The 72,089-nt window shown below is 32.2% G+C and overlaps 2 protein-coding genes across 3 annotated transcripts; one reads left to right on the top strand and one right to left on the bottom strand.

Annotated features, from left to right (window-relative positions):
* Positions 1-25,871: 25,871 nt before the first annotated feature.
* Positions 25,872-34,024, bottom strand: LOC139504030 (synaptogenesis protein syg-2-like). The gene is made up of 8 exons (XM_071294085.1): positions 33,973-34,024; positions 33,282-33,581; positions 32,286-32,597; positions 31,172-31,435; positions 30,259-30,564; positions 29,345-29,683; positions 28,470-28,760; positions 25,872-26,643 (listed from the first exon to the last, which is right to left on the bottom strand). The coding sequence occupies exons 2-8, from the start codon at positions 33,532-33,534 to the stop codon at positions 26,147-26,149; spliced, it is 2,262 nt and encodes a 753-aa protein (XP_071150186.1). The 5' UTR covers positions 33,535-33,581; positions 33,973-34,024; the 3' UTR covers positions 25,872-26,146.
* Positions 34,025-42,483: 8,459 nt separating this feature from the next.
* Positions 42,484-55,669, top strand: LOC139504529 (uncharacterized). 2 transcript variants are annotated; one of them, XM_071294636.1, is made up of 7 exons: positions 42,484-42,585; positions 46,039-46,195; positions 48,548-48,859; positions 49,318-49,433; positions 53,794-53,977; positions 54,675-54,788; positions 55,474-55,669. In XM_071294636.1, the coding sequence occupies exons 2-7, from the start codon at positions 46,135-46,137 to the stop codon at positions 55,584-55,586; spliced, it is 900 nt and encodes a 299-aa protein (XP_071150737.1). In that variant the 5' UTR covers positions 42,484-42,585; positions 46,039-46,134; the 3' UTR covers positions 55,587-55,669. The 2 variants fall into 2 exon arrangements, with proteins under 2 accessions (XP_071150737.1, XP_071150735.1); XM_071294634.1 differs by having other exon boundaries at positions 49,312-49,433.
* The last annotated feature ends 16,420 nt before the right edge of the window (positions 55,670-72,089 follow it).

The following is a 72,089-nucleotide window of genomic DNA, read 5'->3' as shown; positions in this document are numbered from 1 at the left end:
GGGCCATTCATGCTACGTCTGCAATAGTGTAGGCGTGCTATAGTGGAGGCGTGCTATTATATGCGTGCTATAGTGTAGGCGTACCAATATATGTGTGCTATAGTGTAGGCCTGCTAGTATAGGCGTTGTATAATGGAGGCGTGCTATTTTAGGCGTAGCATGAGGGGCCGAGTAGTAACGATTACTTAAATCGGGTTAATCTCCAGAACATTTATTTGTTTTAATCAGTATTTTTCTTTTTTTCGAATAGGTTTTCGGGTAGGTCACGTTATATATGAGACTCGGAACCGTGATAGTATCGTATAGTGGATTATGTTTACGGGTTGTACATTATCGATCATTTTTGCGGATGGAAAAAATCGCCAAAATAAATTCCGCCCATTGGAAAGTGTACAAGCCAAGGTATTCATAAAAATTTTGAATTCTCCAAAATAATAGCCGACAAAACATTTCGTATACCCTTTTCATTGAAAATTGCGATTTGTTTCACCCGCAAAAATAACCCGCCATACGGTACACCGAACCACGATGTACATGCTGAGGTGCAATGGTTTTAAGCTTAACTGGTCAACATAAACTTTAAAAGTCGACGAAAACGTCAATTTTTTGTAAGAACAAATTTTCTGATTTAATTTCTATGGGGTGTTTTACCGAACAGCAAGCTATAAAGCGGACTAGTGTCAAACCATTTAAACAGAAAACAAACGGTCTCATCTACATAAAAAAGATCACGTATCAACCACATCGACACACGACAACCACTGAATAACATGTTTCTGACCTGTGACAGATGTAATTAAATGATCCGGATTTAAACGTTTAAATAGGTACCAACCCAGCCTGAAACACAATGTAACATTACAAAATAGAGTGACGCATTTAAAAATATCAATTGAAATGGCTTAACTTAACCGAACGACATATTAACACAAACAAGTGAACATACAATGAACGAATAAAATTACATACCATTCAGCAAGCAAGCAACCAAAATCCTTTTTTCTTAGTCTGGTGTTCTTTTGTCATTATGAGTCATTTTGTTTATGTCAGTCCTTTCTAAGTAGTACTGTATTTCCTTGTGCTACAAATAACAAAACATATTTCCATTCTCAATTTTATTCTTTACAAAACAATTTTCGTTATCAGTTTATGTTTTTACATGATTCTTAAACTCATTTAATGGCAGAATTTCAAATCATGCTGGAATCCTTCAGACATTTTCTGGAATAGAACAATTTTATGTGATTACTGATTATCAATCATCTCTGGAACCTAACCAATACTGAAAGCAAGAACTTATATCATCCAAATAATTCATAACAAGAGGCTGTCAGAGCGACAGCAAACCAGATTTATTCATATTCATTCGTGTCCTGGCGTTTGTTTATCAGTATCACAAGAACCATAACTGATGAACGGTGACAGTAAAAATCCTTAATATCCGACTTGACCTCCATGTTGTCATCAGTAACAGCATATTTAAATTTGAAAAGCTTTGGTTGAATTGTTAATGCGTAAATGAACAACATGACTGGTAACACAATTTTTCAATCTTTCAAGAACCATAACTCCTGAACAGATAAAGTAAAAATCGCCTTTATTGAACTTGACCTCCATTTTGTCATCAGTAACAACATATTAAAATTTGAAAAGCTTGGGTTGAACAGTTCATGACTAAATGGACGGACAGGACTAGAAACGCCATTTTCAATCTTTCAAGAACCATAACTCCAGAATCGTACAAGTCAAAATCGTCATTATTGAACTTGACCTCTGTTTTGTTGTCAGTAACAACATATTAAATTTCAAAAGCTTTAGTTAAACGGTACACGAGTTAATGCATGGACAGGACTGGAACGCCATTTTTCAACCTTTTAAGAACCATAACTCCAGAACCGTAAAAGTCAAAATCTTCATTATTTAACTTGACCTCTATTCTGTTGTCAGTAACAACATATTAAAATTTTAAAATCTTTGGTTGAACGGTTCATGAGTGAATGTACGGACAACATTTGGCTGCCGCCCGCCCCACCACCCGCCTAACCGACCGCAAGAACGCCCGCCCGCCGTACATCTGCAAAACAATTACCGACATTTTTATCACAAAAATCCGGTTAAAAATGCGTCCCCCGAAATCTTTTTAAGTTTATTCCCCCTCTTTTACTTCTACTTTTAACGAAGTAGCGAAACCAGATTTCAAAAATATCAGTCATTCCATCAGGTTAACTTAACTTTATCATTATCCACGAAAAGATCATGAAAATGAGGTCGCAGTCTGATTAACCTTGCCAAACGTACAAATTACAGATGCTGCCTTAGGAATTTGAAAAAGAGGTTGAGTCTTTGAATCTTTCCGTACAACAAATATACTGGTTCGTTTGCTCATCATAAGTACGAGAAACATACCAATATGAAAATATTAAACATTGACCAATGAACCATTAAATTTTACGGACAAAAAATGAGGTCAAAGTGATATGAGACTTACCAAACAGACATATATTCCTTTCAATTATTCCATACACCAAATATATTTTAAGTATTGCTTTTAAAGCTTAATTAACACAACTGACGTGAACTATTATCACAGAGATATATCTCGTTTTTTCTTGTAATTTAAATAATGCAAATGTTGAAATTAAAATAGCAACACTTGAACATGTAAGTTTTGCAAATGTTTAAAGTCATTGAACCATAACTGAAGGTACATGGCTGAGCAATCACCATGGAAATGAGATGTACCAATGCTAATACAACTGCATATCAAATACCATTGACACACCACTAGTGGTTCCCCCATAAATCGACCTTATCACAAACTTATACATAAAACCTAAGCAAAAGTTTCCAAGTCAATCAACCATGACTGGAGGGCGGGGCCAAATAATCTCCATGGAACTGAGATATGTCAATGCTTATAGAACTGCATACCTATTATCATTTACTTACCACAAGTGGTTCCTTATAAAGTGACATAATCACAAATTAATACATGAAAACTAAGCAAAAGTTTCAACGTCAATAGACTATAACTGAGGGGCAAATAATCTACATGGTAATGAGATGTGCCAATACTAATACAACTGGTAACCAAATATCTTTGACTAACTACTAGTTGTTCACAACAAATTAGACCTTATCACAAACTAATACATTATTGAAGCCGCCGCCGCCGGAAACAGCATACCGATGTCTCGCTTTTTTTGACTCCGTCAAGCGAGAAAAAAATCATGAAAACTTTTCACTGTCCAATGAATCAAGAGCTGGAGGTCAAGGTCATATGAATCTGTCAGACAGATATGTACAATGTATAACTTACAATCATTCTACACACTAAATATAGTGGCCTTTTTGCTTATAGTAACTTAAAAATAGACAAGAACACGAGAACTAATAACATTATTATTCAATATACCATAAAAATGGGGTCAAGGTTAAAGAACCCTGTCAGTCTGACATGTTCACCTTACAATCATTCCATACATACAAATAGTTCACTTATTACTAATAGTATCTAAGCCAAATATTTGACTACGAGAACGAGGTTATGTTAACCTTGTCTGACAGACACGTTGCCCTTGCAAGGAACCCTTTTCAGGTGGGTAGGTAGGTAACATCAAACAACCGTAATCATATTTTTGGCCTCATTCAGATATTTCAAACATTTTTCATTAACAAAATATCAGACCTTGCGATTCAAAATATGATAAAAGAAGACCTAAATGTATGTCCTAAGTATAATGTTGTGATCTGCAATTACAATTAGAGTTATCATCAGACTCAAACTGGGCCTACATATCTAAATCATGGTCGTATTTTTACATGAGTTTTGGGACTCCAATTTCTTCAATTTTTATTTTAGGGTTATTTTTTGTTTGTTTTAGTTTTTAGAAGACAATGGAAGATATGTTTACTTCTTTCTTTATGTTTGTTTGAGGCAATGAATTCAATATATTAAGACGAGAAATAGTTTATATACGATGCACTTTTATTGTTTTTCCTGGTAGGAAGATGGATTGGAGCTACATATAGAACATAACTAAATAAGTTTAAATATTAAGGATGTTCTCTTACCATGTTTTGGAATTTTTGTCAGATTTTCGGAATCCTCTGTTTTTTTCCGTTTTTAATGCCTTATCATTTTTGTCCATTGACCCCCATTATTCTTTTTGTAAATCTTGTGCATGTATAATTACAAAAATGTATAAGCTATTTGTAAAGGTCTTATAAAATTTTATTTATTTTTATTAGTTTTTGAGAACTTTAACTTGCTAATGATAAAGCTATGAAAATTCAAGAGAGAACATTTTCACGCAAAAATTGGGATGGCTAATATATCTCAAAAACAAGCACATTGAACTCTATAAATTTTTGGCTTTTTTATCCTTAATTAATCGCCTTTCAATATATACTAGTTTTATGAAATGATATTTATTTGAAACTGAGTAGCGAACTTTCTTTAAAAGAAATATTTAACTAAATACACTGTTGAGATCTGTTTCGCCTTTTTGTTATTTTAAAGGTTAAATGCGAATGTTGAAATGAAAATAGAAATTCTTGTAAAATATGAAATATTCGAAGTTAACGACACACGACGGAGGGTACGGGGCATATCCAAGATATACCAATGATAATAAAACTACAAATGTACAAATAAACTAACCTACTCACAATTTAAAATGTGAACTAGGCAAAAGAGTCAAAGTTTATAGACCATGTATGTTGGGTTGGGGCCAAATAATTTCTATGGAAACGAATGTGCCCAATTGAACGCTTACGCAACTGTATTCCAAATAACAGTTTCAAATTTCTAAATGTTGTTTTCCTTTCTTTATGATCAATAGCTTACAAAAAATACTGATAGACAAAGACTTTAGCTCTACTGGTATTCCTTATCGATGCTCAACATAAAATGTTTGAAGGAATTGCAAACTTCAATCCGAATGGAAACAATATACATGCACAGGGGTTTAAAATATAGCATCTCACATGCAGTTACTTTGATCTTGGTTAGGGAAAAAAAGGACAATATAGATTTGTATGCTAAACAATAGATAACATTTCTCATTAAAGTATAATTTGACCGATTTTTTGCTTGACTCTCTCTGGTAAAGACTTTATGTATACTCAGGACGATCAAATCAATAGAGAAAAAAAGGTCCGTGGAAGAAAGATATTTTCAAAAAAGGAACTCGCCTACAAATCAAAAGTTAAATTGTACTAAAAAAAAAAACGCCTCCGACAGTGAATGGGACATTTGCTCTTCGCCACCAACGATCCCTGATTTGGTAAAATTCTGACTATCCGTATTAAATTATATATATTTCCGTCTGGTGCCACTTTATAAAAATATCAAGATACTGGTTATTTTGACTGCAATTGATGACCTATAAGGATAAAAGTACTGAAGTATTCCATCAATATTTATAAGCTTTTAGCCTTTTCTATTCTATTCCTATTCTATTGTCTAACACGAACCTAACAAATTTCATCAGTCACTACTTTTTAAATTAAAATCTAAATATAGATGGATAAATAAAACAAAGGTCACCATAGGAAACTTTGAATTTAGTATTAAAAATGTTTTTTTTTCCGGGAATTCTGGTAATCTAAAGTTTTGCGTCTTTTAAACATTCGAAATCACATAATTAAATATCTTGAGCCATGTGTACATGTTCTATTAAATCCTCACAAGAGAGTCGGGCATAATATCCAGGGGCGGATTCAGCCATTTTAAAAAGGGGGTCCCAACCCAGAGTAAAGGGGGGTTCCAACTATATGCTTCCATTCAAATGTATTGATCGGCAAAAAAAAGGGGGGGGTCCAACCCCCGGAACCCTTCCCTCTGGATCCACCAAGGATATCATATATATTTATATATCTATAATATGAGTCATAATTTTGTCGAAATTAAATGTCAGATAGTAATGTGGGTCATATCCAAGATTCAAGAGAAAATGAAAAAAGATTCAAATGTTGTGTTTTTCAAAAAATAACATAAAATGAAAATTATCAGGGAAAGAATGAAGGAATACATATTTACCTTGTATGTGATGTTGTTCGAACATTTTCCGATTTAACTTATTCTTCTTAAAACATGGCTGGCTAATATGGCTATTTAAAAGACTGGGGGTCGCAAAACATTAAACCAATGAAAACCCACAAAACAAGACACACCCTCAGCACTAAAACTACTCACAACATTCATTTGACCACAGACTTTTGAATCAATTAACTTTTGATCAATTAGAGAAAAAGTAGCCTACGGACAAAATATATAATAAAGATTGAACATACGTTTTAATTCTAAATAAGAAGGACTTAAAATATTTCTTTATAAATACATTGTATATATTAACCAACATACATGTATATATCAATGGAAGTTTCAAATACGAACTAACCGGCGAAATTATAGTTAACGGGCGATCACCTGATATATAGAACTCAATACGGCACACGAAAAATTAAAATAAAATTTTCTATTCTGTTCTCTTCTACGACGCGAACTACTTCGGGAGTCCATAAATGTCAAGTTGCAAGTAGAAATGTTCGGACTTACTTCCGACAACGATAAATCATAGTCCTGGCCCTATACCAAATTAGACGGAGTTTGGGGTAGGTGTCAAGGACTCCACTGATTGAACTACATATACAAAATGTACATATATTGTTAGTGTATACACTTCTCACGTGTCCTACTCCAATCGTTCCCTAGTTTGAGGGTCCAATATTAATGTACCCTTGTATCAAAATCCTAATGACCATAGGCAGGAGTGGATCCAGCCATTTGAAAAGGGGGGGTCCAACCCAGGACAAAGGGGTGGGGTTCCAAATATATGTCCCCATTCAAATGCATTGATCGCGGCCAAAAAAAGGGAGGGTTCTGGAAACCCCGGAAACCCCTTGGATCCGCCAATGATAGGTTTGTTCTAGTTTAGAATGTGCATGTTGCATAATGAGGGTGAGAAAAGCGTATAAGGTTTCTACAAATAAGAAAGTCTGAGACTGGTTGTTTTAACCACCCCTGAAAAAGTAAAAGTATGTTAGATACAGGCCGAACACTTGACTAGTTTGACGGAAACCATAAAAAGATACGACAATGCTTTGGCAACTTGCAGAGACCGTTATATTCATCATACACGGAGACAGACTTCATGATTTGTTAATCAAACTATTTGGTAGTTGTCCAGTTGCAAATATGTATGATTTGTTACATGAATTTCTTATGATCGTTTAAACCTCGGTTTTATTGCCAGTTAACTGGAATAGAAATATTGTCCTTTGTATATGCAGTGAATAAATTTGTGAAAAAGCAGGGGCACTAAAATAATAGTCTTGCTCCCGGGTTCTATCTTAATTGTATAGTTTGGCTAAAAGCACCAAATTTTGAACCCCAGCTTTTTCCATTATGTTTAAGGGTTTCCGACTGATAAATTAAGATGTTATGTCATATCGGCCTGTTATAGCTGACTATGCGGTATGGGCTTTGTTCATTGTTGAAGGCCTTACGGTGACCCATACTTGTAAATGTATTTGTCAGTTGGTCTCTTGTGGAGAATTGTCTCATTGGCATTCATACCACATCTTTTTTATTATATATATATATTTGGAGCACCTTTTCACAAAAAAAAACCAACTATGTGCAACTGGGGAAACATGATTCAAGGACTTAAACATTTAATTGTGTGAATACTATACAGCACATAAAAACAACTTTAATAGCGATCTAGTCTACGGTGCAATACAGTACTGCTGTGTTCAAGGCACAACGACTGTACAAACAGTTTCTTCCACTGGTCAGTGAATTTATTTAATCATAACATGTAAATGTATCTTCGTTCTTATCTTGAAACTATATAATGCATTTGCAAATAGCGACGCGCATTTCGGTACGAAAGCAGTATATCAACTCAAATTGTCGAAACTTGTCAACATCTTTTGATCGAATTAAACCCAACACGTTACGCTATCATGCATTTGAATGTATGCATAGTGTAACGGGTCTTTCTTTTGTGTATGATTTGGGACTTGCATTATCTGGGATCGTAATCTATGTTGCCCGTTAACACAGGGAACTAGCTTTAGTAAAATTTCTCCGTAAGCTCACTGTAAGAACTGTCTGCATGTATAACGAATAAAATTGCGAAAGGAAAATAAATGTGGAATGTGTCAAAGCGACAACAACCCGACCATAGAGCAGACAACAGCCGAAGGCCACCAATGAGTCTTCAATGTAGCGAGAAACTCCCGCACCCGGAGGCGTCCTTCAGCTGGCCCCTTAAAAAATATGTATACTGTATGAAAAATATGTAGAACGAAGTCTGCTTAATGTTCACAATTTTATCATATAAAAGTACATGTATATATAATATATTTAAATGTTAACAGTTATGAATTCCAAAAACAAAACGTTACTTAGTTCCAACTGTATAAAACAACATGTTACTTCATTCTCATCTATATCACAACTGACCAATACATAAAGTTTTAACATCCAAGATCGTGCTGTAAACATTTTTTCTAAATTTCGAGTAAACATTGCTGTGCGGTCTTAAACTTCTAAATGTTATTGCATCTCTACTGTACAACCCATGTACCGTATAAACTGTCACATTTATCAAGATGACAGATCATTAAACTTATTAACAACTGACCATCAAATCTTTGACGTAATTGACCACGTCACAATAATATAACAAACATAAAATAAGAAATTAAAAAAAAAATGTTATAATTGCTAAAGGAAAATTATAATATCACTATTCTTATAACCCTATTCCACACTTGTTATGTATTTCTGCAGTGATTCTCCTTGTGACAGACTTCAAAGATTGCACCGCAATAAGAGGCTAGACACTGCATGGCTGTATAACACTTGTAAAAGCATGTTGAAGTTGTTGAGTTTTACCTTTAATCCAAAACTTAGGGGATATCTTCATCGCAACTTTTAATGAGGGTATATATTGAGGACGAAAATAAACCAAATACATTAGTATTGCTAAAATGGTCCGGGATCAAACGGTATTCAAAAATTGCTATATCTTTAATAAAATAATATATTATTTGGAAAGAAGCATGAAGTGGTGAGTTTAATTAGTCAGAAAACAGCGGTAAGTGCATGCAATGTTGACAAATAAAGAAACACAGCTTATAACATTCAGGTTTTTCCATTACACACGCTGATGGTACATAGATAGAAAAATATACAATGAATTTCAATTTGATATTTATTTAAAACATATCATCAGTATCTATATGAAGTGGGCAGTATCAAATTTAACTAATGAGAAACTCAGTATATAGCATTTAAAAGAAAGGTAAATCGTAAAAATCACACACACAACTCTTTCTGGTTTTTTTTTTTGGTTTTTTTTTAGTTTAAACATATTTATTTAAAGTGGATTGGGAAACAAGTTTTGCAACTTATATTAATCCCTTTCCTATTTGCGAGTGCGAGTGCTGCCTTGTAGCGGCACTTGCCTGCTTTTTTTTTTTAGAAATCTACAAAGCATGAAAGGTACAAATGTCTATACGTGCAAGAGATATGGCTCTCTCTCTCTTAATGCTCTTTCTGTGTTCGTGCATTCGAGGAAAAACACAGATACATTGGATTTGACAGATGCGTCGACTATTTGACTTCATTGAACATTAAACGTTTTTTGTAATACCAAATAATCACTCTGCTAATCGTCATTCTTACTTTAACGCAGCAAAGTTAGGATAACCTTTCACTACTGATACAAGACTATTTAGTTAAGATTTGTTCCGAACTGACGATTTTTTCTACGATAAAGAAGTACCACGATTGGACATCTTTATGTATGCATGTATCTGTATCAGTATTTTAGTGTTTACACAATATCAATAAAGTACAAAAAATGTATATGAGGTGGTCAGAAGGATTGATATTTTATTATGAATGATAAGATGCCACCTTTAAAACTATAACAAGACAATGTGAAATAGTATAAAATCATGTATGTGTGTGAAGTATTTCATGTTTTTGTAAAATTATATATCTAAGATACATGTATAAAAAGCAAAATCACAAAAATACTGAACGCCGAGGAATATTCAATCAGAAAGTCCTAATCACGTGACTTGGCAAAATCAAATGACAAAGCACATCAATTAACGAATGATCAACTGTCATATTCGTGACTTGGTTCAAATGTAGAAAGTGGTGGATTTCGGTTTGAACCAGGAAACTCTACACTTAAATTTACGACAAAAGAGACGATTTTTCGTTCCTATTGATAATTTCCATTTTTAGATGAAGATGTTCCTTTGGCACATCTTAGCTCGTTCGCTATGCCCATGTCTGTTATGACGGTTTTGATTTTAACGAACGGAATCTATGTATTACTCGTAAATTATTAAACCAGGGATATCATTTCCATAAATTACTTAAAACCTTTACTAATTTTTTCCATAGATATAAAGATTAGGTTTTGAAGTTTGGTTGTACCTGTAAAAAACTGATTTCAAACAGGATAGCACAACCTCATTTTTACGGAAATGTTGTTAACCGTGCCCGTAAATTTAGAAATGATCCTAGTACACGTATCACTCCTTTAGTAAACCCATTCTAAAAGGTTACCAATACAACACTGTAACAAGATCGTTGGTTGTCGTTTGAAGATGTGTTACATATTTTTTTTTCGTTCATTTTTTTTATATAATAAGGCCGTTAGTTTTCGCGTTTGTTTTGTCTTACATATGTCATTTTGGGGCCTTTTATAGCTGACTATGCGGTATGGGCTTTGCTCATTGTTGAAGGCCGTACGGTGGGACTATAGTTGTTAATTTCTGTGTCATTTTGGTCTCTTGAGGACGGTTGTCTCATTGGCAATCATACCACATCTTCTTTTTTATAATGACAACGTAATTTCTGTATAAAAGGTTACATTGTCAGATTTATTCAGTGTGACGTATTAAATATATAATCATTACATGTTCTTTTGCAGCATACCATGGAAGTATTATATTGCTAAAATTAAAGTTAAAGGTTGTACTTTTTTTCGAATGTTACATGTACAAGAATATTTATGGTCTCTCTTCTCAGTGCAGAAAAATGTTACGAACGTTTTTATCAACAAAATATACGCAAGTGATGACTTCTACATAGCGTTAAAAGGTTACGAGGCAGATAAATGGTTACAACTTTTATAATAATTCCAAAGTTATAAACAATAATAAGAGAGAGAGAATCAAACTGACGTACATCAATGAAGCGCAGTAGTCTAGATTACAAGAAAATACTGTTTTAAACCATTTCACTCATAAACACAAGTGTTATGAACTCTATACAGCAACAGAATGACTTGATTAATTTCTTGCTTAAATTGTTTTGGGTCGGGACCTTTTAGAACTTACTATTAGTCGGTAGAAATTGTTTCAATGTCGAGGGCTGTATGGTGACAATGTATGAATGCCTTCGTCTGTCATATGGCTCTGGTCGATAGTTGTCTCGTTTGCAAACATACCACATCTTTTTATTTTCAATTTGTGTTATTCTCTGAAAAGGTTACACTAGTTGTTCTGAATATATAAGATAAACCAGTGGCGGATCCAGAAATTTTCATAAGTGGGGGCCCACTGACTGACCTAAGAGGGGGCCCGCTCCAGTCACGATTCAATGATTCCCTATATAAGCAACCAATTTTTTCCCAAAAAGGGGGGGGGGGCGGGGCCCCTAGCCCCCCTAAATCCGCCTCTGTAAACGATTATTAAATACTTGAAATTAAATTATCTCCAGCATACACCACGAGAGAGAGATTTATATGATAATCGATTGATTTATTATTGTGTTGCTAAATAGTCCGGCGCGGGATGTTTGCGCTTTCATAGGACATTCGCTTTAAAAAAAAAGTAGTCGTATAAAAGTCGTAAACAGGCCCGATCAAGAATTTGGTCACGCTTGATGTTGGAAATTTGGCCAATCGGGATCATCGAGTTGATCTGATCAGCAGTGTTAACCTAGCTTTACATAGGAGATACCCATTGATTAAGTAGGGTATTGGTCCCTCAAACATATTACATATAAGGGCGTTTTTCAATAAAAACGTACTTTCTTGTCCCAGCCACTTTAAAAAAAAATGTGTTAAAACTTTGATCTTTGCAAGCATTTTTTGTGCAACATTCATACTCTCAAATATCGTAAAAAAATGAAGAAATAAATATTAATTTTACTTAATATAAGTTCTTTAATAATTCAAAAGTATGTTTAGAGCCAACATATTTTAATAAACAGCTTTTAACATAGGATTTTTTATTTTAGAAGGTGTGTCCCTAACACAATGTCCACTACGAAACGAAGTCATTAAAACTTGCTTATAAACAATTTTATAAAATCAATGTAATTTTTTGTTTGCAAGAGATATAAACATTAGGGTCTTACAAAAGAAGTGATGCTTTTATAACAGGAATTAAACTGTTGGTAAGAAAAATTGAGCACATCAAATGGACCAGAGTGATACCGTATTTTTGTAAATGTCCACTACGAAACGGGTCAAATCTCCTTCAGTAACTGGTTTTAAAATTATGAAAAAAAATATCAATGTACTGTTACAGCTTAATAACGCTTTGATGAATACAGTCAGTCTTGTTACTATTGCAATATTGGGGTTGTGAGAAAAAAATAAAACATGTGAATACGTCCCCTACGAAACGGTCCCCTACGAAAATAGTTTGGGAGAAAAACGTTTCGTAGTGGACACTACCATGCACTACCATGCAGTCTTTTTTTACTCTTTTTTCAATTATATTCGTGCAAAGCAAATAACAAAGGTTAGTTTCATGTAATTTTTATTATGTTTTTATTAACATAGAACAGGGTTGATGTCAACTACGAAACTTTTTGTCCACTACGAAACGGTTTTGTCAACTACGAAACGCATCAAAATGTCCACTACGTAACATGAGTTGTACCTTCATATGTGAAGTACTGTCTAATCTTTATCAATAAAAAATGGTTCTCCAATTCAGAAAAAAATGAGATTTTTCTAGTATATAACGTAAACAAACTGGAATGTCTATAGGAAACATTTAAAATTGCAAAAATATGTGTGTTTAGAAGCAGTTTCGGGCTATTTGTACTTTACGGAACGGAACGGAACGGAACGGAATTTCATTTAAGGTATCCAAAGGGGGCATTTATCAAAATTTCGAAAAATCTTTAAAACAAAACAAACTTTAAAATTTCTGTGTTTTACGGTTTTCCATATACAAATAACACAAATGTATACTTAATCTCATCTTCACAGGTGAAATGTGTAATAATGTATAACATCGGGAAATATTCTGTAGATGAATATGTCGGATTGTCCTGATAAATTATCATGAAATTAACGCATTTGCAAGTCATGCATTATGATATCTAGACTGACCTCACGTCGTCCTTGATTAGAGACAGTGATCAAGTTGAATCTGATTTAAACTTTTTAATTTATTTTTCCGTTCCGTTCCATTCCGTTCCGCAAAGTACCAATTGCTCTGAGGAATTGGTATTTAACGGAAAAAAACGGAAACAGACATCTTTAATGTAATTAAAGCAGTATGATACAAAAAAATTGTCTGACACCTCTTTTTGCATGAGTGGTATGTGTTTTAGATAGCATTTTCGACTTGATCAATAATAAAAAATTTAACACAAAGGCAGGTTACACAAAAAGTCTTTCTCCTTCCATCGGTAATTATATTTTAAAAAAGAGGCCTTCAACAGCCCGTTCCGACGATGATTAGAGACAGTGATCAAGTTGAATCTGATGTAAACTTTTTAATTTATTTTTCCGTTCCGTTCCGTTCCGCAAAGTACCAATTGCTCTGAGGAATTGGTATTTAACGGAAAAAACGGAAACAGACATCTTTAATGTAATTAAAGCAGTATGATAAAAAAAATTGTCTGACACCTCTTTTTGCATGAGTGGTATGTGTTTTAGATAGCATTTTCGACTTGATCAATAATAAAAAATTTAACACAAAGGCAGGTTACACAAAAAGTCTTTCTCCTTCCATCGGTAATTATATTTTAAAAAAGAGGCCTTCAACAGCCCGTTCCGACGATGATTAGAGACAGTGATCAAGTTGAATCTGATGTAAACTTTTTATTTATTTTTCCGTTCCGTTCCGTTCCGCAAAGTACCAATTGCTCTGAGGAATTGGTATTTAACGGAAAAAACGGAAACAGACATCTTTAATGTAATTAAAGCAGTATGATAAAAAAAAAATTGTCTGACACCTCTTTTTGCATGAGTGGTATGTGTTTTAGATAGCATTTTCGACTTGATCAATAATAAAAAATTTAACACAAAGGCAGGTTACACAAAAAGTCTTTCTCCTTCCATCGGTAATTATATTTTAAAAAAGAGGCCTTCAACAGCCCGTTCCGACGATGATTAGAGACAGTGATCAAGTTGAATCTGATGTAAACTTTTTAATTTATTTTTCCGTTCCGTTCCGTTCCGCAAAGTACCAATTGCTCTGAGGAATTGGTATTTAACGGAAAAAACGGAAACAGACATCTTTAATGTAATTAAAACAGTATGATAAAAAAAAATTGTCTGACACCTCTTTTTGCATGAGTGGTATGTGTTTTAGATAGCATTTTCGACTTGATCAATAATAAAAAATTTAACACAAAGGCAGGTTACACAAAAAGTCTTTCTCCTTCCATCGGTAATTATATTTTAAAAAAGAGGCCTTCAACAGCCCGTTCCGACGATGATTAGAGACAGTGATCAAGTTGGATCTGATGTAAACTTTTTAATTTATTTTTCCGTTCCGTTCCGTTCCGCAAAGTACCAATTCCTCCGAGCAATTGGTATTTAAGGGAAAAAACGGAAACAGACATCTTTAATGTAATTAAAGCAGTATGATAAAAAAAATTGTCTGACACCTCTTTTTGCATGAGTGGTATGTGTTTTAGATAGCATTTTCGACTTGATCAATAATAAAAAATTTAACACAAAGGCAGGTTACACAAAAAGTCTTTCTCCTTCCATCGGTAATTATATTTTAAAAAAGAGGCCTTCAACAGCCCGTTCCGACGATGATTAGAGACAGTGATCAAGTTGAATCTGATGTAAACTTTTTAATTTATTTTTCCGTTCCGTTCCGTTCCGCAAAGTACCAATTGCTCTGAGGAATTGGTATTTAACGGAAAAAACGGAAACAGACATCTTTAATGTAATTAAAGCAGTATGATAAAAAAAATTGTCTGACACCTCTTTTTGCATGAGTGGTATGTGTTTTAGATAGCATTTTCGACTTGATCAATAATAAAAAAATTAACACAAAGGCAGGTTACACAAAAAGTCTTTCTCCTTCCATCGGTAATTATATTTTAAAAAAGAGGCCTTCAACAGCCCGTTCCGACGATGATTAGAGACAGTGATCAAGTTGAATCTGATGTAAACTTTTTATTTATTTTTCCGTTCCGTTCCGTTCCGCAAAGTACCAATTGCTCTGAGGAATTGGTATTTAACGGAAAAAACGGAAACAGACATCTTTAATGTAATTAAAGCAGTATGATAAAAAAAAAATTGTCTGACACCTCTTTTTGCATGAGTGGTATGTGTTTTAGATAGCATTTTCGACTTGATCAATAATAAAAAATTTAACACAAAGGCAGGTTACACAAAAAGTCTTTCTCCTTCCATCGGTAATTATATTTTAAAAAAGAGGCCTTCAACAGCCCGTTCCGACGATGATTAGAGACAGTGATCAAGTTGAATCTGATTTAAACTTTTTAATTTATTTTTCCGTTCCGTTCCGTTCCGCAAAGTACCAATTGCTCTGAGGAATTGGTATTTAACGGAAAAAACGGAAACAGACATCTTTAATGTAATTAAAACAGTATGATAAAAAAAAATTGTCTGACACCTCTTTTTGCATGAGTGGTATGTGTTTTAGATAGCATTTTCGACTTGATCAATAATAAAAAATTTAACACAAAGGCAGGTTACACAAAAAGTCTTTCTCCTTCCATCGGTAATTATATTTTAAAAAAGAGGCCTTCAACAGCCCGTTCCGACGATGATTAGAGACAGTGATCAAGTTGAATCTGATGTAAACTTTTTAATTTATTTTTCCGTTCCGTTCCGTTCCGCAAAGTACCAATTGCTCTGAGGAATTGGTATTTAACGGAAAAAACGGAAACAGACATCTTTAATGTAATTAAAACAGTATGATAAAAAAAAATTGTCTGACACCTCTTTTTGCATGAGTGGTATGTGTTTTAGATAGCATTTTCGACTTGATCAATAATAAAAAATTTAACACAAAGGCAGGTTACACAAAAAGTCTTTCTCCTTCCATCGGTAATTATATTTTAAAAAAGAGGCCTTCAACAGCCCGTTCCGACGATGATTAGAGACAGTGATCAAGTTGAATCTGATGTAAACTTTTTATTTATTTTTCCGTTCCGTTCCGTTCCGCAAAGTACCAATTGCTCTGAGGAATTGGTATTTAACGGAAAAAACGGAAACAGACATCTTTAATGTAATTAAAGCAGTATGATAAAAAAAAAATTGTCTGACACCTCTTTTTGCATGAGTGGTATGTGTTTTAGATAGCATTTTCGACTTGATCAATAATAAAAAATTTAACACAAAGGCAGGTTACACAAAAAGTCTTTCTCCTTCCATCGGTAATTATATTTTAAAAAAGAGGCCTTCAACAGCCCGTTCCGACGATGATTAGAGACAGTGATCAAGTTGAATCTGATGTAAACTTTTTAATTTATTTTTCCGTTCCGTTCCGTTCCGCAAAGTACCAATTGCTCTGAGGAATTGGTATTTAACGGAAAAAACGGAAACAGACATCTTTAATGTAATTAAAACAGTATGATAAAAAAAAATTGTCTGACACCTCTTTTTGCATGAGTGGTATGTGTTTTAGATAGCATTTTCGACTTGATCAATAATAAAAAATTTAACACAAAGGCAGGTTACACAAAAAGTCTTTCTCCTTCCATCGGTAATTATATTTTAAAAAAGAGGCCTTCAACAGCCCGTTCCGACGATGATTAGAGACAGTGATCAAGTTGGATCTGATGTAAACTTTTTAATTTATTTTTCCGTTCCGTTCCGTTCCGCAAAGTACCAATTCCTCCGAGCAATTGGTATTTAACGGAAAAAACGGAAACAGACATCTTTAATGTAATTAAAGCAGTATGATAAAAAAAATTGTCTGACACCTCTTTTTGCATGAGTGGTATGTGTTTTAGATAGCATTTTCGACTTGATCAATAATAAAAAATTTAACACAAAGGCAGGTTACACAAAAAGTCTTTCTCCTTCCATCGTAAAATTAAACTCTGAAATGGACTTAGAACCATTAGAAAATTTTGTTTGATTAATTTTTGACAGATTTCATTAATTTTCTTCAAGGCATTTTTTTGCCATGTTATCATGTGAATACCCGGACTTCTAATATTGTTTTCACAAAAATAACTATGAACTTAGTATCGTCATTCAAGTTTTTTAGATGAAAATAACAAATCTTCCAACAAAATGACTAAAATGTATAAAACCAATGCATGAATATCGCCCAGCAAACATCCATGTAATCTATATTTATTGTAGCATGCTAACATAAGAAATCAGAGCTATTTAAAACGTTTCTCTTGTTAAAATGTTTCTTAGGAGAGGATCTGTTTTTGCCAAACTTTTAACAATTATTTAAGAGTGCTCAACTAAATAGAAATTTGTATAGTGAAAAAGTCTTCTCTATAATGATAACAATTATCTTTGCTGTTTCTGAACACCTCAAATATATGTACACAACTCTTAACATGGGCGATCTAATATTAAACAGAATTTTAATTTAACTAAACAAGTTGTACTATTACACCATTGCTCTTGAGGGGATAGAGCGCTCACGGCGACTTGAACAGCGCCTCATTATATAGATCAAGATCCGAAATCGGCAGCTTTTAATTATGCGTGTTATATTTGTTTATTGCTTTTTTTTCTAGAAACCGGAAACGCTGTTTTTCTCGCTTTTTATTGGTTTACATTTAGTAGTGAGTGCAAGTAAAGGGGTCTCTTATAACTTACTATATTGGATGTGCTTTGTTCATTGTTGAATGCCATTAGGCATACGATGTTTTATTGGGGTATACATCTTTATTAGTTCGTCTTTTGATAAAAGTTGTCTCATTTGTAATCATACCCATTATGTCTGCTATGTTTATATAGACTACACTGCATTGGCTCTGCGATTCCAGTTTCCTTCTGTCGTCGTCAGGCAAGTATAATATTACATGAACATTCCTTCTGTCATCGTTGATTGAATTTATTTCCAAAAGAAGAATCATGAAATTTATAGTAGGATAAACAAAGAAGATTAACACATAAATTTTTATTTATATTCAAACCAAATTGATCAAAATTTAAATCCCGTGTCTACTCTTAAAAAGTTTGCGTACAAGGATCTGACAACACTCCGTTTTACTTTCTGTCCTGGTAGTTTTTACATCAGCTAATAAAAATTTAAGCTTTCAAATTTTAAAAGTGTGTATTAATCCGACAAATTAAGAGAACCTCAAAAGATCTTTTATTGTTAAAATATATAATGATTTGTAAGTATACTTGAATGACGATACATTTTTTTGATTTTTTGATTTCTTTGGATAGTGAATTCCACACCTTTTGACCACTTAAAGAAAAGCTTGGTTTGTATAATTCTGTATTTGATTTTGGAACAATAAAATTATCTGAAAATGAGAGTCGAGTACTGTATGACTGTTTGCTATTTGTAGTTACAATAAGATTTGACAAGTATTGAGGTACCAATCCATTGTTTTATTCATACATTAATAAGGACTTGTGGTATAATATTCTATTACATGTATTTACTGGAATTATTCCAGATTCTTTAAAAAGTTCAACAGATGGTTTTTGAAAATCGTGTTCATTTAAAATAATTCTAGCTTCCCTTTTTTGTAATTTAAGCAAACTGTCGATTAAAAATGTGTTACAGTTGCCCCATATTGAACAACAGTAGTCAAAATTTGGAAGAATGTATGCATTATAAAATAAAATTCTTGCATTATGATTTAAATATTTCTTGATCCTTTTTAGTAGAGCTAAAGGAAGAATTTACCTTAAAGTTTTTAATAACATATTTGATATGATCAGACCAAGACAGAGTTGCGTCCACAAAAATACCAAGGACTTGTTCACGCTGACTTTCATTAATATATTGATTATTAATGAAGATATTAAAAGGTTCATTACACATGACAGAAAGTTTGTGTTTTGAACATAAACACATTTTCTTTGTTTTGGATACATTGATTAACATTTTGTTTTCATCACACCAATGAGAAATATTTTCTAACACAGTATTTAGTGTCTGGCTATACAACTTTTGTTTTTACCAGTAACAGAAATAGTACTATCATCAGCCAAAAGATCACTGTTATGATTTGGATTACACAAAGGCAAAAAATTAATGAATAATAAGAATAATATGGGACCTTAAACGAACCCTTGAGGTACACCTGTTTTTACTTTTAATACACCTGAAAAAGTATTTGAAATGTATAAAACCTGCTGTCTATCAGTTAGATATGAAGTAAGCCAGTGCAGTGAAGAATAAGAAAATCTGTATTTTTGTAATTTCTGGAGGAGCAGTTTATGATGAAGAACATCAAAAGCTTTATAAAGATCCAGAAATACTGCTCCTACTAATTCGCCTTCAACAATTGCTTTTAACCATTTATCTAACAAAGTTGTCATGGCAGTTTGACAGGAATGGTTCGAACGAAAACCTGATTGCAGGACATACAACAGATTATATGTGTCCGTATAGTTCATTAAATAAGTTTTTACGTGTCTCTCAAGTAATTTAGATACTAATTGTAAAAATGCAATTGGTCTGTAATTAAATACATCATTTTTTAACATTTATTTTCAAAAACTGGTATGACTTTTGCTAGTTTGAATAATGATGGATAAACTGATTTTTTAATGCTTGAATTAAAAATTTGACATAAAGGAACTGAAATAAGATGAGAAGTAATTTTTAAAAACTTTGCACTGATATTATCAAGACTGCTTTTATTACATTACAGATGCCTGTTTCCGTTCGATTCCGTTCAATACCAATTCCTCAGAGCAATTGGTATTTTGCGGAACGGAACGGAAATCAGATCCAACTTGATCACTGTTTCTAATCATCTTCGGAAGGCCCCTTTTTTAATTTATAATTACCAATGGAAGTAGAAAGACCTTTTGTCTAACCTGTCTTTGTGTTATTTTTTATACGTCCGTCAATTTTGACGGGACGTATTATGGTATACAAATGTCCAGTGTCCGTCCGTCCGTCCGTCTGTCCGTCTGTCCGGTGTAAACATGTCGCACCGTAACTTGAGAACGACTCATCCAAATTTCATGAAACTTAACATAGTTGTTTCTTATGATGGTAAAATGATCTGTATACTTTTTTGTGAAAATAAGATTACAACTTTTTGAGTTACGGCACTTTGTAACTAAAACAGGGGTGTGTTTTTTTCACATGTCGCACCGTATCTCAAAAACGATTCTTGATTATGGCTTAAAACTTTAAATACTTCTTAGTTATATTAATCTTAATATCTGTATACTTTTTGGTGATGATTCAAAATTTCATTTTTGAGTTATTGAGTATTAAATGTAAAAAAAAAGGGGGGGGGGGGTTTACATGTCGCACCATATCTCAAAAACGATTTATGATTATTGCTTAAAACTTTTCGAGTTATTGAGTTTTTTGTAAAAAAAGAGGTTTTTTTTCACATGTTGCGCTGTATCTCTATTGCTTAAAACTTAACAGGCTAATGTTGCGTCGGGTTTCCAAATACATCTTGTACAATCTTCCTATTGAGCGGGAATAAGGAATGAGTCAAGATATACTAAGCATGACATCCTGTACAACCCTGTGTTATTCAAAAAAGATTTATGTTTTTTCACAAGACGACGGGCGTATCATGCGCTCATGGCGCAGCTGTTTACTTAAATATTGATCAAGTCGAAATGCTATCTAAAACACTTACCACTCATTCAAAAAAGAAGGGTCTGACTTGTTTTTATCATACTGCTTTAATTACATTAAAGATGTCTGTTTCCGTTTTTTCCGTTAAATACCAATTCCTAAGAGCAATTGGTACTTCGCGGAACGCAACGGAACGGAAAAATAAATTAAAAAGTTTAAATTAGATTCAACTTGATCACTGTCTCTAATCATCGTCGGAACGGGCTGTTGAAGGCCTCTTTTTTAAAATATAATTACCGATGGAAGGAGAAAGACTTTTTGTGTAACCTGCCTTTGTGTTAAATTTTTTATTATTGATCTGGTCGGGAATGCTATCTTAAACACATACCACTCATGCAAAAAGAGGTGTCAGACAATTTTTTTTATCATACTGCTTTAATTACATTAAAGATGTCTGTTTCCGTTTTTTCCGTTAAATACTAATTGCTCTGAGGAATTGGTACTTTGCGGAACGGAACGGAACGGAAAAATAAATTAAAAAGTTTACATCAGATTCAACTTGATCACTGTCTCTAATCATCGTCGGAACGGGCTGTTGAAGGCCTCTTTTTTAAAATATAATTACCGATGGAAGGAGAAAGACTTTTTGTGTAACCTGCCTTTGTGTTAAATTTTTTATTATTGATCAAGTCGAAAATGCTATCTAAAACACATACCACTCATGCAAAAAGAGGTGTCAGACAATTTTTTTTTATCATACTGTTTTAATTACATTAAAGATGTCTGTTTCCGTTTTTTCCGTTAAATACCAATTCCTCAGAGCAATTGGTACTTTGCGGAACGGAACGGAACGGAAAAATAAATTAAAAAGTTTAAATCAGATTCAACTTGATCACTGTCTCTAATCAAGGACGACGTGAGGTCAGTCTAGATATCATAATGCATGACTTGCAAATGCGTTAATTTCATGATAATTTATCAGGACAATCCGACATATTCATCTACAGAATATTTCCCGATGTTATACATTATTACACATTTCACCTGTGAAGATGAGATTAAGTATACATTTGTGTTATTTGTATATGGAAACCGTAAAACACAGAAATTTTAAAGTTTGTTTTGTTTTAAAGATTTTTCGAAATTTTGATAAATGCCCCCTTTGGATACCTTAAATGAAATTCCGTTCCGTTCCGTTCCGTAAAGTACCAATAGCCCAGTTTCGTAGGGGACAAAAGTCCCCTACGAAACAGTACACAAATTATGAAAATAATATCATTTTAAAGAGTATTTAAGATTGCACTTTTTGTTTACAAACAGGTCTATAATAGAGGTATTCAAAATAATTCTTGAAAATAAATTTTAGACTAGTTGATTTTCCATTTTTTTTAGGTCTGAAAGGAACGCTTTTATTGAAAAACGCCATAAACTTAAGTTATCAAATATTGTAACACCTTTATATAGAATTTTTATTTTCTTGATATATACATTTATTTTTTACACTATGTTTCAATATCACCAAGAGCGCAACGTTACATTTAAACAAGTGCTTATAAAGTCTGATTAAAAGTGAAAGGCGACACAAATCACTACAGTGTCATTGATTGATTGGTTGATTTATAATAAAATTGATTGGTGATTGGTTCAGACCTCATCAGCACAAAGAAGTCGTGTCAAAAAGGGGTTTTGAAAATTTACAAAAGAATTAAGAGCAGCGAATATTAACAGCAATATTTGCGTCTTAACATTTGAGGAAGTAATGTGATGCATGTGTTACTCTTCATCTTTTATATTAGCTTTGGATTTCAAATATTTTGGCCACGAGCATCACTCAAAGACATGTATAGTCGAAATGCGCATCTGGTGTAGGAAAATTGGTACCGTTATTGTTATTACTGGCCTTTCACTAGACCTTTGTACGTATAAACTGAATAAAAAGAAACTGTGAGATTGATACTTCGTGTCCTTTGTCTATGAGAATTTTGTTTTGTGCTGGATGCCAATCTAATGAATCAAGCCATTTGAAATTAATATTTATAGTTTTTTCTTATATTATGCTGCTACATCGCTTCACCGGTTAGAGGGTTAAGCACCTACACATGTGTGTAACCGTAAAATGTACCACATTCTATTTGACCTTTCCAAGTCAGGAGACTTGAAGTCTGTAGTTGTTGTTTATTGCCATCAGTAATATTATGATAACTTAATGTTAAATGGATTTTTTTTATATAAATCTCTCCGTCATGTCGGATGCTTTTTTTTTCAAACGAATCAGTTAACGTGAGTTATTCTAGGTTCTCTGACAGCTCAACTAGATGTTACGCACGTTTTTGCGTCAATACCGTGAAACCAACCAGTCCACGCCAATGAACTGCTTTTCTATAAAATCAAAACAGTTAAGCTATATAAAATTTATCTCCATAGACTAGACAGATAATTACTATTCCAAAAAAAAAAAAAAAAAAAAAAAATTTTATCATATAAAGTCAAAAATGAGGACAAACATGTTGACAAAACGTCAAAAACATGAGTGGCAGACGTAACATACTATAGGCATAATAATTTTACAGGGGTGTTTGTGCTCTTGGAAACAGTTTAAAATTCTCGATAATTCGCATAAATGATATGTTTCATATCATACATGATTACAATATTACTAAATATATGCGTTGATGAACATGTAACTGTCAAAGCTATTTTTTGATAAAAATAAATTGTCTCCACCATGGTCAGATTTAGGAAAATGGTAATTTATTAGAATTTATAGATTTTTAAAATATAAAATTATATAAAATTTCGTTTTCATAAATTATGCTCACAAAAGAAATAAGATAGGACATATTAATACGGAATGTTTGCAGCACTCACAACACCAATAAAAATGCAACGGAATCTGGCAAATGTCTTGGCAAGAATGTCAAATGTCGAATTTCGCCGCTTTTTACAAGTAAATTGTTGTTCGCGAAATCATTAATTAAAAATTTCGATTTGTTGCATTAAAAATAGTGCTTTTTCGTAATTGTACTTTAACTCTAAAAAAATACTTGCACATTTTTTGATAATTTGCGTAACAAAAATGACTTCGAACACAAGTTTGTCCAGTTTTTCTGACGTTTTCAACCTTGTATATGCTGGACGCTATTTTTGACGTTTGTGCTTTGTGTTTTGGTGTTAGATGCAACATTATGTACCCGCGGTTGTAACATATCGGACAAACTTCCATCGTATCAATAAGACCACAAAGTATATAAAAAAAAAATCGATGAATGGGGTTGTTCGTTTAGATGAAGTTCTAAAATTGTGAAAAGGCTATAATGAAAATGAAATTGTTGTGCTTGAAGAGTGGCGATATATACCTCTCCATATCATACAAAGCTTATTATCGAAACATATAATATGGGATGAATATTATTATTTTTTCTGACAATTGTCAAAATGATTGTTGCATTTCTTAATTTTATTGTTCCATTATTTAAAAAAAAAAGTAAAGTATACTTTATAAGTAACTTGTAATTCCCAACAATCTTTTTCTTTATTTAAGCAAATTGGATATACAAAAAAATGTATTCTTCCTTAACAGTTTTAATGGGGAAACATTGCATTTAATTACTTTCTATGTTATTTGGTTTCTGGTAGAGAGTTGGTTGATTGGCACTCATACCATAACTTCTTATTGTATATAGACTTTTATCTTACCAAAATACATAAATAATGTCATTACTTCCAGTGGGAAATATGTCATGCATATTCAGTGCAACCAAACATGCATTTAGAAGTATCCATAATTGATGTGCAAACAAAAAAAAATAATAAAAAAATGGCAACAATGTAGAAATATCCTCAAAATCGTCGTGAGACGTCAAATTACCCCTCTTTTTCGAAATCGTTTTGTTCCCAATCGACCTTTAAAAGAGGTTTATTAGCAAACTTGAAAAGCGACTTCAAGATAAATGATTTTTTTGTGATACATGTATTATTAACTTTTCAGTCGACAACTCTCACTGCTATAAGCTGACTTTCATACAATTATTCAATGACAATGTATAATTTTGCTAGAAAAATAATGACTAACTGTCAAGTATCCTAAGACTATGTATCACATTTGAGACTGTGTATATTTCCTCTTGTATGAAAAGGCGGAAATTACAAAAATTAGGAATCATTGTTTCTAGGCAATTGTCTAGTTAATCTGCTGCAGAAGTAGCCGGACGGTAAGAAATAGGTTAGTTTCGACGAGTGAAAAGTAAAATCTAAATTACAAGATTGAAAACAAAACTTTACGACAAAAGAGATGATTTCAGCTTTCCAATTGTGAACTTTCCATTTCTAAGTAGCAACATTCCAGCAGCACCTGCATACGGGGTATATATCTCCCAATTGATACGATATTCCCGTGCTTGCATTTCCTATCATGATTTTCATGATAGAGGGTTACTGCTCACAAGGAAGCTATTAAACCAAGAGTTCCAAATGGTGAAGTTGAAATCATCCCTTCGTAAATTTTACGGACGCCATCACGAGTTGGTTGACCGTTATGGAATAACCGTTTCACAAATGATATCGGATATGTTCCTTACGTCGTAACTACAATCCCCTTCCCTTTCATGAATGTGACCTACCGAATTAGACTATTTACCGGATTTGTAATCACATAAGCAACACGACGGGTGCCACATGTGGAGCAGGATCTACTTACCCTTCCGGAGCACCTGAGATCACCCCTAGTTTTTGGAGGGGTTCGTGTTGTTTATTCTTTAGTTTTCTATGTTGTGTCATGTGTACTATTGTTTTTCTGTTTGTCTTTTTCATTTTTGGCCATGGCGTTGTCAGTTTGTTTTGGATTTATGAGTTTGACTGCCCCTTTGGTATCTTTCGTCCCTCTTCTTTTACTAAACTCAGAGGAAAATCCAAACGGAAAATCCATAACCACATGGCAAAATCAAACGACAAACACATAAAAACGAATCGACAAGAACTGTCATATTCCTGACTTGGTACAGGCATTTTCAAATGTAGAAAATGGTGGATTAAACCTGGTTTTATAGCGCCAAACCTCTCACCTTGATGACAGTCTCATCAAATTCCGTTATATTTACAATGATGCCCGTGATATTTACAGTGATCCCGCGTTCTGTTTTCAGATTTCAAACAATTCTGATTTTTTTCTTTAAATATCTTCATATTGGTCGACTCGGTTTAGGCTGTCATATTGACTCATGTGTTCAGATTGAGACGTGTCATTTCTAATGGAAATTGACACATACCGCCGTGCATATATGTCTTTCGGATTCGTAGTATTTCCACTAATTCCACTGGTTAGAGATATGTGGTCTTTACTGTCTGTATCCGTACTTGATGATGAGACGTTGTCTAATGACCGTCTGTCTTGATCACCTCCAAGAACGTGTTCCTGGACCTTTTGGCCATGCAGTGTGTTTCCAGTTTGGTTTATACTTAGTTCTCTCATCCCGTTTGGTTCTATTTCAACATAATGATTATCTTCTTCGTGTTCCAATGGTGAATCTACTCTATTCTTTGGCTTGACCATTCGTTTCCACAATACAATTACTGATACCACAAGAATGATCATGAATAAAATGATAGAAGTAGAAACGGCGACTGGTATTGTTGAGAATATTGCTAAAGAGCTTTTCAGCTTTTCATCTGAAAAAAATTAATTAAACCATTAATGAACAAAAATTATATGACTAAATGTACATCAATTTAAACACCTGACAGTATTAAATTAAAATAAACTAGCTAAACTGGACTTGCATAGTTTTGTTTGATTTACAATTCATATTATCATCGATTTGTCTTGATCTCCAATTTCTAAGAAGGTATGGATTGGGTTCCCCATTTCTATATTCTCTAATAATATTTTGGCCATTTTCCTATTCTTAATTTGTTTATCGATATTCTAAACTTTTTGGGTGTATTTTTCTTTTAGTTTGTATATTAGTTGGCCTAGGTCTGTGCCTTATATATATCTTCTGTAAACCCATCTAGGCACTCTCATAAAATGTTATTGGATTTTTGAGAGTTCTTCTTGAGTTTTCACCATTTACACACACACACGAAAACACATAGAAAACGACACCTTGTGCGTTAAACACAGTAGAACATATGACATGTCTTCGGTTGTTGTCTGGATAATTAGGTTTTGGTGGCCGATACTTCATTGTTTCTGTTTAATTCATCCCTGTTCCGAGTCAGTAGCTTGTATGCCAGCGGATGCTTTTTGTTGCTGTCTACCATTTTTGCTTTTTTTGGTTACATCAGACGATTTTTTTCTCGCTTTAGCTGGTTTACATTTTGTCACGTTGAGGTCATTATAGTTAGTATACGGTATAGTTTTTGCATCTCTTTGAATGCCTTCATATGATCTATAGCTGCCCCTATATATAAAATTAAGAATGGAAATGGGGAATGTGCCAAAGAGACAACAACCCGACCATAGAGCAGACAACAGCAGAAGGTCACCAACAGGTCTTCAATGCAACGAGAAACTCTCGCACCCGGAGGTGTCCTTCATCTGGCCCCTAAACAAATATATACTGGTTCAGTGATAATGAACACCATACTAAACTCCAAATTGTACACAAGAAACTAAAAGTTAAAATAATACAAGACTAACAAAGGCCAGAGGCTCCTGACTTGGGACAGGCGCAAAAATGCGGCGGGGTTAAACATGTTTGTGAGATCTCAACCCTCCCCCTATACCTCTAGCCAATGCAGAAAAGTAAACGCATAACAATACGTACATTAAAATTCAGTTCAAGAGAAGTCCGAGTCTGATGTCAGAAGATGTAATCAAAGAAAATAAACAAAATGACAATAATACATAAATAACATCAGACTACTAGCAGTTAACTGACATGCCAGCTCCGGACCTCAATTAAACTGATTGAAAAATTATGTCTTCATCATATGAATATCAGGTACAATCCTCCCCGTGAGGGGTTTAGTATCATACCATCATAACATATATGAGAAGAACATAACCCGTGTCATGCCAACAACTGGTTTATTAATAATAAATGTGTTTAGTTCCGATGCAAAGGCCCTATAAGTGAACTAATATTAACGCCAAAATATGCAATCTTTAATGACCTGACAACAGTATCGTAACTATATCCCTTCTTAATAAGTCTATTTAAAGGTTTAGTTAGTTTCTGAGGTGAATACTGACATTTTTGTGCTTTATAAAGAATATTTCCATAAAATATTGGATGGGAAATACCTGAACGTATAAGAAGTCTGCATGTTGAGCTATATTTACGAATGATGTCCTTATACCGATAATGTACATCATGTTGGATAGTTTTGTCAGTGATAATCATACCATAATTATATTCCTATATTTATTGCTGTGTTATTGATATTGACGCAAAATCGTATTTTTTTTATTATTAATAAATGATTCCGTTTATTGTATTTTTGACAATCGTGAAATAAATTGAAAAATAACAATAAAGATGTACACTTACTGCCTACGATAATTGACTTTTCTTTCGTACTGTTGCTTCGGCCTAGTCTGTTTTGAGCGAACATTCGGAAGTTATATGTAGTCTTCGTTTGGAGTCTTTCTATTGTCCAAGATAACATATCACCTTCTGTCATGTTCAGTGACTGAACAACTGTCCATTTCTTTGAATTACTTTCTCGAAACTCGATGAAAAACGTCTGTTTTAGCCCACCATCGAAGTTACGTATCCAATCTACCAGAACATTGCCTTCCTTTGTTGACAATGTTAAATTCATTGGAATTCTAGGGACACCTGGTGGAACAATATGCAAAGTTATGGAGGAATATGTTTTACAAATTATCAAAAACGAACCTTTCAATTTATTTTACACGTATAATGAATTTACACTTTAAAAACAAACAATTTTCGTTTGTCCGAAGCGCTTTTGTTGATTGACCTTCGCGCAACAGGAGCATTCATACTAAGAACCGTTGACTCGACCTTTGCACATCTGATCAGCTGGAGTTTCGGTGGAGTTCTTTTAAACTATTTCATTTCATTTCTGAGAGTTGTCACGTTGGCACATTTATCATGTCTTGTTGTTTTTATATGAACAGTGACGAGGTCTAAATAATGACTTAATTAATTATGTCCATTTCGTCACGCATACGCGGTTCTTAATAAAGTCGAAATCGGAAGGGACATGTATCGGAAGTCACATGTATTTTATTCCCTATACAATTTACATACAACATTTAATACGGTATTAGGAGGTGACCGTTGTTCATGTCGACTCGCAGTTTATTAGTATAATAAAACTTATCATTTTTTCTCTCTCATAAAGGTTGAGGATACAAATTAATTATATATTATAGCTAAAATGTAAACTAACTTACTTGCACGAAAAAGTGATATATCGTAATGGTTTTGTCCGAATTCGTTTTGTAAATTCAGTGTATATTTTTGAATCATCTCCGGTCTCAGTTTTGCTATTTTCACCGTCATTCTGTAACCTTTGACTCGTACATTTGAATTATAGAAAGTATCATTTACAAAAGTATGTTCTTCAATAATGTTGAAATTGGACTTATCGCTTATGAGTTGTTCGCCATTTTGTTTATGCATGAAAATATCTGAATATTTTGGATTACTGAAAATGTTGATTATCATCTCAACGGATTCTTTTATTACTCCATAGGAGAATCGTCTGTTGTCCTCGACGAACATGGGTTTACCTGAAAAATCAATTGTTTCCAAAATTAAAACTATAAAAACAAAAGTTGCGGGTTTGACCTTGGGGATATAAAAAAAACAGAATCAGTAATATTAAAGCTTTGAAAGAAATCGTTAATAAAACCTTTTACTTTTACTAGTGTAAAACCGTACTTCAGCGCGGTTGAAAAACCCCTCACTGGTACATGTATATGAATAAATGATGGGGTAAATTGCACTCCAACTGCTTGGCTCCTCCGCAATTTTTATTATGATTAACAGTATATAAACTCGAATGGGACTTCTAGATTAAAATAGCTTTTTGATTGATGCCTTTAGAAGTTTGCCCCCTCACAGCTCTTCCGTTAATTCATACAATACTGCCACTGGATATATGCTATTCTTATTATAACGTTTATTCGAACTGAGGCAGTTTACTATGTCATTTGGTTTCTGGTGTAGATGTGAGATGCAACATTACTGAAGTTTCATAAGAGGAGTTGATCTCAATAATTTAGGAGCAGAAGTTTTAGATCTCTTTTCTATATTACTGTTTATTATAGTTTGAGAAATCTTTCTGTCCGACTGATAGTCATACCTGAAATACTTAAATACACAGAAGCTGCTCTGCTGCTGTTCCCACTTACACCTGGTATCCCATTACTAACTGTACACACGTAAACCCCATTATCATAGTACTGACTGTTGAAATCTTTGCTTTTTGGAAGTAGGAGAATGCCGTCTTCAGATCCATCCAGAAACCGAATATGGTCGCCATATTCAGATTTATGTTGCCACTGAACAAATGTGTAGTTTGCAGGAACTCCTTTCGGTAAGCATACAAGCTTCCTTGATTTTGCGTTAACAGTGTAATTTTCATAGACAATGGTGACATCTGGTGCATCTACAAATATAAAAGACGAAAGTATATACAATTAGTTTCTAATCCAAATCAATAATTTAATTATATAGCATAATTTATATGCATAGGCATAATATACAGATCTAGAGTAAATATAACTTTAATAGCATACTATAACATATGCTACATAATGTAATATCTTTTTTTAAAGTAGAATCATAAAACATTTTTTAAAACAACTAAAGCATAATAATTACTCTGTTGCCGCCAAACCCGATTTAATTTCTATTTATTTTAAAAATGTCTCATAATTTTAATATATAATGATAGGAATCCATCTTAATGCAAAAGAATATCAATATATCTGTTAACCTATTGCTGGTAGGAAAACATCTCTTTTGAAAGTTTGTTACTTTTCGAAAAAGAAAATCTACTTTGCAGACCAGCATTCATCATTCATTACGTATGTGAATTTTCAAAAATCTATTCATGTATTATACATGCACATGTATACATACCTACAATTGCACAACATGCATAAGGTCGATTTCTATCCGACCTAGCTCATATGAAAACTTCACAATAAAAAATTGCTTTTTCGAATCTTACAGTATTTCTTCGAAAAAAAAACCCATTTGAAACCACTTACACATAACGATAACACTGGCCTCCACCATAGTTGAGCCTACCATATTAGTTGCCTTACAGATGTATACACCAGTGTCTCTTCGTGTAATAACAGCTATTTGCAATACTCGACCGTCTCCGTACTTTCTGGTCTCGCCATTATTTTGTATTAGCCATGATACACTTTGTACTTCAGGACTGCTATCTACGTTGCAATAGACGTTGAGTGAATTCCCTTCGATAATGCGTACAGCATTTCCTACGCTCAGTGTTACTTTTGGCTTATCTAAAAAGTGATATGAAAACATCTTACTTAATTATTTCCAAAATGTTCGTCATTTGTAATACCTATATTTTTTATTATTTTTAAAAGTATGTAAAGTAAAATAAACCAAAACACTCGTGTAGAAGTTTTGTGCTTCGTACCTATCTTTTGAGTTAAGCCACGTGCTGTTTATTGTTATGTTGGTGTGTAACATCACTGCCCTGAAGAGGGGAAGGGGTGTGCGCCCACAAAATTGTCAAACTCCGACACACACTTCCCTTTCCCAATTCAGGAGCCTGCAGTACAGTAGAATATGTCTGTCATATTTGTTTTTAAGCCGTTGTTTTTAAATATTTTACTTTTGCAGGGCTTTTCATATCCAACTATAAGGCACGGGATTAACTTGTTGTTGAAAGCTGTATGATTGTTAATACTTGCTTACATTCATTACATTTTAACTATGGTGGATATTTAGCTCGTTGGCAATCGTACCACATCTCTATCTTTTCATATAAAAGTAAACGTTTAATGGAAATTACAAAAGTCAGTTCAGAAATATTAAGTAATAACCTTGGAACAGTTTTAAAAAAAAGTCTGTATGAATATAAAGTTTACCAGGAAATATAAGTTCAATTGTTTGTATGAAAATACCAATTGTTTATTTCCTCAAAAGAAGTGCTTATCGCAAACTTGCACCAGACACGGTGGACGAAGTAATCGGAAGGCGATAGTAAAGTGTATTTTCCCAATTAGTATCAATAAACAAATGGCATTAAAACGTTTTGTCTCTTACATTGTACATGTAGATCATCAGTAAAGTAATCGACTTGATTGGTAAATTGAATACTCCACTTTGTAAAATAGTACTCACATTGTACCAAAATTTCAATAGATTTTGTTAACGGTGTATCTAAGACAGAACTGTTTGTTCGGCAGTTGTATTGCCCAGAGTTTGTATGTGTGGATTTCAACATTAGTCGTGTAGATCCCGGCCCACCACTCTGTATAACGTTGCCTCTGTAGACCCATTCCAGGGTTCCCTCGGGTATACCACTTGATATGTTGCAATATAGTTTTATAGTTTCATTTTCGGTAACAGTAACTTTTGTTGACTCTTCCAAGAAGGTGTTGCTTTTGTTTTTACTTGTATTCACTGCATATATATTTAGGCCTTTCGGAGCTTCTGAAATATAAGAAAAGTATTTTCGTCTTCAAATGAATTTATATTTTGCAATTTGACTAAATACACTTCACTTTTCTATACATTTGAGTGATTTGTGTATGTACAAATACCTAGCTACGTCCAATCATTACGAGGACGCATCGTATAAGAAAATTGTTACGCTCTCTGTGCGTTAAAGGTAAACAACGAAACCATACAATATGGTCCTTACAATGTATGTGGTCTAAACATTCTGCCATTAACATTCAACGTTAAGTAAATAGCAATGAAAAAAGAGTAACACAGTAACACATCCTCTAAGAAGCAAATGTTCTAATAAGGAAAAAAAAACACCATTAGTATTCACCCTTCTCGGTTATCGCTAATTAGCGCCGTCTTAGATACATTCAGATTCAAGATGCAAAAAAAAAAATGACAATACAATGAATGGGGTAATATAATTTCAGTCTGCTACTCTACTAGTATGCAAGCAATCTTAGTATCTAGATTCTTTCATTTTTGCTGCTCAAAGATTTTGGTTCAAGAAGGAACCAGATCATGACCTTTCACTGGGGAAAATGAGATCCATTGTGGTCAATTCCTATAATAAAAAAAAATATGTTGCCTTTATTATGAACCATGATTGACTCTTTTTTCTTGTGTGCCTTCTCTCATAAAGATAGCAAAATAACCATGTGTACATACTTTTTAAAACCAGATTAAATATGATTTGTACAGATGTGTCTTCAATCACCACTGTGCAAACATATTGACCAAAATCTGAATTCATAACATCATTTATTTGTAGGTTGAAGTCTCCAATTGTATGATCTCCTGATATTGAAAAACGGTCTTTGTCTATACCGACACCAAGTTTGGCTCCTTCGGATATTTGTAACATTTCTTTCCGTCGAAACCATGCTATTGTCGATGACGCCAAGTGATGTGGACAGACCATTTCTACCGACGATCCGAGACTGGTGTATACTGTTTGATTGGAGGACACTTCAATGACAAGAAAAATATAAGTTATTATCTTCATTTAAATTAAAATCTAGTCTCACTTCTATTATGCAAATAATTACGATGGTGTAACATTCTTAATGTAACTTGTCAATTTATTTTACAGGGAGCTGTTGTATGTTACACATGCTAGATGAATACATGTACATATAGTGAAGCAATAATTGCCGGTCATTCCAGATCATCTACCGTATGTTGCTTAATCTTCAGTTATCTGTTTTGATAGTGTTAAAAACATGTACATGCTGGCACTAGTCAATAGGTTTAATTTCGCCACATTCTGTATGTGCCTGTCCCAAGTCTAGAACTTGTAATTATGATGTTGTTATCATTATTATAGGTTAATCTTATTTAATTGAAAATAATACTTTACCAAATGCTTCTGACAGTGTATATATGAATAGGCGTATAAGAACTGTATTGGACATCTTCTGAAGTAGAATAAAAGTTATTATTTTCATTGACGTCATATTACTAAACTGTGTTAACCCCTCGATATTTATGTTTTGTGTTTTGTACATGACATTTACAAAAAAAGTAAATGAGATTGCTTGACAATAAGACAACTATCCACCACAGTTTAAATGAAGTGTATGTACGCAAAGCAATCATTGGCAACCGTACAGACTCAACAATGAGAAAATCCATAGTCAGCTATAAAAGACCTCAACATGACAAATTTTAAACTATGCAATTGAGAACTACAACGGCCTAATTTACAACAAAACATTTTTTTCGAAAAATACATATGAGAGATGACAGACATGATCCAACGACAAACCCTGAACAACGGGCACCTGACTGTGAACAGCACATACAGAATGTGGCGGGGTTAAACCTGCTTAACCCTCCCTTAACCTGGGAAGGTGATATTACAGCACTATATAACGGATCGATACAAAGCAGAAAAAAACATATAAGAAAAACACAGACCGGACGTTACAGGGTATTTAAACATCACTCACAACGTGAATACATGTTTTTATTTTGTGAACTGCTGGATGACTTATTTGCATATATCCCACACATCTCCATCCTTTAAAATGAAGAAGTTGTATAAGTAATGCTTATCAGTTTAAGAAAATGCATCATTATTTTTTTTAATTTGAATACAAGTTAAGGATAAAGAGCATTCTTCATACTGTTTAATAATATTTAAAAGTCCCACAGAAGTAAGAATGGTATATAGGAACAAAATTATTAATAAATTACGGTGTAAACATGTAAACAAATTAATTGTACTTAATGTGACTTTTAGAAGTTTGACTCTTTCACATCTCTTTTACTGAGGAATTATTTTTCTCAGAAATCCATATATTATAAATTGATCTACTTACGTTTAGCGGATATCTAACATTTTGCATGTTTGAAATCTATAACGAACAATATATACTAAAATGTAGTTTTATTTCCGATGTATTACTAGCACTTAACAGTATCCATAGAAACAAAAAAGTGACTTAATTGTCTATGTTGAATTAATTCACAATTTTTCAGCTCACCTGTTCCAGAGGACAAAGGGAGTTTTTATAATCATCACTTGACATCCGTCGTCCATCGTCATCTTGTTTCGTTACATCTTAAAAAATAAAATAAAACTTTGAGGAGAAATACGAGTGCTAACTATTAACTTGAAAATCGCAATAAAAACAGATAATATATAAAAGAGCAGACATGTTCAAAATATTGAGATCTACCCACTGTCTTTTTACATCAAAAGTGTCAAATGACTCCATTTTGGAGCACGTGCAATACAATTTCTAGGTCTATTAGATTTTTTATAATATATTAAAAACTATGTTAATCATCGTTTTAATGTGTATAACATGTATAAGAATAAGCTTTTGTGAATCGAATGAGCCAACCAAATGGTTTCCCATTGTTTCAATTTTAATTTTGACATTCTTTTCCTTTAAATAGATGAACACACGCGTTAGCTATGCTCTCTAGTTAAGAGGTTAAATTGAAGGCTACATGAATACATATTCAGTAAGGTCGAATTATCATTTCACTATTTGACATTGATAATTGACTTAAACAAAAAGTCATATTTTTTGCTTGTTTGTCTTATATGCTATAAAACTAGCTTAACTTTAAAAAAGGGTTTACAAATAAGTGTACTGTTGCCAAACTAATTAGTTTATTTTTTCAGAGAGAGAGAGAGAGAGAGAGAGAGAGAGATAGAGATAGAGAGAAAGAGAGAGAGAGAGAGAGAGAGAGAGAGAGAGAGAGAGAGAGAGAGAGAGAGAGAGAGAGAGAGAGAGAGTCATTTAAATAATAAAAAAAAAACATTTACACAAGATATGTTAAAACTGCACCAAAGAACATAATTTTACTCAACCAAAACAATCTAACATGACTTGTATATAAAAGACAGCGATCTTTCCGAGAATTTGACATGCAATTTATTTCAAGAAATGAAGACTTTTCATGACATGTTTCTTATTTTAAATGTATGAAACTCATAGATAGTAAAAGATATAATTGCTTTTATATTACTGTGAGGAAAAATGTATTATAATATATAAAATGTATTATAAATTATATTTCAATTAGTAATTGGTGTGATGTCGATATCAAACAGGTAAGTTTAAAGTTGATATATACGAAGATATAAATATAGCTTTCTATTTTCGTTTTACATTGCACGTATGCACTTTCTTTAATACCGGGTTATTGAAACTCTCCTGAATTATCTCCATAAAAATGTGAAAATTTAGTAGGTCCCGGACAAATTGACCTGTTCCCCTCTCCCATAAAATCCTAATAGATAATTCTAACACGTGTGTGTATCAACAATACAATATATAATACATATTCTATGATATATGTGTTTACCAGTGATCATATTGTTTTTTTCCCATAGCATGATTATGTGTTTGTCTTATTTTTGTATGCTGTTTGCATGTTTCCATATCCATTCTGGTTAGTGATGCTTTTATTAGAGATAATGTAGTTAATAAACTGGCGTGCTTGCAAACAAGTTCAATTAATCTTAGAATGTGATTTTTTTTAAAACAGTGAACCGGTGTCATCGATATGCCAGGTCAAATAATTTAATACATTAATCAGATATATGTGATATACTTACTAGTACATACATTAAACGTTTCGTAACTTCTATTTAAATTTCAAATGCCCTTGATAAAATTAAAGTACCAAGAAAATGTTCGGTGAATGTCGATTTGAATTAATACTTGACACAATTCATACCTTATACAGGTAATAATTAGGTGTATTCGCACGGGTTGATTAATAACTGGACATACTACACCAAAAGGATAACAGAAATTATCATGTTGAAATAAAAATTATTAATATTCCGAAACTGAGGGACTATTATGATATTTGTGTCATAGGAGTGCTATTATCATACTCATACTCAACATTTCCTTATATATATAATTGACAGGTATATTTTTTTAACAACCTTCAAAAAAATTATCTTAAATAGATACAATATATACCTACATGACCTATGTATGTGGTCTGAAATGAGCCCTTTAATTGGATTTGATCGAGTATTCATATTCGTATATAAATCTATTAAATCTAAAATCAAAATGATATGCGGCACTATGATTTGATGTTGCTTGCAACTCTGAAAAATATATTGTAAAAGCTTAAAGTTTGTCAAATGATAAAACGTTTTTCAATGATTGAATAACACGTTTTATTCAACCAAGATTTATTCTAAGACATGTATTTGAAAGAGACTACAACCTTTCCAAGAATTGGCTATTGATGGGTATTTAAATTTGAGAGAGAAAGAGAGAGAGAGAGAAAGAGAGAGAGAGAGTAAATTACAAACAACTGTTTACATTAATTCATTCCCAAGGACCGTTCAGGTCTGGTGCAAGTTTTTAACACGCATTTCCCTCGGAGGTCACATTTGCATAGTGTTTATGCTTTAAATATAATTAAGAGGAAATAAAACAATGGGTAGTTAAACCAAATTTGAATTGATATTTCCTGATAAATTTTCCTATTGTAAAAACTCTAGAGCTCTATTCCAAGGTCATGCCTGGACATGAACAATCAACATATATTATCTCCGGGCATAATTACAATGTTTTGATCTGAATTGATTAATAAGAGGAAAGGGACACAAAGTAACAAAACCATGAAAACTTTCATGATAAAAAAGTCAAAAATAAACTATAAACGTCATGGAAAGGGAGAGAGAGTGTTCTCTTATGATTTTTGACGATATTTATACAAAGGTATTCCATCTTTTTGAATAAATTGCAAAAAGATGACGTAATAATGGAATTTTAAAGGAGAGCAATATTCGACGTCAAATTTGAAAATTCTCCAATGAAAACTGAGATCAAACTAACAACACGTTCATTAAATAGAAATACCCATAGGTTCAAGAAAAGAACAAATCTTTCAAGAATTATTGAAATCAGTTATGTTTATATACAATTGTTTTATCGCTACCCGTTGCTGATAACTGCAATTCTGAATCAACATTAAACATTTACAGTTTATGTAAAATAATGCACAAAAAGTATTATTCAACCAAAATAATCTAATATGATTTGAAAAATCTTGAAATCTTTCCGAGAATTCGACATTCTATCTATTTCAAGAAATTAACATTCTTGATAACCTGTATCTAATTTTTAAATGAGTGACCCCAAAAGGTAGTAAACGATTTGTTTTATTTTACTGCGAGGAAATATGTATTACCTAAATTACATTTTAATTCATGATTGCTGTGATGTCTATATCAAGTAGGTAAGTTAATTCAAGGTCAATATAATAAGATTTAAATATATCGTTCTACTTTCGTTTTGTAAGGTACATGTACATAAAATTATGTGTAACACTGGGTTATCGAGGATCATATAAAATTTCTCCAAAGACTTTTTGAATGGGAAGACACGCTTAAGGGATTGGGATATACTTGTCAATATGAAGCTTCGGCGAATTGGAAATATTTCTATTTATTTCAGAAAACATCCCAAGATATTTTATAAAGGAGAAATCTTGTGGTAGATCTTTAAATACCCATAGACATATACACAACTTTTCAAATGTGTTGAAAAGACGTGAAAATGAATATTAGGTCTCGGACAAATTGACCTGCCCGTCCCTCTAACAATTACAATTCAATAAACACTTCTACAAATATGTGAATAAGCAATTTACAATTTGTATTATAAACTTTCTTATACAAGTTTTACCAGTGATCATATATTGTTTCCTTCTCATAGCGTGATTATCTGTGTGTCTATATTTTTGTTTGTTGTTTGAATGAGTTAATAAACTGGCCTGATTCCCGACAAAGTTCAATGAGTCTGACTTTATTTGAATTAGAACGATAATATTATTTAAAGTGGTATCATCTATATGTCTCGTAATTCATTTATTACGGCAATATTTGAACAATTAAAGCGATATCATACGGATATATGTACTATCTAGTATATCGATGAATTATTTCGTAACTTCTGTTTAAATTTCAAATGTCTTTGTCAAAATTAAAATTACCAAGATTTTCTGCAGTAAACTTCCATTAAAATTAGTAGTTGATATCATTCGTACCTTTAATATCAAGGTAGGAATATGATATATGCGTACATATTGATAAAACACAGAAAGGATAAAAGAAATGTAAAAAAAAAAAAACAACCAAACAACCTTGGAAAGGAAAACAGTCAACACCAATCTCGAACACCCGTTTCCTTCAACAAGTAGATATTCTTTTGATGCGTTAAAACTTTTGTAACTAATGTTTGTATTTTGTTTTTATGTTGTACTGTTATACCACTGTTCCAGGTAAGGGGAGGATTGACGGCTTCAAACATAAATATGTTTAACTCCGCGATACTCTATTTGTGTCTCTTCAAAATTCAGTGGTTGTCGTTTGTTGCTTGGTAACATACTTGTTTTCTGTCCATTATTATGTTCATAAATTAGAACGTCACTTTTCTCGTTTAAATTGTTTAACATTTGTCATTTCGGCGTCTTTTAGCTGACTATGCGGTATTGGCTTTGCTCATTGTTGCAGGCCGTGTGGTGACCTACATTTGACATCTCTATGTCCTTTGGTCTCTTGTGGAAAGTTGTCTCACTGGCAATCGTACCACATTTTCTTATTTTCATATTGACGCAATAGCAAAAAAAAAAAACAATAATAAAACAGCGTTATTCGGTACAGAAACATTTGTACGATTGATTAAGTCAAACATGGTTTACGTGTGTCACCCCGTTATTCACTTTTATCCTATTTCAATAAAATAGTAAACTTAAAATTCTCTGTTTAGTGACGTTTCCAAAAAAAAAAGTCCACCAACTTATACAAGGAAATCAGTGAAATCAGTGCCAACATGAAGCTAGCTTAGCTAGGTAGCCAAACCTTTTTATTAAAATACTGTTTTAAAAATAAATCTATTTCGAGCTAAACTCACACGCATACCCTTTATTTACAATGGGCAGGATTTTTTTGTAAACAATATTCATACATATAATTTATAATTATTACAATACATTATGTATATGCTCTGAAACGGGACATTTAATTTGATTCGATAAAATATTCGTACATATACAATTGTTAATTTAATTTAAATCAAAAATGATTTGCATAGCTACATGTTGCTGTCGCATGCTACTTAGAAAAATATTGTAAAATTGAAAAAAGTTAAATCATTTGCCAATTTAAGAACAACCTTTAACATTGTTTAACAAGAAAAGATTTATTCTAAGACGTGTATTTTAGAGCAATCTTTCCAAGAATTGGTATTTAAAATTTTACTACAAATCAATAGACGACATGCATATTTATACATTACGTAATCTTTTATCAATCTATCTATAGATATATTAGTGAAATTAAATGTTTGTTATCGCTTCCCATTGCGAACAACTGAAACATTCTGAAATATTTTTTAAACGTTGATAGGTTATATTAAGACTGCACCTAAGGATATAGTTAACAAAAAATATATAATATGACTTGTATCTAAAAATATTATATTCTTTCCAAGAATTCGTTTTTTTTCAAGACAAAGGATTTTAATGACATGTATCTAATTTTGAACAAGGCGGAACTAAAATATAATCAAATATTAGGTATGCATTACTGCGAGGAAATAATACATTACATTTCCGTTTTTAACTGATGTGATGTCGATGACCATTAAACATATTTAAAAAAGGATAAGTTTAATGTCAATAATTCAATGTAAGATATACATTTGTACGAATGTACATGATATGTCGTTCTGATGTTCAACTATGTTCGTTTAACGATATACTTGTGCACTATTTTTTCTTTTGTGGTCTTGATTGTTTAAAAAATTTGAAAGCACCGGGTTCTTGAAACTGACAGTGTCATTAAACCTGTCCATGAAATTTTTTAGTGAGAAAGTACGCATTTTGGATTGTGGATGTCGATATGGAGCTTCAGGGAGTGGTGAATACTACATAAAACATTAAATTAATATGATTGATTCGTACATCATATTTTGTTTTGCTAACATATTTGGTGGTAGATCTGTATATGCCACTGTTGTACTTGGGCTAAAGTACAGCTTTTCATGCGTAGGTGAAAAGACATGTGAAAATGAATATTAGATCCACCATTGCTTGATAATGTGACTGTTTGTAAAGTTTTGTATGTTGTTTGCATGTGCCCATATATATGTTATGATACGTGAGCTCTTTGGCAAAAGCTAGTTGATAAACATACATGTTTTCTGATCAAGTTCTTATAGTTATGATTTTCCAATAGAATTAAAAGAAGAATTTAATATTTGTAGTGGTTTACTGATGTTATCAATAGAACTCATCAAATCATTTACTACGGCGATATTTGAACATTTAAGGCGAACAATACGGCTATATGTACTAGTTATATCGATTAAACATTTCGTAAATTCTGACGTTTAAACTTCTAAACTTAAATTACCAAGAAAATGCTCGTAAAATTTCCATTTAATGTAACACATGAACTACATGTATCTATTCGTACCTGGGGTTCGTGTTGTTTATTCTTTAGTTTTCTATGTTGTGTCGTGTGTGCTGTTGTCTGTTTGTGCGATTCATTTTTAGCCATGGCGTTGTCAGTTTATTTTAGATTTATGAGTTTGACTGTCCCTTTGGTATCTTTCGTCCCTCTTTTAAAACGGCAGGAATAAGTTGTCTTTGAACAGATTGATTAACACTTGATTGCTAGCACTAATCTCCAGTAAAAATAATACATACATGAAAAGGCTAACAGCGAATGACAAGACAACATAATTTCGTATGGAAACATTAGTACAAATGGTTTGTTTGAAGTCTCAAGTTGCACATGCCCATTAATGTAAATTGCCATATATGGTAGAATGATTTATTTATATATATAGTATTTTTTTTTAATTTGATTCCATGTTTTTACAATATTGTGTAATACTTTATGATGTTTGTACTCTTTAAATTATCTATGTAAGTTCTATCATAGGGTTCCAAGTCTCATACGCTTACCTGTTATTTCCTTTTATCCACAATAGATTTTTTTATAGACAATCTTCATAAATATCAACTTTAACTATTACGATATATTATCTCTGGATATGCCCTGAAACGGACCAATTTCCATTATCAATGTGATCTTTAATTGGATTTAATTGAGTATTTGTATTCGTAGATAAATCTTTTATTTTAAATCCAAATGATATGCAGTTCTTTATTTTGCTGTTGTATGCAACTCTGAAATAATATTATGAAGGTTTAAAGTTTGCCGCAAGATCAAACATTTGTCAATATTTGAATAACCTTAACGTTTAAAAACGTGTATTTGAAAAACAACAATCTTTCCAAGAATTAACTGTAGATAGGTATTTAAACTTTTCTACGAACCTAAAGATAGCATGCACTAGTATCTAATTTTAAATAAGGTGAACTCCATGGTTTATCTTTACATTATTTTAAGGTGTTTTATTTGAAACTATAATTGCTCGATGTCGATGGTCATCAAGAATATATATAAAAGGTAAGTTTTGCATTTAACATAAACGGTTTAAATGTACACTCGGCGTTATCTTGTTATCTATTTCCTGTTTACAACAACTTCATTTGTTGTATTATTGGTTTACTGTTTGAACTGCATGACTTCCTTACGAATTTGAACGATAACTTCCGACTAATTGAAAATGTATATTGATATTAAACTGACTCCATATAGCATATAGCGACATTCCAAAGCTAATTTGCTTTGTCTGTCATACATTAGTAGTTAATAGATATAGGAAGATGTGGTGTGAGTGCCAATGAGACAACTCTCCATCCAAATAACAATTTCAAAAAGTAAACCATTATAGGTCAATGTACGGCCTTCAACACGGAGCCTTGGTTCACACCGAGCAACAAGCTATAAAGGGCCCCAAAATTACTGGTGTAAAACAATTCAAACGGGAAAACCAACGGTCGTATCTATATAATAAAGGAAAAACGAGATACACGTATAAATTACATAAACAAACGACAACTACTGTACATCATATAAATATGTTTCGATCTTGCCAGTACATGTATAAACTATTGATTTCGTTAGTCTTCCGCATCATCTTTGGGTACATCACATTACTTATGTATGGTGGCATATTAATGTAATCAATAATATTTAAAAAAAACATATATTTCGTTTGAAATTATACACAACAATGCATGAAACCCATGTATTTTTTACATATTTCGTTTGTTGTTTGACGATCAGTTCTTAGCAGTGAATTATCAAGCCGTTTATCAGAGATACAGTATTAACCCACATTTATTCTTGCTATATATATCTATTTGGTGTTCATGTTTTACTTGTTCGTTTTGGACACTCGATCTTCATCTTCCCAGTAAAATCTAATATCAACAGTATAGCAAATAACTCTTAAAGTGTCGTTTAGCACAAACAATCAATCAATCAATTAACAGGTATATATTGCAACGAATAAGAAGTGTAAACTGAAAATTGTTTACAAATCAATGATCTTAATAATTCATTATACATGTACATGTATACGTCGATTTTTGAAACAATACCAGCGAAATCATAGGAATCAATGGTATAATCTATGCAGACGTACCATTTCGTAAATTCTATTTAAATATCGATTTTTATTGATAAAAATAAATTTCAAAGAAAATGACTAAAACATATCCATTTATTTGGAATTACATTACCTATTTTTTTACGTTTTAAAGGTACATATTAGATTGTCTTCACACATATTATGACAAACACCTAAGCGATAATAATACGTAGAAAGAAGAACAAAAATGACCCAAAATCTTAAGTAATACAACCAACTATTCCAACCATCAATATCCAAAAAAATAATTGAAAAAAAAGTTTAAAAAAATCCGAAAGAAATTTGAAGTCCGATATCATTACTTTGTTCAGATACATAATATAGTTATATTAAACCAGATTTACATGGACTAAAACTCCATTTTATGCCTATCTAGATCATAGGTCGTAAAAGTAAAAAAACACAATGAAAAACCTGCTGTAACCGAAAGAATGCCCACTTACTGAAAGAAGACTGTTCATAGTTTTGAAAGCAAAAATAAAATTTGACGCATTCATGAACATAACTGCAATTTTAGCCATCATTAGTGCACTATACGTCCTTTTTAATTAATCGAATCAAACTATAAAAAGAACACTACTTTATGCTCTTTAAAGTACATGGCTTGTATTGTTACATACTGCTTTTGTTATAAAATTGCACCAGGTGCAGCTCTCATACATAGATAAAATTTCCTTTGCAAACATGTTCATGTATTTCATTACAAGTTATTTATATTTTAATCCTATATTCGCACATACTTATATTATTATACGCTTTAGGAGAGTCTTTCATTATGTAAATACTACTGATATCCTTTTTAAGATATCCGCACATAATTATTCCCTGAACGTATATGTAAATGTTTAAATTCTAGTATATATATACAACAGTGTGTATATGTCTTGTGTTATATATTTTGTGACGGTTATTGATTCCATTATGGTACACATGTAGTAGTTTTATATATAGATAATTAGATGAGTTGTAAATATGTGCAGTGAAACGAACATAAGAATGCGACTTTATCAAACACTAAATCGATTGAAGAAAAAAAAACCAAGAAGATAAAATCGAAAAACAACTTGTTTAAATGATGAATGGCGATTAAGGGACTAGTGTTCTCATCTTTACATGGGTAAATGATATTTTGAATGATCTAGTTGACTAAATATTTACTTAAATGAAACAATACAATTCATATGTGTAGTTTCAAAACAAAAGGATAAAAAAGGGTAAACAAAGCTTAATCTGTGAAGCAATATTCCGGCAGCGCATGCATCCGAAGTAAATATCTCCCAGATGAACCGCTTGTCAAGGCCTACTGTGTCCTAATAAGATTTTAACGATAGAGTTCTTGCCTACCAGTAAACTACTGTACGAAGAATTTTACGCAGTGGATAGTTTTACTGAATGGTTTGGTTGACAGATATGAAATATCTTCATCGTCATTTTATCGATTCTGACCTTACTAAAAAGGATCATTTATTATTTACCGGATTTAAGCTTGCCTTATGTAGAGCAGGAACTGCTTACCTTTTCGGACATCCTGTGAGTTCCCGAGTTGCTCAGTCTTTAGTTAATGAGGTAATGTTTTGTTACGTTTTTATGTCTCTATAAAGATTTCAGTTTGGCCATGGTGTTGTCTATTTATTCGAATGCTCATTTGGTATTTTCGTTCTCTCTTTTTTTTTTATAATTTGCTTGCACAAACTTAAACCGTCGAATCGACTTCACTTCAAAAGAAATATTTACTGATGGCTTTCCTACATCTGTAGATATATACAGCAATTCAACTTAATCAGATTATAGAACTATCGCCCTTGTCATATATTGATAAACGTCTGCTGGTCAGTATAGTCATTAAAAAATCGTTTAACATCTGTGCAGACATACTGATTAGTATAAAAATTACACATTCAATCATCTAGAGTCCATATTGTAGTCTTAAACCATGCATAATGGTGTGAATCTCATTATCTCTGTTTATTCATACCTTTTCACAGAATCGTATTATTTTATAATGTCAAGCACAAAAACTGACAATTATAAATGTATCTACGTTTAGTATTTCCTGTAAGAAACTGTAATAAAATGAACGGTACCAATTTTCTTGCACCAGATGTAACTGTTCACAAATTTGTCATTTTCTGATCTAATATTTTTGTCCTTTTGTTAGGCTGTATCTATTTTAAGCATATTATATGTTTAAATATTATAATTGAACAGTGTGAAGAAATCAATGAACTGCGTACTTGATACACACATTATGATCTATCTTTACTACAAAATACATTTCTAAGAAAAAATATTGTTCGGCTTCAATGTTTATTTAACAATGCTAATCATTCTCTGATGACATGCTTCTAAATTTAAATTTTCAGGAATCAGGAATTTTCAAGAATGCACATATGACATACATGTACGTGTACATGTATCAAAGGTTTTAAAATTATATTGAGAAGACGTATGATATTTGTATGATGGAACCCTACTTCGTTATTGTCGCGATGTCAATCCTTTTGAATGACATCAGAATAGGTAAAGCTTTACTTCTTATTACTTTAACATACTATAAATCAAAACTGATAAAGACTATCCCCTATCACGCTTGTAATTGTTAACAGACTGAAGATTTTTATTCACTACTGTCTCGAATTGTCTGGAAAACGCGTATTTTAATTATGGAATTTTACCTTAGTATTACTTCGATATCAATCATTATCAAAGATATAAGAATAGGTACATTTTGAATTAATTACTTTAACATACTTAGATTTGAATATAGCGCGCATCTTAAAACTGATAAATAATATTAGGCTTAAAAATTGCACAAGACCGAGTGAGTATTTTGGTTCACTTATGTCTCTGATTGCTATAAATAGACGTGTAGTATTTAATATTGGAATTCTACTTTATTATTGCTTCGATGTCTATCTTTATTAAGAATATCAGAATACGAAAATTTTTACTTCATTACAATAACATAAGATTTGAATATAGCGTATTTATCAAAATAAAAAGAAAAGACTGAGTATCTTTGCTCACTTCTGTCTCGGATTGTTGTCAAATTTTCCCATGTCATATGAAGTTCATTCCGATTTGTTTTCTCAACTTCTTTATATGTTCGTAGTCGTAGTGTTTTTATGCCATGAATTCCCCTCGACTTATGAGGTTTGAAAATCACCTTGGTATTATCCGGTCTTTTTCAGTATGTTTTATCTTCGTTAAGTGTTTTGAATTGTACACAGACATACATGTATATGTAGTAGGTGTTTGGTATGCATTGTGCATTATTCAACTAATAAAGTATCCTAACGTAAAAAAATGCTGATTGTGTAGACGATTGTCGAGTATTTAAGATGAGGTTTTCTTTATGTCTAAGAATTAAAAACATTTATCCTCACGTGATCATATAATTTCTTTTTAGAAATTAAGAACATTTCTTAATAATTCCTTAGAACAGATTCCAAGAAAAAAGATTACCGGAAATATCTAGTATCTATCTTATAGTATTTAAGTTAAGACATTGCACAATGTATAACTGATAAAGGTAGCAATGCATATATCGTTTATATTGCACTGTTTCAGTAAAATATATTTTGATTATTGAAGATTTAGTAACGACATTGATCTCGATATCCTTGGTCCCTTAGTTTATCTAGGTACATTTTAAATTACAAAACTATGTTGAAAGATTTACAGATCACTAAAGTGGTATACTGATCTTTAATGTTTAATGATATTCTAGTGAACCTCTTTATCTTATAAATCCTGTGCATTCAATTGAACTACCACGTAACTCCGATTACGTGTTATTGGGGTTTTAGTTTTTTCACCTTTTCTAATTGAAATCGTCGTTCTATAATGTGAACCGGTAGCTTAAAATAAAAACAACATAGAGGTGAAATTTTGTATGCAAATTAATGGTAGGGTTTGAAATGCATATGAGAACAAGGTCATTTATAGTTGATGTGTTTTCTCGATTGTAGTTTGTAATTTGTTTTCTTTCAATCGATCTATGACTTTCGAACAGCGATCTACTACTGTTGCCTTTATTTATTGAAATTTGTCAGTTTACATCCAAGTTATAGATTCGGTCGATCCATATACTTTATATATATATGTCTAATGTCTTACATACATTATACATCTACATTACATGAGATCAATTTCTATATCGTTGAACTTGATGTTTGAAACTATTTGAATCCTTAGGGGCCATGAGAAACTCGAGTGAAAACCCTGCAAAGAATGGACACAGATAACATTTTTGCTTCTTAAAAGTCAATCTCGGGGGGAAAATGTGAAAAACAACAAAACGTCTTTTCTTGAGAGTTTTGTCTGCTTCATTTATATATGCACAGATTGTATTGAAGTGAAATTCGATTGCCCGCCTTTATATGTCACGGTCATTTTAACAATTTGTGTAATTTGAGAAGAAGAAAAAATAACCAGTGATCAACAAAAATCGTCAAACCGCTTTCTATACGTAGAATACATTGTACTACCCTTAAAACGAGTTCATGTGTCTTATGAAATTAGGGTAAAATTGACAATAAAAAAGGGGAATGTATCAAAACTACAACAATCCGACCGAAGAGCTGATAATAGTGCCTACCACCGAAAAATTATACGTGAAGATTGTTGTTTGGTAGTAACATGTAATACTATATGTGTATCTTTTATTTTTTATTTATCATTCGTATATTGACTAGGTAATTTGGAATAAAAATAGCAGATAATAAGTTCTATGTTTTGTAACTAAATCTTTTGTTTAATAGAACTGTCTAAATATTTATAACGATTTTAACATCACAGTGATCGAGTATCAAAGTGTACGCGTAAAATTTAATGTTTATTTGTTTAAAGCTTGAGTTATTTTCATTTTAGATTCACTAAAAGTGACTTTAAAATCAGATGACCCTATAAAATACGGGAAGTCAGTAGAACTCCAATGTCTGTCTGATAACACATCCCCTCAGTCGTCATGGTATTGGTTTTCTGAAAATAATCTGCTGTTCATAGATGGCCATGGTGAACAGAACATCAATAAAGAAAAATATATAGAACAACAAGTTAATGCTGTCACAAGGCAGTTGACTATTTTAAATTTTGAGGAGACAGATTTAAAAATGTATAAATGCAAACATGATTTAAAATCTGCTTCTATCGACTTATCATTACATCGTTATGGAATAGCATGTAAGACCATGTTTGTGGTTTTTTATAATGAGTGGTTTGTTCATTTTACATTTTAAACTGATAATATAATGAAATTTTTCATTTGTAATTGAACATGTGTCCTTATATCAAACACGCAATATTGAAGTTCTGCTAAAGAAGTGACTTAAGAATATTCATGTTTATATATACATTAGGTTATAAGTTATTATACATTACATGTATGTGTCTTAGTAAATATAAATGAAATAAATACAATTGCATTGTATTGCGTCTTGGAAAAAATTAAATTAGTCCTATACCTTGATTTATTTGTTTGGAAAAAAGATTGCAATGCAAACATTAAATATCAACTTTGCACAAGAAATAACAGCAGTAGCGACTAGGGCATATATAATTGCATGCTATATGGGATATTTGTTCTACTGTAGAAAAAATAAAGTAGCTGTAGTTAAAGTGAATATATATTATAGTTTCAGATATGAACAATTCATCAAAACTGAATATTCGACTAGAGAGACAAGGATACGACGATCATATTGTGGTTTCCTTTATAAACACTTCATCGATTCCTACATGTTACTATCATTCAATGGTGAGTTTGTCATAAAATGTAATAATCAATCATTAATCGTTCTGATGTATTTTATCTTATTTTTTCTCGATTTCGTCTTGTTTTTGGATTTGTTGAATAGCACGACAGAAGAACTAAATGTAAAACTTAGTTGAAAATATCTTTTCTCATCAGATTGCATTACCATAACACACACAAAAGACACAAAGTACCGATCGAAGAATACTCCAAGACACTGAAAGCTACAGTGGAGATCACTTCTAACCTCTCATTAGAACTGTCAGAATATTCTGTCATAGAACTGTTCTAACCTGTCCTAGAACAGTTCTACCTAGAACAGTTCTACCCTAGAACTGTTCTAAGTAGAACTGTCAGAATCAGTTCTAGTTAGAACTGACTAAATCAGTTCTAGGTAGAACTGCCAGGATCAGTTCTAGGGCAGAACTGTCTAAATCAGTTCTAGGTAGAACTGTCCAAATCACTTCTAACCGTAGAACTGTCAGCAGAATTGACTAAATCAGTCAGGACTGTAGAACAGTTCTAAATGACGTCACTGCAATAAGGGCACTTTAGAATTTAGAAGAAATAAATCACTTCCAATTACTTAGCTATATATTAAAAAGCAGATTTTCTATATTTTCTACTGGTCAAACGACTTTTATTACGTTACATGTAAAAATATCGAAGTGAATAGATGGTTACCCAACTCATCGGAGAAATATTTTTATAAGATTGCATACGGAAACATTATTGTTTACGTTTCTTCGTTGACTTCCCCGTTTTTAACAGTCTCTTCCTAAATAAAACTCTGCATTTAATTCATGGAATTTTAATCGTAATTTACCTTGTTTGCCTTGGATTTACATTCATTTAAGATTCTGTTTTAACAAATGTTCAAACGAAAATTGTACAGTAGATGAATTATGGGATATTAATGAAAAAAGTGTTGTACAACGTAAAAAAACTATACATTTGCACCATCTCGTCAATTTAGCCAGACTTATCCATAACGATTAGAAATGATATCTGGGAGTCTGCAACTCAGAAAAATATACTGGATCTGAACATGAATGAAACATTTGCCCCTGGCAGTTCGGCTACAAACAAAATCATGCATGTTTCTTTGCCTTCTTCAAATTATATTAACAGTATACTATTCCAAGAAGAGAACTTCCCATACATGTACTTTTTATTTTATTTTTAAAATAAAGTATATGAATCAGTCATGTGAGTGTTGGATGATGCCATTAAATAGTTTTGTTAAAAAAAAAAACCATCACAAACTACTGACTTAAACATGTTCAAAAGTCACCCTAGCATGTTTAATGACGGTTCATTATTATGGATACAGAGAGGAAATAATGGCACGCTAAATTCTTAGATATGGTATAAATACACCTTGTCGCTATTTGTCTACCATTACTGGATATCACACAGGTTCCCGTAAAATTTTGACGTCATAAAACAAAATATCTGACGCCACATTGTTGTATGCTTCAAAAGTTCAAGATGCCGGGTCAGCCAGGATTAGCGATAAGGTGTATTGTGTTTCAAAGTTGGTGTCATTTTTATCATACGATCCGTCCTCACATAGAAATAATATTGGTTTACCATGTTTACAATGAGGCCATATACATGTATATTTACATGATTAAGTGTAAATAAGTTCAGTTTTGGTTGATGCGGTCAAATAATTTTGTTAAAACAACTCTCACTCAGTCTGATATATCGAGACCACTGAAATTTGTTTACAATGCAATATTTTGAATAAAAAGAGGACTTGTTGATATTCTGAATTGATGTGGCCAATGTGTTCCAATATTCACATTGATGTGGCTGTCATTTGAATTACAAAAATGTATACAATCCATCATAATATGTATTACTATAAGTGATTTAGTATGCGGCTATATATATATTAAGATTTGCATAACAAAGTGTAATTATGGTCAGTTTTGGTTGATGCTGTCACATATGGTCAGTTTTGGTTGATGCTGTCAAATATTGTCAGTTTTGGTTGTTGCGGACAAATAATTTTGTTATATTCATGAGTCAGTCTGAAATATCAAAACTACTGAAATTAGTTTACGATTCAAAATTTTGATGAAAAGAGGACATGCTGGCATTCTAAATTGATGCAAATGAAATTAGGTAGCATTGTGTTCCAATATTTCTATCATTTGTATTTTCATGATTTTACAATCCATCCTTACATAAAAATATTACAGATTTACTATGCGACGATAAGAGTTGCATAAAAAACAGCAAATATGGTCAGTTTTGGTTGATGCGGTCAAATATGGTCAGTTTTTGTTGATGCGGTCAAATATGGTCAGTTTTGGTTGATGCGGTCAAATATGGTCAGTTTTGGTTGATGCTGTCAAGTATGGTCAGTTTTGATTGATGCAGAAAAAAAATTTGTTACATGATTACATGTTACTGTCAGTCTGAGGTATGAAAACTACTGATATTTGTTTCTGATGCGATATTTTGAATAAAAATAGGAAATGCTGGCACTCTCAATTGATGCGAGAAAAAAAATTGATTTCCAATATTGTAATTATTTATATACTACAGTCCCTCTTGACCTAAAATTATAACTGAACTACTGTGCAGCTATTTAGATTTACATAAAAAAAAAAAGCAAATATGGTAAGTTTTGGTTGAGACGGTCAAAAGATTTTATTATACGACTCAGTCTGAAGTATGAAAACTACTGATATTTGTTTACGATTCAATATTTTTATAAAAAAGAGGACATGCTCATTCGCAGACCAAGGGGGGGGGGGGGGTTCAGGAGTTGGAACCCCCTTTTTTGACGATTAATGCATTGAATGGGAACATATAGTTGAAACCCCCCGGCCCCCCTTTTAAAATGGCTGGATCTGCCCCTGCATGCTGGCACTATAAATTGATGCGAACAGAATTGTTTTCCAATATTACTGTAACTTGTATAGTACAGTCCCTCTTGACCTAAAATTAAAACTGAAGTACTGTGCAGCTATATAGATTTGCAGAAAGAAAGAGCAAATAATGTCAGATTAGATTGATGTGGTCAAAAGATTATTGTTAAACAGGTCCGTCCGAGGTATGAAAACTACTCGTAAACAAATATTACATTTGGTTAATGAGGTCAGATAATTTTGTTATGTGATTACGAGCCATCCTGACTCCCAGAATAACAAATGTAAAACAATTCAACGGCCTATTAAATTTATGTACAAAAAATGAAAGAAAAACAAATATTTTATGTTACACATCAACAAAAGAAAATCACTGAATTACGGGCTCCTGACTTGGAACAGGCACATACATGCAGAATATGGCGGGGTTAAACATGTTCTCTTGCCGCTTATAAATCTGAAATAAAACCGGCAAAATAGCAAAACTCTATATAATATTAATCGCTATTTTTGCCGAAGCCTTTATATTCAGACAAATATTTCTTAAAACTTATAAATCAATTCTAGCCGTAGAATTTATAAATTAATTCTGGCCGTAGAATTTATAAATCAATTCTAGCCGTAGAATTTGAAATCAATTCTAACCGTAGAACTGTTCTAGAAGTAGAACTGACCAAAGATTTGATCAGTTCTAGCTAGAACTGTCTAAAACTGTTCTAGGGTAGAACTGTCAGGATCAGTTCTAGCTAGAACTGTCCAAATCAGTTCTAGGTAGAACTGACCAAATCAGTTCTAGCTAGAACAGTTCTAACCTAGAACTGACTAAAAGGTGTTAGGCTGACAGTTCTACATACTGTTCTAGAACAGTTCTCCTGACAGATTCTGACAGAATTTATGAGAGGTTAGAACTGATCTCCACTGTAGTTCAAAGCCAGTAACAATCAAAATATAAATAATGTATATTGAGACTAGATATAGGAAGATGTGGTGTGAGTGCCAATGAGACAATTCTCCATCCAAATAACAATTTATAAAAGTAAACAATTATAGGTCAATGTACGGCCTTTAACATGGAGCCTTTGCTAACACCGGACAAAAAGCTATAAAGGGCCTTAAAATTACTAGTGTAAAACCATTACATTATAATAGTTTTTTTGATCTTTTGATTATTATGATTAGTCTTACGCATATAAGGTTAATTTATAGCATAGACACAACCATAACAATTTTTATACGAAGACACAAACCCATGAGCATTATCTAAAGTCGCAGTTGGATCTTATCAAAAGTAAAATTACGTTTGATTTTACTGTTTATGTACAAGAAGCCATCTTTTAAATTTTTAGCGAGCGGAACATAAGTCCACACCTATTACAACTACATATTGTATAAGCTTTAATTTTTTAATTCCGTTACAATAGTTTATTTCAGAAATGTTACAATATTTGATTTCAGAATGTTACAATATTTAATTTCAGAATATCACTATGAATATTACCAAATGCAACACTTCAGAAAATGGTTTTCTACTAAATGGGATGTGTAAGATTATGATAAATAAAACAAAGACATGTCAAAGTCAGAAAAGCAATGTAAAAGTATCATGTTATTTGGGAGAAAAAATTACCAAGACATTTGAGATTTCAGCCTGTACTATACTAGGTATTTGAATGTGGTATACTTTCCTTCATACATATACATCATTTATTAATAGGATTTATGATTCGAGTGACTGATTAAGTCATCATGTACCATATAAAAACAAGGAGATGTGCTATGATTACCAGACTGAGTGAGATTTTATTCACCATAGTTCAAATGAAGTGCATATAAGCAATTATATAGTTCACTGTGCGGCCTTTAATAATAAAAAAAATATCCATAGCGTTTACAACTCGACTATAAAAGGCCCTTACATGAAAATTAACAGCATAATTTATAATAATTCAACTAATAAAAACCATAGATAGATATGAACAAACGTCAACCATTTTTAAAACTTCTGGCTTCTGTATTAGGGCAGACACCCAAAGTATTTTTTGGGGTAAATAAACTCATCGTAGATACCAGGATTTGAAATTTAATATTTGCGCCAGACGCACTGCTACGAAAGACTCATCAGTGAATTTCAAATCAGATTATGTTAAAAAGGCCAGATAAAGTACGAAGTTAAAGAGCATTTAGGACAAAAGATTAAAAATTTTTTCGCCAAATTGATCTTTCTTAAATGCTTGGTGTGTTTAAAATAAAACAGTGTTTTGTCTTGCAACTTCAGGTGTTTTTTATATTAAATTCTTTTTTTTCACGTTTTATTAGTTGTATCTTATTTTATGATAATTATTTTTTTTTATTTTCATAGATGTTGCAGATGAAAACAACATTGCTCTGATTACAGTTTGTTCTGTCTTATGTATCATTTTCGGCATGATAATCTTTATTTTTATTATCAACTGTAGAAAGAAACTTTTAAAAGGTACATATATAAGATAAATAACATGTTTAAAAATATCAATTGAATAACAATGCAAATATCCTGCTACTCATATCTACAGGTTCATGTATTGTATGTATACGGTTGGCAAGAGAGTTGTAGTATTACCTAATATGTCATTTTCACTTGTGGTACCACTAGATATTAGTGTGGTATATACTGTCTAGTACTTTTAACTCTTATATAACAACACTTTACCGAGATGTAGATGGTAACTCTCCTCTGTTAAAGTTACTCCTAGCCCAATGATCGAATGTTTGTTTACAACGGATTTCCTGACTTTGTTTTATTTTCAAATTTATTATTATCATAGCATACATAAGAAAACAGTATAAACCCTTAGTTTAACCGTCTTGAATGATTGACAATCCTTCACAATTTCGTTAGCGAACGTCCAGCCTGAATACACAAGCTGATAGTTTCAGAGAAGAGAAGCATTTTCCTTATCCTTCAATGAATTTTATTAATATAGTTGCTTTGACTATTACTTCAAAATCGTTAACGTTTCCATTCAAATATATTATAAAACATAAGGTTTCTTATAAGATGTTAATTTGATAACTGATACTAAAATTTTTCAATTTATTACTCATGACTTTGATACATTTAAGTGTCACTTCTTACTCTTTTTTGTATTTTGTTACCCATAAAACTTATCAAATTATAGTTGTAGGACGTGATGAAGATCCATGCCAGCCTTGCCAGGAAGACTCGAGTTGTTCTAGTAATGACGTGACAAGTAAAATGTTAGAAAACGATCCTGATAAAAGTCATATTTAAGTTGGTGTTTTATTTTTCTTCATTACTTCCTTTGAAGTGTTGCATTGTACAAAAAAAGTCATGTGATAAATCAGATAACCATATTATTGTTTTAGGCTGTTTTCCCCTTCTGTTGAATGCGTTTACAATAATTAAAAGAATATACATCGGACTCCAGTTTCAAAACTAACAGAAACCTTTAAGTCTTGTTAAAATAAAAATTTAAAAAAAAGAAAAGCGATGTTTCAAAATAGTAACTTGAAGGCCTCATGGATGCCTATATACCTGTTTACATCCTTTCTGTTTAATTAAGTGGACAATTGTCTTATTGGCAATTATATCAAATTTCCTGATTAAATGAAGAAATACGTGGAAGATACCGCTTAACAGCACACATTTGTATAACCAAGAAAGGGGGAGGGTAACCAGACACGTAACAGACCGCAAATCATTTGTTTTTATGACAAACAAGCTAAGGTAGAAATGTTCACCAAGGGAATTTCCAATACTTTAAAAGTATTAATAGAGGAATGTTCTAACTTAAAAAACTTTATGCCATTTGAAATCATACTATTCTAGTTTAATTGTTACTTGATAATCTGAAAAATGAGAACGAAAAATGTTGGCTTTAGTCAGCTAAGTAAAATAAACCTTTTTTCTTTATATATTTTGTGGTTGCTCGGAAAACTGGTCTTTTATTATTCTGTTACATACATTTACTAGCACTGCGTTGTTAGCGATGCTGGTTCCCTGTGTAAATTTTCTGTCAAAGTTATAAAGTGTTACTTTGTTTTTCGTGGTCTCGGGTTATCCACTTCCTATATACAAGGTGATAGGACGTGCCGTTGGAATAGGTCAACTTTTCAAGCTTGAAAATATGTGAATAGGTTGGGAAAACTATCAGAAATATATGATTAGGTCAATACAGTTTCCATCAGTTCTTCCTCTCTCACCTTTCTTGGTATTCCCGGATGTTTTTTTCTCAACCAGTTTTTCTCTTTTGGCACTATGGTAATCGACTCTTACATAACATTACACACCACATACAACCTAAACAATATGGGAAAAGGTTACATTTGCACCTACGCAATATATGAAAATATTTTTTTACCTTTTTTAAAATCTAAATTATATGAAAAACCACAGCGGCACCCATATCAATAAAGTATTGAAGAATCTTAATAGACTTAGATTTTGACTTTTCCTACCGAAGTTCGTTTGTGTACTTCAGCTTCCTCCACCAATTATGAAAAATGCCCACCATGAAACTGTCATTTGGCTCGACAAAAAGACCTACAAAAATATACATTTGTATAGATTGAGCCGTATGGACCAGACAAGCGCTCAATGCAACTCCCGAAAAAGTTCTGCTTCAAGTCATCGATTCATCGATTCATTATAACTATATTCCACCTTTCACATAATATCCTAAAGGTATATTGAGGAATAAAGTATGGTCCTTCTTAAATTTCAAAAGTTCCTGCAGAAGAAAAGATTGTTTAAGCATTGACTTCTTCTCAATAGCTATCTCAGGGGTCCGTCTAGTAATAAATGTTTGTCCCTTTCTATCGTACTTGTTCCCAGTAGCAGCTCAAATGTTGCTGTAATCATCATATTTGAAACAGAGGAAGAGGTCAGGAGGTTGGGACCCTCCAATTTGTGGACAATTAGTGCATTTTGATGGGGACATATGGTAGGAATCCCTCCTTTAATTCTGGGTTTGGAACACCTTTTTAAACAATGATATTGATCTGCGGGGCACTATATCATCCCGTTTGTCTTATCTTAAGGATCCTACACTACTATTGGTTTATGATTAATAATTCTTCAATAATTTCAACATTAGGAACAAACAACTAGGACCAATAATTTAACCTTAAACCTGACCGAATTAGAATGTTTGACATTACTATTATAATGGTTAACATAACTAAATATTTTACAGAAAACCATTAAGGGAGAGATCTAACTTGTAGATTATCTGCGTTATATTTCTCAGTCTTGGCAATATGGAGATGCAACATTTCTTAACTGATTTAAGTGTGGCAAAGGATTGAAAAAACTGTTTCAAAAAGCAAAAAAACCTCAAACAATCTTATCCCAGGCATAGATTACCTTAGCCGTATTTTGCACAACTTTTTGGAATTTTGGATCCTCAATACTCTTCAACTTTGTACTTGTTTGGCTTTACAAATATTTTGAAATGAGCGTCACTGATGAGTCTTATGTAGACGAAACGCGCGTCAGGCGTACTAAATTATAATCCTGGTACCTTTGATAACTATTTCATGGGTCAAAAAGTTCGCTTTAAGAAATTCGTGCGACTTCAAAAATTCGGTATGTTCAATAACCACAGGTACGTCAAATTTTGATTTTTTGTAAAGAGAAAAAAGTATGGTAAGCATGAAAAGTAGTTGTAAGAGAATCAAACAAGATTTGGTAAAAATAATCAACAACATGAGTGTTGCGTTATTAAAGTCGTTCAGTATAATTTCATTTTCTCAAGTATCTGTTTGATATTTTCGTCTCTGCACAAACGATTGTCTTTAATTTTCTGGTTTGACTGTTAATTAATTTTTACAACCGTTAATTTAGAAAAATCATCACGTACCAATATAATACATATAAAATGAATATCTAGAAAAGTAAAGAGCAAAATACCGAACTCCAAGGTGAACTTAAAAAAGGACGAAGTGCATAAAAACCAATAAAATCAAACGTTAGGGTATGTATCACTTAACTAAATGAATGGCGAACAATGACCATATTCCTGACATGTTACATGCATGCAAATACGTCTTTAAATGAGGAACGAAGGATACCAGAGGGACAGTCAAACTCATAAATCTAAAACAAACTGACAACGCCTGGCTAAAAATGAAAAAGACAAACAGAAAAACAATAGTACACATGACACAACATAGAAAACTAAAGAATAAACAACATGAACCCCACCAAAAACTAGGGGTGATCTCAGGTGCTCCGGAAGGGTAAGCAGATCCTGCTCCACATGTGGCACCCGTCGTGTTGCTTATGTGATTACAAATCCGGTAAAAAGTCTAATTCGGTAGGTCACATTCATGAAAGGGAAGGGGATTGTAGTTACGACGTAAGGAACATATCCGATATCATTTGTGAAACGGTTATTCCATAACGGTCAACCAACTCGTGATGGCGTCCGTAAAATTTACGAAGGGATGATTTCAACTTCACCATTTGGAACTCTTGGTTTAATAGCTTCCTTGTGAGCAGTAACCCTCTATCAAGAAAATCATAATAGGAAATGCAAGCACGGGAATATCGTATCAATTGGGAGATATATACCCCGTATGCAGGTGCTGCTGGAATGTTGCTATTTAGAAATGGAAAGTTCACATTTGGAAAGCTGAAATCATCTCTTTTGTCGTAAAGTTCTGTTTTCAACCGACCATCATTGTCAATTTCTAGATGTAAGTCAAGATATGAAGCCGACTTAACTGTATCTGTAGTATCCTTTATCTCCAATTCGATGGGATAGATGCGTTCCACATAGTCACCAAATTTTGAATTGTTTAGTGAAAGAACGTCATCTATATAGCGGAAAGTAGAGTTAAAGGATATTGCTAACTTCTTATCTTTCTTCCTAAGAAGTTCCTGCTTATAATTGTGTCTCCTTATATAAAAATAATTCACTTGTTGTCCAAACAAAAACAATTGGAATGCTCTACCATTTCCATATTTATAGATGATTTAATAACGAGTGAAAATTGGATATCACTTGATATTAGCTCTTGGTATTTGATTACAATATGATAATAAAGGACTCTTTGACCACTTTTTCTGTCGGACATTTTCAATTTCTTCCATTTCTGTAAGAGATTCATATTTCATATAAATATCCTTCATTATATGCATTTCAGAGATATAACTGTAAAACCAATCACAAAAACTATAATTGTAGCCTGAAATGTTTCAAAGTCAAAAGTTAAAATTGTTTTACACACGGCTCGTCACAACATTTGTTTTTTAATATTTGTAATTCCTCAACTTTGGCATATTGTTTATTTCGTTTAACCACTTGTCTACTCTACCACAAGTTTACCTTTCACAGAATATAAGACCAATCAAGCTGGAATTAAAGTTGCTGAGGCCTCTAATTATTGATTGGGTACCCATACCCCGGATGCATAATCAAGTACAGGAACAATATTGTGTTCGTAAGTTTTCCTGAATATGTCGTAGTCTATATTACCAACTGTTCACTAACAGAGACATCATAATGTGTATATATCTCTAAGGGCGTTTGTCGTTTCAAACTATAAGCTTGGTACTTTTAATAACTATTCGGACAGTGTGATTCCAATGTGCGACATTTAGTAACAAATTCGATTGTGTTGTCGTCCTCTAGTCGAATTGTTAAGTGAGGTCGTTCTTTTGTAGTCGTTTGAATATCCATAATTTCTGTTTTTTCTGTGTTATCTGCTTTTTGTTTACTTGTGTTTATTCTGTGTTCTCTCAATAACCTTTTTTAACGGAATAGTAAGGAATTTATTGTATATGATTTTAAAACATTGTGGCTAATTTGGCTGACGTCATTTGTTTTTTGATGGTAGAAATATATATACCTTTAGATTTTCAGATGATTTTAATATTTTATGAATTAACCCCACTCAATGCTATTTAAAGTCACTACATGAGTGTTTATAACTAGGCTGGCGCTACAATCGGAATGTAACGTTCTTTAGCAGAGAGAATGACCAAGAAGTTTAATAACTCTTGCAAAAAATATATGGGGGTGTACGCCATAACATCGGTTTTGAAAGAAAGTACCGGAATATATGTGTTTGACATCTTATATGTAAAGCAATACCAGAACCGTTACACCAGTCATAATAACTATTGTGGCAGCAAACGAACTTGAATTTCGTCAAACCTCGAGACATTTATAAATATAACTATATAGATATTCCCGTACAAACAAATCCTCATTCGTAAATGACCATAAAACTATTTCACTTTTTGAGCATTCTTACCTATAACGACATACTATTTATAGTATACATATTTTTAAGGGGCCATCTGAAGGACGCCTCCGGGTGTGGGAGTTTCTCGCTACATTGAAGACCCATTGGTGGCCTTCCGCTGTTGTCTGCTCTATGATCGGGTTGTTGTCGCTTTGACACATTCCCCATTTCCTTTCTCAATTTTATATACTATGTTCATCTTTATGATCATCATTGTAAACTTAAAACCTAAATATAGTAGTAAAAATGTGATGATCGTAATTCACATTTTGGAAAAAAAACATTTTTAAAAAGAGATATTACTTTGTACGAGGTCTTATATCTGGCTTTCCAACATAAAATCTTGAAAGATGAAATAAACCTCGTTTGAAAATTTGTATTCTGTAATAACATCTCAAATCTGTCCTTCTTCAGTTTTTTCGTGACGTCCATGGATCAATGATAATGCAATTCATCCGTATAAACTACCAATTACATTTTATTATGTCAAAAATAAAATAGTTTCCTCCCTTGTATCACACGGGTAAATGAGTCTTGTTTTATATCTGTGAGAACCACACATAATTTTTAAAACAGGTTTTTAATTTGGAACTAACTGACATTTTATGTAGTAACATTTACGGGTCATTTTCCCAGTTAACATATCAATAACCCGTAGATAAAATATGTTTAATCCTTATAGTTTTCAACTAAAACATTTGCTGTTTCACTTCAATGTCATATTTCTTCGAATTCTGGAACGCCATGTATTTGCATCGCCCATGCATAAATCGCAGTGTAATCGAAATGGCGTTTACACATGCATGGAAAGTATTTTCGGAAACATGGTTTATCGAAGTGAAAACCAAAGACGAATATTTAAAAATACAAATAACATTCAATGATGTATAGATATACATATTATCCTAGACATAATTTCATGCAGTATGTAAAAGAATTGGAAAGAGAAAACTTACAGCTTGATTTATGTACAATAAAAAATGAACGAAATCATATATGATATACAGCAACAAACGAAAACCACTGAATTACAGCTCCTGACTTCGAACAAGCACAAACATAATCTGCAGGGTAGGAAGTTGTGTAACAGTACAATTACATATGAATAAAAGGGGGACACAAGATACCAGAGGGACAGTCAAACTCATTAATCGAAAATAAACTGACAACGTCATGGCTAAAAATAAAAGAGGCAAACAGACAAACAATCGTACACATAACACAACATAGAAAACTAAAATTAAGCATCATGAACCCCCACCAAAACCTAAGGGTGATCGCCAGTGCTCTGGAAGGGTAATTATCTATAACATCAAGGGCTCAATTCGTCAGATCCATACAAAGTAGAAAACCAAGTTCCAAAAACACAGAGCGGAATTGTAAGGGTATTTGTACATCCCTTCAACTAAAAAGGCTCTCAGTACATATCTGTGAGTGCTTGCATATACTGAAATCTAGTTCATTTTATACAAACGTATTACAGACAATGTAAAAGATCTGTTTATATATAATAAATATATAGTAAGAAGCAACTACTAATAGATTGAGCACTACGGACATACATACATGTATTGAAGAAAGACAGAGATTAAATAGTTTTGTGATAATTTTATTTTCAGTAAAAGGTGTCGCCTGTTTACTTCTCCTCAGTAACACCTCACTCTAGATACTCCAGTTAAACTAAAATCATAAAAAGGAGACATCTGGTTAGAAAGAATTAAAAATTACTTTCTTATATATCAGTAGGTATATTAACATAATATTCATTTAGGCTTGATGTAGACAACCATAAAATATTTTTAATTGAAGAATGACATCTTACATCGACAAAAAAATACCTTGACGTGAAAGAAAAAATATATGAAAAACACAAATTTTATCATATTGTTATTTAACGAAAAGACTGAGTATTAATTAGCCTTAAAGAATAAGAATGAATTATATAGACAACCTTAGACGAGAACTGACGCAATAACGAATCAATATCTTTTTGATGGTACAAAATATGCGCATGCTTTATCAACTCCTGAACTCATTACATTAACAACACACAATTGCAAAAGAACATACGGAACAATTGTATGGACATAATAAATCCGTTTGCTCACTATACTTTTTATGCTTATTCATGTCATTAATTTATGAAGTGTTAAAAACACCCAATAAAGACATATAACAGGTACTATTATTCCTTAATATCAAATATGGTGTAGCATTGTACTGTTTTCAATGGATATGGCGATCGCATGTTTCAAACGTTATTTAACGTATATTGACGCTATGTTTCTACAAATACGTATATTGGTGGTCAATATAAAAGGATACTAAATTTAAATTTTTGACGTCATGACGTCACACATAACAACCTCATAGGAAGCGCCGCATCAGAAAATAAAAAAATCAAGTTTATCCGGAGATTTCAAGAATTTTATGTAAAATGCAGACGATAAAGGGTATAAGACTGCCAATACAACAGGCTATGAAGTTTTAAAAAATATTGATTTTCTAAATAACATGTTAAAGTTCTTGCAAAAGATAATAAAAATGGACCTGTTAAATTATATTGACACTAGAACTTCATCCTCGGTCAATATAACCTGCACAGGTCAATATATAACGTATTGACTTCGTCAAAAGTCTATAATTGATAGATATTTAAAGATTTCGGAGAAAAAGGAAAAGAACATACGTATCATATTAAGCAATTCCTTATGCAGTCGTGTAGATCCTTTCCTATAATAAAACAAAACATAAATAATTAAAACAGTTGATGAACTGCGTAAAGATGTTCGCTACTTAGTTTTAAAATAACAAGCTTTTCATAACACTAGTATATATAGATAGGGTATTAAAAAAGGAATCAAAAGAGCAAAAATAAAATACAGTTCAATGTAGTCGTTTTAAGACATTTTTGCCCGGAAAATGTTCTCTCTAGATTTTTTATAGCTTTATTGCCAAGTTTAAGCTCTCAAAAACTATTAAAAAAGATTGTATAAATATAAAAAAGAAGATGCGTTATGATTGCTAATGAGACAACTGTCCATAAGAAACCAAAATGAAACAGAAATCAACAACTATAGGTCACCGTACGGCCTTCAACAATGAGCAAAGCCCATACCGCAAAGTCAGCTATAAAAGTCCCCGAAATGACAATATCAGACTTTTACAGATGACTTATAATCATACATGTAAAATATTTACCAAAAGAAAATTTTTGGGTTAATGATCAAATTTTAAGGCATTCCTTAATGGATAATATCAGAGGCTACCAAAAATCTGACAAAAAAATCCAAAACATGACAAGCGAACATCCGTAAAGATATATTTTTGCAAGTTTTGAGACAACACTTATCTGAATCGAATTAAACAATATTCTACAACTACGAGACTCAAAACATTGGTACACTTGTGAAAATTATTTAAAATGTTTGAGGCTCTAGATAAATTCAGCTTCTGTGTTTTGTGAGAAATCTAACATAGAGATTTTTATCGAAATTGAAACTTTGCATTATCAAATTGTGTCGATATTATGTAATTTGTAATCAATTTTCATCCATGATTAACTTGATAGCACTATCCGAGGTTATAATTGAGCAACTAAAAAGTGGTTTTAGTAATTTTAGTAACCCAAGTCACAGTGTGTGTGTGTGTGTTCTAAATAAAGTCAACAGTAGTATACCGGTGTTCAAATGTCATAAATCGATTGAGAGAATCAAATCGTGGTTACAAATTGAAACAGAGGGACCACATATCTTATCACAGGAAAAACAAAGGAACAACATGAACACTGAAGGACAACAAAAACAAAAGGCCAACATACATAGGAACGAACTATTTGATAATATTCCTACAATATTCCTGACCTGTTAAAGGATATTTTGAGAAAACAGTTGTGGGTGGTTAAACCTTGTTTAATGGCTAGCCAGGAGGTTGTCGTTGATTGCTTTCTTTCTTTGTTCTTTTTGTGTTGTAATAATAAAAAAAAGGCTGTTTCATTTAACTGTTTCGCTTTTTTGTCTTCATTGGGCCTGGTTCTGATAATTGCTGAAAGCTTTATGGTAACCTGTAATCCTTTACATATGTTTCACACAAATGAGAGGTTGGGTTAGCTTTAAAACAAGGTTTAATCCACCATTTTCTACATTAGAAAAAGGCCTGTACCAAGTTAGAAATATGACAGTTGTTATCTATTTGTTTGAAGTGTTTGAGCTTTTGATTTTGTCAATCAATTAGGGACTTTCCATTTTCAATTTTCCTCGGAGTTCAGTATTTTTGTTATTTTACCTTCTTTTTTTAGCTTAATGGATAGTTTTTTTTATTGTCAATATCGTACCAACTATTCTTTATATTATAGTTATTCATAACAAAAGCGAATAACTGTTACCTCTATAACCGTATCTGCGACAGTTTTCACTACAATATCTCCTTGGGTAACCTTTTATAGAAATGAAATTGCAATTGATAAGTACATATATAATGAAAATATACTCAATCTATGCTGTTATATTTTAAAGGCATAGTCTGATTAGTATAGTCTATACAATCAATATATAAATCCTAACATTTTGTTTATTTGTTGGTAGTACTCTATTAACAAAGCATCAATTGTGCTCAATATTGAGTAAACAAAGCATTATGTTAGTTATTGATCATGAACGAAGGACAACCATTCATAACTTCTTCCAAAGTAAATTTTGATATTTCTAAATCTTAAGTATACTATTGATTCAAAATGACGCTTTGATTGACTTTGATTTCTCAAATATTCCATAAAGCAAATGCAATAACATACATCATGATTTACATCCATCATTGTAGATTTCAGAATCAACACTTGTCTTATATCGAATATATTTGTTGCGATTTCCCATTGCATGTATATACAAAATTAATCTTGAATATTACTTTTTTTGAAAGATTTTAAACAATAAATTGAAAATGATACGTGTATATAGAATATGGAAAACATAGCTTTTTTCATATTTGTACACAAAAGTTTTTGAATTACTCTCTTTCGTTTAAGATATCTTATATAGTTAAATACCATGCATAATTTACTTACGATTGCAATTTGAAATACATAAGCCACGGTCACGTCCTGTAAAGCAATACGTGAACTTACGAGATTAAAATTAAAGTGTAATAACAATGTCCATATTGTAATAATAAGTTTTATTTTTTAGGTAAGAAATTGTGAATAAATTTGTACAAGATGCTAAAATTAAATAGATGACATATTATAATTAAAAATGCCAAAATATCTTTTTTTCTGTATGATGACCACTTGATGCTTTTTTGTGTCGTTGGGTTGCTGTCTCATTTACTCATTCCTAGTATTCTAAATTAACGTTTCAATTTATTTTGTTGTTATGATGCGGAGTTATAAAAAATTGCATAATCTATAACATGTACAACTTGTGATAATTGACGAACGTAGAGTACGTATGCTTGTATGTGGCATTTCCTCATGAGTAGTTGCCGTATGTCATGTACCTTAAATCATTAAGTTATATTTAGGTTATTGGATTTGTAAAGCAGACCTATGATTGGCTTTGTTAACTTGTTCACTAAGTTATTAAGATTCAGGACAAATTAAAGTTTTACACATTTTACAGACACCTGCATTTTGTTGAAAACTGTTTGTTGAACTGTGGATGTCTTTTGGTTATTTTTGTCGTTGAGTGTCTGTCTAATTGACTTATATTTTGTTTATGTAGTGTATCTTGTTAACAAACAATGCTCAAACAAATTTGTGAATGATTGAATTTGATTCTACGCAATTTTAACGGTCACCATAGAAAATTGGTAAAAAAAAATGTAAATTACTGAGAATTCATCTATTTTCATGGGTATCAACTTTTGGTGGATTTTTGATTTTTTGGTTTGGACATAGTCTGCATACAAGCTTGTAGAAAATTTGTATTTCGTTGAACATTGAAATTCTTAGTTCACCTGTATCCATGAACGCCACGAAAATTTGGATCCAACGAATAAATATTTATCCACAGTACACGAATAGTCGTATAAGCTGTAGTTTTACCGATTTGTTTTTATTCCAGATTGTGATATTTAAATGAGTGTGGACTTGCATGGCGGTTAATGCATGCAAAGCAGGAGACGATTGTTTAATCCACCATTTTTTACATTTGAAAATACCTGTACCAAGTCAGGAATATGACAGTTGTTATCCATTCGTTTGGTGTGTTTTATTATTTGATTTTGCCTTTTGATTAGGAAGTTTCCGTTTTTAATTTTCTTCGGAGTTCAGTATTTTTGTGATCTTACTTTGTCCTGTCAACGAACCGAATCTCTCACAAGTACGATCGATTCCCTCAGGTTGTGTTAACGATTGATGAGATTAGATGTCTTCAGCATGTTGAGTAGTCATAAAATAGTTGTGTATGGTTTTTTTTTCCGTATATCAATTATATTCAAAAGTAAATTCTAAAATGTTACGACAGAAAATGATTTCTCAGGTTTATGTTATTTCCTAATTGAATATACAATGTAGGAATTATTTTACAGTTATTAATCAAACAAATATCACAAGATAATTACCTTGTAGGTTCCACACATTTTTACATATATCTGCACAAGCTAAAATAAATGAAATTCAAATAATATTTTCATGTGTGTTTCAATGGTGCAAAACCAGTATTATATGTGTTAGTAAGCAATAAGTATTAACAGTGATGTGGTATTAGAATTAGTTATTAAAAAAGGGACAAAAGATATCAAAGGGATATCAAAACTCAAAGATCTAAAAAAAAAATTGCGAAAGCATTGACTAACAAAAATTACACAAGACACAATGTAGATAAATGAAGACTAAGCAACACGAACCCAATCAAAACTGGGAGTGATGTTAGTTGCTACGGAAGGGTATGCAGATTCTGCTCGTCGTGCGGCACTCTTCCTGTGACTCATATATTACAAACCCACACATACAAAGATAAAAGATACCTCACATACTGCTGTTTTTGACATTATCTTATTCAAATTTCTTCCAACTGTGGGTTTTTTTTAGCTACATATTTTGTATAATTACTATTCTTTGGCAGACAGACTGTATGCGGGCTGTACGTTCAAATAATAATGACTCTTGGTCTATATTATGAACATGATAAATATTAAAGATCCCGCGATAATCTGTAAACAAAGGAAGGTCTCCCGGTATTGTCCGCTCATGTTGTTAAAGTGATTTCATTAGTTATTTCGAAAACATTATTTGTTTAAGGTAATTGCCTTAATTCAAACCACTATATTAAAACTAAATCTTCTAAATTTGATCATATTGTTCAAAAAGTTATCAAAATTCAGTCATTAAAATGCATTTTTCTTTAACAAACTAGCGTGTATCTATTTCAAAACGCATGGAACTGCAGTAACTACAGACAAAGTGTAACTTTTGACATTTGTTCCGAATAAAAGCTATTTACGCATAATATATTGTACAATCAATATAATAACTTCCTAGCGGATGTTCCGTATTAAAAAACTTTACATCGATTTTCTCATGCTACTATCCCAATATAGATCATTAATAAGATGTATTATTTTATGTATTGTTATATATTTTATAGTATGTCTTTCTATGTTGTGATGTTAAACTATTGTTTCAGAAAAGGAAGAAGGTTTGGTACCATTAAAACGTTTAATCTTACTGCAAATGTTTGCACCTGTCCTAGGTCAGGAATCTGATGTACAGTAGTAGTCGTTTGTTTATGTAGTTCATACGTGTTTCTCGTTTCTCGCTTTTATATATGAAATAGTTGATTTTCCCGATTGATTGGTTTTACGCTAGTAATTTTTAGAGCCCTTTATAGCTTGCTGTTCTGTGTGAGCCAAGCCTCCGTGCTGTAGGCAGTACCTTGACCTATAATGGTTTACTTTTATAAATTGTTACTTGGATGGAGAGTTGTCTCATTGGCATTCATACCACATCTTTATATATATATGTACATGTAATCAATGGTTCTAAATAGTGATGATGATATAGGTGTAAGAAGATATGGTATGAGTGCCTATGAGAAAACTCTCTATTCAAGTCGCATTTTATTAAAAGTAAACCATTATACTAGTAGGTCAAACTTCGGTTTTCCACACGGAGCCTTGGCTCACACCGAAAAGAAAGCTATAAAGGGATTCAAAAATTATTCATGTTAAGCCATTCAAATTGAAAAAGGAACGGTCTAACGAGACACACACATAAACAAACCACAACTACTAGTATCAGATTCCTGATTAATGATAGGTACAACCAATTGCAACTGGTTTTAACGTTTTAATGGTACCAAACCTTCACCGTTATCGGACACAATAGTGTGTCATCACGACATATAAAGATAAATATTGTTTAATTTACTTACGTGCATCCCCTAAGCCTGTCTGAAAACATGACAATATGACAAGTATCGACAGGGTTGCAATCATTTTCATGTTGTCACTCGATGTCTACAACGATTTCTGTTGACACTTTATCTTCACAACGAATTGTAATGAGTTCTTAACAGCAGAATGTGTTTCTTTTATACTTCATTTTGGATGCAACATGTTGTATTTACTGTGTGATTCATTAAAAAGAAAATAATATAATACTACTAACCTTTCAATATAAGAAAGCCAAATGATACCTACTAACCTTTCAATATATTTTGAAATAATGCGACACGTTTTGTAATTTGTACTAAAACTGTGAATTTCTAGGACAAACGTTAATCTGATTTTTTTTAAATCTGTATTTTTTTATATGTAGAATTTAAATCATCTGATATCGATATTTCTTCTCATGTTTTATTTTATCAACATTTTATTGTTTCAGTTGATAGTTTTGTAACAACGTTCTGATTGACTTTTATCTGTGTAAATACTAACTGTTAAATTTTTGAAATAATAGACACGTAGTACATTTTGCCGTTTGAGAATCTTATGCATTCCGGGTATATTTTCAAAAGTGGACTCTAAGACGTAGTGTTTGGTTGAAAACATCCAGAACAATGGAAATTCAAACAATGTCGTGACCTTATTTTCATTTTTTGGTACGAGCAATGAAATTACCAAAAGTCTTTTAGATTATCAAACGGCAAATTCTTATTATAGAGAACAGCTCTAAAGTATATCAAGAAAATAAAAAAAAAATGTTACGCCAGACGCGCGTTTTGTCTATATAAGACTTATCAGTGACGCTCACATAAAAAAGTAAGAAAGCCAAACAAGTATAAAGTTAAAAAGCATTGAGAACCCAATATTATTCTGTTGTATCTAAAATATTCTCAAATTTTATCGACAAAATTGAATGCTTTAGGTCGAATATTTGTTCGATCGATAAAAAAAAACAATTGAAATTACATGTTTTCCTTTTTTTTTTAAGTCAAGACAGCACAGTTTTGGCATACATGATCCAAACGCTGTTCACAATAATGGTGATGACACGGACAATCAATGACAAAAAAGTATCTCTAAATAAGCAATAAATGTATAAAAAAAACGACCATATATCTATTTTTCTTCTTCAAAGTTCTTAAACTAAAAACAAATAAGCCCTTGAATGAAAGAAATTTGTTATACATTTTGTACATTCGCTTTTCTCGATTTGTCTTCATCAGGAACGCCATAACAAAATTATAAAACTTTTGACTATATCAGGCGTCATATGGCCAAAGGGAAACAAAAAGAATATCAAATACAATTATGAAGATGTAGTATGAGTGCCACTGAGAAAACTGTTCATCCATTTTACAACGTGTTTTAAAAAAAAAAATAATGTAGGTCAAAGTACGGTCGTCAACATTGAGCCTTGGCTCACAGTGAACAGCAATATGATAGTAAAAGGGCACACAATGACTAGTGTAAAACAATTCAAACAGGAAAACAAACGGTCTAATCAATGTAAAAGAAGAAAAACAAGAAACACTTATGAACAAAACCAACAAACAAAAACCAATGAACAACAAAACCCTGCCCATCCGTTTGAGGAACATTTTGCCTTAGGAGGTTGGAACTTTTCTTATTTCAAAATATTGATAAAAATTGATCTGAAGGTCTATTGGAAAAGTGTTATTGTTTGAAATTTTTATTATTTTATATTTTGTATGTGTGTCGTAACATCCTTCAACACTCAGACCTAACCATATATAATGTATCTAAATGGCTTGACTTATCAGTTTCACTACGTAAAGAACCAATTCTACGTCTTGCAATCACACCCCGTAATACTAGAATTACAACTTGATACAAATCGTGTTTTCATGATCCTAGCTACAAAATGTAATTATAAGTATTGAATGCTTCTTTTTGTTACTTCATAGGGTTGTGAAAGCGTTGACCGTGCGCACATTTTAGAAGCGAGCTTTCATACAAAATCTACGTTAGTCAACGCGTTTACACCCCAATGAAGTTACAAAAAGAAACATTCAATTCTTAACTGAACTGTACGTAATCCATCGTTAATGATTTTACAATTTTTCCACATTGAGAGATAAACACAGATGCTGTATTCAAATGACTTGACCCAGAAATTTCACTAAGAGAAATACAAATCCTATGTTTCTCGATTGTACCTCGTTAAACTATATAAAACGAACTTTAAGGATTGCCACGATGTGTAACAATATTGCATCATCCATCGGATTACGTTTATCGATTGTAAATATACACATGACGCGGCTGTAGTTCAGAAATCATTTGTTTATCACCTGAAATTTATGAGCTTTTGAATATGTGTGGTAGACATTCTTAATTGAGGTAAGCCTACATGAATAATGATACACTTAAGGATTTACTAAGGTGAAATTCATAAAATCAATAATTTTTAATTGATACTATTAGTTGGAAGAGCATTAGTTAAGAAACAAAATAAGCTAAAAAATATTGATAGGTCATGGAGCTCCTTTTCGAGATATTTCATTAATAAAAAATATTTGTATTGGTATTATTTGGGTCTCAAATCAAAAGAAAAGAATCAAGAATCTGATTAAATTTTGGCAATGACCTTGTTATGTGCTATTAAGTCTAATATGAAAAGATAAATGGGAGTTATAGTGGAAAATATTTTATCTTGTATCGTATGGAAAAAAAGAAGGAGTCATTTGACACAAATTCCGAAACCTCACCTAAGTACATCCTTAAATTGTCGAGAACGACGAAAGTTAAAGAGAAATATTTGGATATTTAATTTTTTTGACATATTTATTAAACATACAGTTTTGATCATTTTAAAACTTCTTTCAGAACTGTTCTTAACATCTTACCTAGAGCAGTTCGAGGGAAGATCAGTTTTACGTTAGAACTTGGATGATACTTTTCTACCTAAGGAATAGATTACCTTAGCTGTATTTGGCAAATCTTTTAAGAACTTTGGTCCTCAATGCTCTTTGTTATGCGTTTACTTTTCTACATTGACTAGAGGTATAGAGGGAGGGTTGAGAACTCACAAACATGTTTAACCCCGCCGCATTTTTGCGCCTGTCCCAAGTCAGGAGCCTCTGGTCTTTGTTAGTCTTGTATTATTTTAATTTTAGTT

This window comes from Mytilus edulis, chromosome 14 (genome assembly GCF_963676685.1).
Source record: "Mytilus edulis chromosome 14, xbMytEdul2.2, whole genome shotgun sequence".
NCBI classification, from domain to species: Eukaryota; Metazoa; Mollusca; class Bivalvia; order Mytilida; family Mytilidae; genus Mytilus; species Mytilus edulis.
Note: the sequence above shows the minus strand (reverse complement) of the source record. Positions and strands in the feature narration are given on the sequence as shown.

Coding starts and splice junctions, on each gene's coding strand:
- LOC139504030 (XM_071294085.1), bottom strand. CDS start 33,534: ATGGTCTGTCCACATCACTTGGCGTCATCGACAATAGCATGGTTTCGA. Junction 29,684..30,258: donor TGTGTATTTAAGTATTTCAG/GTATGACTATCA, acceptor TTGATTTTTCAG/GTAAACCCATGTTCGTCGAG. Junction 28,761..29,344: donor TATATCACTTTTTCGTGCAA/GTAAGTTAGTTT, acceptor TTGTTCCACCAG/GTGTCCCTAGAATTCCAATG.
- LOC139504529 (XM_071294634.1), top strand. CDS start 46,135: ATGATGGAACCCTACTTCGTTATTGTCGCGATGTCAATCCTTTTGAAT. Junction 46,196..48,547: donor TTTGAATGACATCAGAATAG/GTAAAGCTTTAC, acceptor TTTTCATTTTAG/ATTCACTAAAAGTGACTTTA. Junction 53,978..54,674: donor TTCAGCCTGTACTATACTAG/GTATTTGAATGT, acceptor TTATTTTCATAG/ATGTTGCAGATGAAAACAAC.